At 45.9% G+C, this 71457-nt stretch overlaps 5 protein-coding genes and 1 non-coding gene across 7 annotated transcripts in view; 3 read left to right on the top strand and 3 right to left on the bottom strand.

Annotated features, from left to right (window-relative positions):
- The first annotated feature begins 38545 nt into the window (after nucleotides 1-38545).
- LOC123169547 (cytochrome P450 72A15-like) lies at nucleotides 38546-40450 on the top strand. The gene is made up of 5 exons (XM_044587418.1): nucleotides 38546-38745; nucleotides 38793-39099; nucleotides 39206-39450; nucleotides 39542-39926; nucleotides 40025-40450. Exons 1-5 carry the CDS (start codon nucleotides 38546-38548, stop codon nucleotides 40448-40450), a joined length of 1563 nt encoding a protein of 520 aa, XP_044443353.1.
- A 770-nt stretch (nucleotides 40451-41220) lies between these two features.
- On the top strand, nucleotides 41221-41381 carry LOC123171597 (U1 spliceosomal RNA). The gene has a single exon (XR_006485308.1). It is a non-coding gene; the product is annotated as a U1 spliceosomal RNA (small nuclear RNA).
- A 1080-nt stretch (nucleotides 41382-42461) lies between these two features.
- Nucleotides 42462-45071, top strand: LOC123164824 (putative receptor protein kinase ZmPK1). The gene has a single exon (XM_044582417.1). It carries the CDS (start codon nucleotides 42609-42611, stop codon nucleotides 45069-45071), a length of 2463 nt encoding a protein of 820 aa, XP_044438352.1. The 5' UTR covers nucleotides 42462-42608.
- Nucleotides 45072-45355: 284 nt separating this feature from the next.
- Nucleotides 45356-46899, bottom strand: LOC123164825 (protein ALP1-like). The gene has a single exon (XM_044582418.1). It carries the CDS (start codon nucleotides 46662-46664, stop codon nucleotides 45513-45515), a length of 1152 nt encoding a protein of 383 aa, XP_044438353.1. The 5' UTR covers nucleotides 46665-46899; the 3' UTR covers nucleotides 45356-45512.
- Nucleotides 46900-60389: 13490 nt separating this feature from the next.
- Nucleotides 60390-64003, bottom strand: LOC123164826 (transcription factor PIF3). 2 transcript variants are annotated; one of them, XM_044582420.1, is made up of 7 exons: nucleotides 63184-64003; nucleotides 63018-63083; nucleotides 62829-62894; nucleotides 62013-62336; nucleotides 61843-61912; nucleotides 61622-61737; nucleotides 60390-60812 (listed from the first exon to the last, which is right to left on the bottom strand). In XM_044582420.1, the coding sequence occupies exons 1-6, from the start codon at nucleotides 63556-63558 to the stop codon at nucleotides 61622-61624; spliced, it is 1017 nt and encodes a 338-aa protein (XP_044438355.1). In that variant the 5' UTR covers nucleotides 63559-64003; the 3' UTR covers nucleotides 60390-60812. The 2 variants fall into 2 exon arrangements, with proteins under 2 accessions (XP_044438355.1, XP_044438356.1); XM_044582421.1 differs by having other exon boundaries at nucleotides 60390-60815; nucleotides 63184-64002.
- Nucleotides 64004-71097: 7094 nt separating this feature from the next.
- The window catches only part of LOC123168866 (UPF0301 protein Plut_0637), a 1495-nt gene continuing 1135 nt past the window's right edge, over nucleotides 71098-71457 (bottom strand). Inside the window, exon 2 of the mRNA XM_044586728.1 lies at nucleotides 71098-71457. This exon is cut by the window's right edge and continues 699 nt beyond it. Coding sequence (XP_044442663.1) covers nucleotides 71387-71457 — 71 coding nt within the window. The 3' untranslated portion in view covers nucleotides 71098-71386.

The following is a 71457-nucleotide window of genomic DNA, read 5'->3' as shown; positions in this document are numbered from 1 at the left end:
TCTGTGCAATTTACTCAGTCCTTTGGCTGCAATGGAGAGCATATCTGGTGATACGATGCTTGGGCGTATTCTGAACCACTGGATTACGTTCAGTGCAACAGGATGATGCACATGGGTTGGGCAGCACCCCCACTTCCAAATATGCAAAATACACCTAACATGAGGAATCTTTGCTTCCACTAAAGCTAATTGAGTTTTTTAAAGAACATGCAAACAAGCATTTGCATTATCTTTTTTTTTTGCGGACAACATTTGCATTTATCTTGAAGAGGAACGGAATCTATTTGAGTGAATATTGTGGTTGAGTAAAATGCACCATCTCACATATGCTACTAAATAAATACTTCCTCCTTTCTGGGCATCTATTTAATAACGGAGGGAGTAATGGACAAACTGAGAAAATCTGGACATTTTTATCTTCTTATTCCTTCGAGCGTCATACACAATTTAGAATATATCAAGGGTGCTTTTGAATATTTCCTGGTGGAAGAGCTGGGCATCACATGCACATTCATACTATCCTCCGAGCATGATCTAATGGTTCATAATAAAGTGGAGCACCGTATCACCAGATACTTTCTCCAACGCAATGGTCGGTGAGGCCCTCTCCCTCTCTCTTTTTGTGTTGGTAAGAGCATCTCCAGCCACGCCCGCGAGAAACCTCCCCATGCCACTTTTTAAGCGCCGGCGTGCAAAAAACGTCCCACTCAAGCCTCCAAGACCTTATTTTTCGCCGGTAAAAGCAAAAGTTACGGCCGGCGAGCCCAGCCCACACCCAGGCAACTGGGATGCTTCTGGGGGCACCGGCGCTTTGTTTTAACCAACCCAATTGGCCCACGTCAGCCACCCACCCCTCTCCCTCTCCTCTCCTCTCTCTCCTCTCTTGTCTCTTTCCTTCTGCCTACCCCACGCACACACATCGAGCCGCGTACTCTGCACGCCGAGCTGCACGGGGAGGCGCCGTGGCCGACGCTCGCACCCGCCGCTCGCCTGTGCGTGGCCGACGTCTGCGTGTGGCCGAGGCGGAGCTCGCCCGCGCCCGCCTGTGCATGGCCGAGGCGGACGCCCACGCCACCGCGCCCTGCTCGCCGGGACGGAGCCCGCTGAGCATGCCATCCTCGAGTTCGAGCGCCGCTCATCTGCCAGCTCCACGCCATGTCGTCCCAGCACTTCCCTAGGAGCACGCCCCTGTCGCCACTCGCCGAGTCGGGGTGGCGTGGCCTGGGCGCGGAAGCGAGGCCGACGGCTGCAGCAGCACATGCCGGGCGGGGGCGCGAGCGCGAGGCCGACGGCTGCAGCAGCACATGCCGGGCGCGGGGCGCGAGGCGAGTCCGTCCGGGCGCGCACGCATGGCATGCCCTATTCGCACGCTCGTCGCTGCGGATGCATGGGTCGACAGCGCGCCGGAGAGCGTCACGCTAGCTCGCGCCGCTGCACCTCGGAGGCGCGCACCATGGAGTCACGGCCAGGGCAAGGCCGGACGTGGCTGCGCGCGGCGAGTTGAGGCCGGGCCAGACGTGGCTGCGCTCTGCTAGCTCGCGTGGGGCGCCATGAACGGGCCGACACCCACCATGCAGCGAAGCTAGATAGCTAGCTCGCGTGGGACGCCATGCCATCCAGCGGAGCTAGCTAGCTTGCGTGGAGGCTCGTACTGCCTCGCACGGGCACGGCTGGCGGCGGCCTCCACGCATAGCAGAACGCCGGCGCCACCGATGGCCATGGCGGAGGAGGAAGGACGGGTGGCCTGGGGTCGTCGCCGGCGAGCTCGAGTCCGGTGTGGTGGGCATGCCCAAAAGGTGTTTGTTGGAATGATCGGACACTGAAATTGAAAAAAAAAAGAAAAAGTGAACACCTATCGGGGGGACGGCTGGGAGAATGCACGCCCCCAGTATCAAAAATTTCGCCGCGGCCTCCCCAGGAGGCCGAAAAAACGCCTCCTGGGGGGCACAACGGCTGGAGATGCTCTAAGAGCATCTATAGCCGGACTCCTCAAATTGACCGGGCGGGCACGGGAACCGCTTTCCGGACATGAGAGAAAAGCAAAAAGTAGCAAAAAGTTTACCCAACCAGACTCCTTAAAGCCTCCTTAAATGCTCAGGCTGTCCGCCAGCCCTTATATTCATCTCATATATGGGATGAGTATGAGGAGTGCCCGGGCGTGGCCAGTCAGTGGTCCTGCATCCGCCACATAGGATTGGGCCCGTCATAGAGCATCTTTTTCCTTTCTTTATTATTTCTTTTCGTTCTCTCTCTTCTTCTCCACCAATCACATGCATGTGACCGGACATATAAGAAAAAGCTGAGGAACATGGCGCGTCAACGAAAAAAATAGGGAGTCAAAGCTAACACATCAGGACGCTGACCGGGCGCGTCTGCGGGCGTTTCAAGGGTCAAATTTGTACATTTTGGTTGAAGATGCTCTAAAGCCCCTCTTAATGCTCCACTCTATATTGATGCTAGCTTAGCCCAGCAGATTAAAGAGGATCGAGGGAGATGGTTTTATATCCCCAAGAAGAAACGTAGTGCACAACCCATGTGAATCCTTGTTGCCATCTACAGTATGAAAGATCGTACAACCAATTAAATAAAGAACGAATGTTTAGGTACAACAAATCCCACGACTTGAGCTTGAATAAGAATCAACCATTATATTATATGATGTAAATGACAAAATCAAATTGGACGCTATAAACAGATGTTTGATTGTCTCATTATGAGTATAAAAGCTACACTTCTTGCTTCCTTGTCAATTACGACGGCTGAGGTATGTTGTCTTCGGTTAGCACAACTTCTCTCCAGAGATACAGGAGTCTGAGTCATCGATGATGTACAGGTGTTCCGCACTGGAGGGCGGCGCAACTGGGATGACGCTGGCCGAATCTGCGGTGGCAGCAAGGGAGGGTGGAGCACGACTTGTTTCCATGGGTGGGGTGCATATTTCCGAAAATGTAAATGATATTGACAAATCATGTGAAAAATCTACGATTCATACCATGGGCTTTTCTTCCATAATTGATTTTGCAATATCTCACAAAATATCTACTCTTCCCTATGAACTCTCATAAACTCCAAAATAAAGTTTCTGATGATTGAACTGCAATTTAGTTTCGTAAGGAAGCATTGTGTGAGATGGCTCTTCTGCAGGCCACCCAATTTATATATCGTAAATTACTAGAAGGGTTGGGCGCGCTTTACTGCGTCATTGGTGTTGTTGGGTTTCTTCAAGAAAAATCACTCACTCTGTTTCAAGATATAAGGTTTATTATTTTTTGTAAAGCTAAACCTTTTAAGTTTGATCAAATTTATAGAGAAATATATCAAAGTCCATAGTATCAAATCAGTATGATTAGATTCATCATGAATAGCATTTCCATACTTTTTTGTTTAAATATTGTGGATGTCGATATGTTTTGCTCTAAACTTGATTAAAGTTAAAGAATTTTGACTTTCCAAAAAAACTAATAACCCTTATATTTTAGAATTGATGAAATAATTAGTCTGACGGATGGGGTAGATGATGGAGCATGTTTTATTTTTATTTGTGTTAGAATAAATTCGAGGCGCTCCGTTGATCTACCGAGGACCAAGCAATCACATAGGGCACGACACCGAGATTTGTATTCACCATCATGGCTACATCCCCGGGGCTTGACTATGGGCGCTCCTGACACCACTACAATATTGCAGCCTGGCCTCCCGAGCATCGGCACACGCACCGGCTCCCCCGCGTGCCCGTGCTATTATGTTGACATAAATTATATCGTGTGTCTACCCTCTCGTTATATAAGAGGTATAGGATACAAGTGTCCTATTTGGACATGACTCCATTGTTGGGGAACGTAGTAATTTCAAAAAAATTCCTACATACACGCAAGATCATGGTGATGCATAGCAACGAGAGGGGAGAGTGTCGTCCACGTATCCTCCTAGACCGTAAGCGGAAGCTTTATGACAACGCGGTTGATGTAGTCGTACGTCTTCACGATCGACTGATCCTTGTACCGAACGTACGGCACCTCCGCGATCTGCACATGTTCAACTCGGTGACATCCCACGAACTCACGATCCAGTAGACCTTCAAGGGAGAGTTCCGTCAGCACGACGGCGTGATGACGGTGTTGATGAAGCTACCATCGCAGGGCTTCGCCTAAGCACCGCTACGATATGACCGAGGTGGATTATAGTGGAGGGGGGCACCGCACACGGCTAAAGATCAACGATCAAGTTGTGTGTCCATGGGGTGCCCCCCTCCCCCGTATATAAAGGAGTGGAGGAGGGGAGGGGCCGGCCCTCTCTATGGCGCGCCCTAGGGGAGTCCTACTCCCACCGGGAGTAGGATTCCCCCCTATCCCTAGTAGGAGTAGGAGAGGAAGGGAAGGAGGAGTAGGAGAGAAGGAAAGGGAGGGTGCCCCCCCAAACCCTTTCCAATTCGGCCTCCTGCCCAAGGGGGGCGCACCAGCCCCTTGTGGGCTGGTGTGCTTCCTTCTTATGGCTCATAAGGCCCATAACTTCTCCCGGGGGGTTCCGATAACCTCCCGGTACTCCGGAAAAATGTCCGAACCACTCGGAACCCTTCCGATGTGCAAACATAGTCATCCAATATATCGATCTTTATGTCTCGACCATTTCGAGACTCCTCGTCATGTCCGTGATCATATCTGGGACTCCGAACTACCTTCGGTACATCAAAACACATAAACTCATAATATCGATCGTCACCGAACGTTAAGCGTGCGGACCCTACGGGTTCGAGAACTATGAAGACATGACCGAGACATGTCTCTGGCCAATAACCAATAGCGGAACCTGGATGCTCATATTGGCTCCCACATATTCTACAAAGATCTTTATCGGTCAAACCGCATAAGATACGTTGTTCCTTTTGTCATTGGTATGTTACGTGCCCGAGATTCGATCGTCGGTATCTCAATACCTAGTTCAATCTCGTTACCGGCAAGTCTCTTTACTCGTTCCGTAGTGCATCATCCCGCGATTAACTCATTAGTCACATTGCTTGCAAGGCTTATAGTGATGTGCATTACCGAGAGGGCCCAGAGATACCTCTTCGACAATCGGAGTGACAAATCCTAATCTTGATCTATGCCAACTCAACAAGTACCATCAGAGACACCTGTAGAGCACCTTTATAATCACCCAGTTACGTTGTGACGTCTGGTGGCACACAAAGTGTTCCTCCGGTATTCGGGAGTTGCATAATCTCATAGTCATAGGAACATGTATAAGTCATGAAGAAAGCAATAGCAACAAACTAAACGATCAAGTGCTAAGCTAACGGAATGGGTCAAGTCAATCACATCATTCTCTAATGATGTGATCCCGTTAATCAAATGACAACTCATGTCTATGGTTAGGAAACACAACCATCTTTGATTCAACGAGCTAGTCAACTAGAGGCATACTAGTGACACTTTGTTTGTCTATGTATTCACACATGTACTAAGTTCCCAGTTAATACAATTCTAGCATGAATAATAAACATTTATCATGATATAAGGAAATATAAATAACAACTTTATTATTGCCTCTAGGGCATATTTCCTTCAGTCTCCCACTTGCACTAGGTTCAATAATCTAGTTCACATCACCATGTGATTTAACACCAATATTCACATCTGTATGTGATTAACGCCCATAGTTCACATCGTCATGTGACCAACACCCGAAGGGTTTACTAGAGTCAATAATCTAGTTCACATCGCTATGTGATTAACACCCAAAGAGTAATAAGGTATGATCATGTTTTGCTCGTGAGAGAAATTTAGTCAACGGGTCTGTCACATTCAGAGTCGTATGTATTTTGCAAATATTATATGTCTACAATGCTCTGCACAGAGCTACTCTAACTAATTGCTCCCACTTTCAATATGTATCCAGATGGAGACTTAGAGTCATCTGGATCAGTGTAAAAGCTTGCACCGATGTAACTCTTTACGACGAACTCTTTTATCACCTCCATAATCGAGAAACATTTCCTTAGTCCTCACTAAGGATATTCTTGACCGATGTCCAGTGATATACTCCTAGATCAAAATTGTACTCCCTTCCAAAATCATAGCAAGGTATACAATAGGTCTGGTACATAGCATAGCATACTTTATGAAACTGATACGTCTCCAACGTATCTATAATTTTTGATTGTTTCATGCTATTATATTACCCGTTTTTGAATGTTTATGGGCTTTATTTTACACATTTATATCATTTTTGGGACTAACCTACTAACCAGAGGCCCAGCCCGTATTGATGTTTTTTTTTTGCCTATTTCAGTATTTCGAAGAAAAGGAATATCAAACGGAGCCCAAACGGACTGAAACCTTCGGGAGCGTGATTTTTGGAACGAACGTGATCCAGAGGACTTGGAGTGCAAGTCAAGAAGCAGCCGAGGCGGCCACGAGAGGGTAGGGCACCCCCCCTACAGGGCGCACCCCTGTCTCGTGGGCCCCTCGGGCAGCCACCGACGTACTTCTTCCTCCTATATATACCTACGTACCCCGAAAACATCCAGGGAGCCACCGAAACACAATTTCCACAGCCGTAACCTTCTGTATCCGCGAGATCCCATCTTGGAGCCTTCGTCGGCGCTCCGCCGGAGGGGGAATCGATCACGGAGGGCTTCTACATCAACACCATAGCGCCTCCGATGAGTTGTGAGTAGTTTACCACAGACCTTCGGGTCCATAGTTATTAGCTAGATGGCTTGTTCTCTCTTTTTGGATCTCAATACAATGTTCTCCCCCTCTCTCGTGGAGATCTGTTCGATGTAAACTCTTTTTGCGGTGTGTTTGTCGAGATCCGATGAATTGTGGGTTTATGATCAAGTTTATCTATGAGAAATATTTGAATCTCTTCTGAATTCTTTTATGTATGCTTGGTTATCTTTGCAAGTCTCTTCGAATTATCAGTTTGGTTTGGCCTACTGGATTGATCTTTCTTGCCATGAGAGAAGTGCTTAGCTTTGGGTTCAATCTTGCGGTGTCCTTACCCAGTGACAGAAAGGGTTGCAAGGCACGTATTGTATTGTTGCCATCGAGGATAAAAAGATGGGGTTTATATCATATTGCATGAGTTTATCCCTCTACATCATGTCATCTTGCTTAATGCGTTACTCTGTTCTTTATGAACTTAATACTCTAGATGCAGGCAGGAGTCGGTCGATGTGTGGAGTAATAGTAGTAGATGCAGGCAGGAGTCGGTCTACTTGTTGCGGACGTGATGCGTATATACATGATCATGCCTAGATAATCTCATAATTATTCGCTTTTCTATCAATTGCTCGACAGTAATTTGTTCACCCACCGTAATACTTATGTTATCTTGAGAGAAGTCTCTAGTGAAACCTATGCCCCCGGGTCTATCTTTTATTATATTTGCTTTCAATCTACTTTTATTTGCATCTTTACTTTTTGCATCTATATTATAAAATACCAAAAATATATTTATCTTATCATATTATCTCTATCAGATCTTACTTTTGCAAGTGGCCGTGAAGGGATTGACAACCCTTTTATTGCGTGGGTTGCGAGTTCTTTGTTTGTTTGTGTAGGTGCGTGGGACTTTCTAGGAGCTTCCTACTGGATTGATACCTTGGTTCTCAAAAACTGAGGGAAATACTTACGCTACTGTGTGGCATCACCCTTTCCTCTTCAAGGAAAACCAACGCAAGCTCAAGACGTAGAAAGAAGGATTTCTGGCGCCGTTGCCGGGGAAGCTTCCACCAAGTCAAGTCAAGTCAAGTCAAGATTCGATCTCCCGCCAACGTGCGATTTCTAGCGCCGTTGGAGGTCTTCGCTCAAGTCAAGACATACCAAGTACCCATCACAAACTCATCTCCCTCGCATTTACATTACTTGCCATTTGCCTCTCGTTTTCCTCTCCCCCACTTCACCCTTGTCGTTTTATTTGCCCTCTCTTTCCCAATCTCCTCCTCTCTTTTCGCTTGCCCTTTTTCTGCTCGTTTGTGTGTTGGATTACTTGTCGCCATGGCGCAAGATAATACCAAGTTGTGTGATTTTTCCAATACCAATAATAATGATTTCCTTAGTACTCCGATTGCCCCTCTTAATGATACTGAATCTTGTGAAATCAATGCTGCTTTGCTGAATCTTGTTATGAAAGATCAATTCGCCGGCCTTCCTAGTGAAGATGCCGCTACTCATCTAAACAACTTTGTTGATTTGGGTGATATGCAAAAGAAGAAAGATACGGATAATGATATTGTTAAATTGAAGTTATTTCCGTTTTCACTTAGAGATCGTGCTAAAGTTTGGTTTTCGTCTTTGCCTAAAAATAGTATTGATTCTTGGAACAAGTGCAAAGATGCTTTTATCTCTAAGTATTTTCCTCCCGCTAAGATCATCACTCTTAGGAACGATATTATGAATTTTAAACAACTTGATCATGAGCATGTTGCCCAATCTTGGGAAAGAATGAAATTGATGATTCGAATTGCCCTACTCATGGTTTGAATTTATGGATGATCATACAAAATTTCTATGCCGGTTTGAACTTTGCTTCTAGAAATCTCTTAGATTCGGCCGCGGGAGGCACGTTTATGGAAATCACATTAGGAGATGCTACAAAAATTCTTGATAATATTATGGCTAATTATTCTCAATGGCACACCGAAAGATCTTCTAGTAAAAAAGTGCATGCTATAGAAGAAATCAATGTTTTGAGTGGAAAGATGGATGAACTTATGAAATTGTTTGCTACTAAAAATACTCCTCTTGATCCCAATGATATGCCTTTGTCTACTTTGATTGAGAATAATAATGAATCTATGGATGTGAATTTTGTTGGTAGGAATAGTTTCGGTAACAATGCTTATAGAGGAAACTTTAATTCTAGACCGTTCCCTAGTAATTCCTCTAACAATTATGGAAATTCCTACAATAATTCTTATGGTAATTTTAATAAGATGCTCTCTGATTTTGAGAATAGTGTGAAAGAATTTATGATTTCTCAAAAGAATTTTAATGCTTTGCTTGAAGAAAAATTGCTTAAAGTTGATGATTTGGCTAGGAACGTTGATAGACTGTCGCTTGATGTTGATTCTCTTAAACTTAGATCTTCTCCTCCTAAGCATGATATCAATGAGTCTCTCAAGGCAATGAGAATTTCCATTGACGAGTGCAAGGAAAGAACCGCGAGATTGCGTGCTACGAAAGATTGCTTTGTAAAAGCGTGTTCTTCTAGTTTCCATAAAAATAATGATGAAGATCTTAAAGTTATTGATGTGTCTCCTATTAGATCTTTGTTTTGCAATATGAATCTTGATAATAATGGGACTGGAGATGAGTCAACTTTACCTAGAAGGCGTCCCAAGAATTCGGAGTTTTTAGATCTTGATGCTAAATTTGGTAAAAGTGGGATTGGAGAGATCATGACTTTAAATAGTATTGAACCCACTATCTCGGATTTCAAGGAATTTGATTATGATAATTGTTCTTTAGAAGGTTGTATTTCCTTGTTGCAATCCGTTGTTAATTCTCCTCATGCTTATAGTCAAAATAAAGCTTTTACCAAACATATTGTTGATGCCTTGATGCAATCTTATGATGAAAAACTTAATTTGGAAGTTTCTATCACTAGTAGGAAAAGGGGCTTTTACCCCGGTTTGTAAGGGCCTTTTGTCCCGGTTCTCGAACCGGGACTAAAGGGTCATTACTAATGCCTCCCCCCTTTAGTCCCGGTTCTTACACGAACCGGGACAGAAGGTCCTCCACGTGGCCGCTGCTGCCAGCCCAGGCAGGGGGCCTTTGGTCCCGGTTAGTGCCACCAACCGGGACCAATAGGCAGGGCCTTTTGTCCCGGTTGGTGTCACCAACCGGGACCAATAGGCATCCACGCGTCAGCAGCTGGCAGGAGCTGAGGTTTTTGTTTTTTTTTTTGAAAGGGGGTGGTTTTGGGGTTTTGGGGGGTTAATTTAGGTGTTTCATATATTGTGTTAGCTAGCTAATTAATAGAGAGAAGTGTCCTCTCTTATCTCCGTGCTTGGTCGACGCTACGTACTATATACGTATGGAGAGGAGTAGACACGCTAGCTAGTAATCAAATGAAGGAAACAGAAGATCGTCATGAACATATGCATACAGAGAGAAGTGATATCGACCACCTCTCCTTCTCCGAGATATTGGTCGAACAACAAGTTCTCGTATATCTATCCGACACTACCGGCTACATATATACAATAATTATCTCTTACAATACAATCTCCTAATTAAATTGTAGGAACACAGGGTCCACATAGTATTCTCCGTTTTCAGCGATCACGTGGTCAAGGAAGAATGCCGCCAATTCCTCTTGAATTCCTCGCATACGATCTGGTGCTAGGAGTTCATCCCGCTTCCGAAACATCTAATTTGAAGAAGGGGGTCAATACATATATATATATATGAATAAATGAAACTCAACACAAATGATGGTAATAAAATAAAATTGTGAATATTATTGCTTACGCACTTCATATTGTTCTTCAGTGTAGCCCCGCTCACAGGTCGTGTAGCGGATGGACTCGCAAACGTAGTATCCACAGTAATTATTCCCGGGTTCCTGCCACAACCACTTTACAAGAAATAGAGGTCAATCAAACTGATAAGCAAGCATGCTAAATGGTATTGATGAAACTAGCGCTTGAATCACTAGGAGATGCGCGGAACATGCTACTATAGTACTTACTTTCGGGTGATTAAATTGCAGCTTCTTCGGCAGTCCCGGAGCTTTTGAGGTGAATTTTCTCCAAACCCTGCCAGACAAAGAAAACAATTACTTGATATCAGGAAATGAACAAAGTTGCTGATATGGTGGATAATGATCGATTTAACTTACTTCTCGAGCATTTGAGTCATGTTCGCATAGTCCTGGGGATCTTTTCGTCTCGAGTCTAAGACGGTTACTACTCCCTCCTCAAGCTTAATCTCTAGGAGAATATAGTGGAAGCTGCGCATGCATGCATAAGTCATCAATTACATTACCATAACCTGGACTAATAAGGGAAACCGAATATGCACAAGACAGTAACACTCACTTGAAGTTGTAAGGAAAGAGTATTATATCTTTGTTTTGATTTAATACCAACGATTGTAGCAAGTTGGCCTCGGCTTCTTTGGGATGTTTTTCAACCGTATATGCATCTATGAGATTTGTGTTAATGAACCCAATATCACCGATTTGTCTTTTCTTCAATTCGGCGATCTTCAATCTGCATAATATAGTGAGGATAAGTATAAATACATGCAATGAAAGAGCTGACCTATATAGAGAGACTTAATGACAGAAGTAGTACTACTTACAGACAGTAGCAAGTGATCGTTGTTTTATCGAGGGCCTTTTGATTGTAAAACTGGAAGAAATCCTCAAATGGAACATTCAGCAGATCAATTCCAACGAGGTCATGCTCCGGTTTAACTCTCAGCGTCAAAGTATCCATCCCATCAGACTCTCTGCAGGTTTTCATGTACCAATCATGTAGTCTTCGCATCATCGTGCTTAGAGATCTTTCATCTTTGACGAGAGGCTTCCCGTAATGGTATTTGTGTTCGTCCACCTCCATGATTTCATAATGTACATCGTCGGGCAGGTAATCTCCAAGATTGCTATAACCGGGCACCATACTCGGATCATTAGCGACGATGTCTTTTGACACCTTGAGCGGGGGGCACGATTGGTTCGCTTGTTCGCCGAGCTGGGCAATTTTTTTCCCAGCTCGTCGTTCTTTTAACCTTTTATCACTGACAGTACTTCCCGACCGCTCCGCTTCGGCATATGTCTTTGCAAGAATGCACTCATAGTTGCCTCTCGGCGGAGACTTTGGTGGTTTTGTCAGGGCAGCCAGAGTGCGCTTTGCTTTCACCGGATCTACCCTTCTCCTCCTGAGGTGGATGTTTCTTTGCTTTCACCCCTTTAAAGAAGTTTGTCACTTCGGCTCGCACGATCTTCCTGGTTTCCTCCTCGGTCCTCTCGTATGGTAACTTCTCTGGAGTCTTCAGAGAAGGACCGAATCTGTATTGCCTCCCGCCTCTGGCAGCTGTACTGCTAGACGCCAGCAGAGCAGACGGAGCGGCTGCGGCTGTCTTCTTTCCTTGCTTACGAGGCGGAGGAGAAGGACTACAACGCGCCGGAGCAGCCGCAGCGGCGGCGGGTCTCTTCCGCCCTTGCTGACGAGGCGGAGAAGGAGGAGGCTGGCTGCTCTGGCGCGCCGGCGCTGGCGGAGAAGGAGGCGGAGTGCCGCCACGCGCCGGAGAAGGAGGCTGAGTGCCCTGATCACTCGCCGGAGGAGGAGGCGGAGGAGGAGGCGGAGTGCCCTTACTCGCCGGAGCCGTCCAGTTCGGAAGCTTGATGAGCTCCTTCCGCCATAGGCATGGAGTCTTCAGAGCAGAACCCAGCCGAGTCTCCCCTTCACCGGTAGGGTGGTCAAGCTGGAGCTCCTCAAATCCCTCCGTTATTTCATCCACCATCACCCTAGCATATCCTTCTGGAATCGGCCGGCAGTGGTAGGTTGCGCCGGGTTCAGGAGGTAAAACAGAGCCAACAGCCGCCTTGACTTTGAAGTTCTGCCATTCCGCCATAAGGTGGCAATGTTGAGACTCCGTGATAGCATCCACGGGGTAGCTAGCAGGAGCCGCATGCTCCAGCTGAAGCAGCTCGGTGGAAGCCACGCTGCTTCTCCGCTGAGATGGCGGTGTAGCTTCGGGGGCAGTTTCGGCATGTCGATTGCCGTCTCGTTCCTCTAGCGCTTGAACCCTTTCGTGCAGCTTCTGAATTTGGATCTGCTCCACTTTTTTCCTCCTCTCCTGGCTTTTGTAACCGCCCGCGTCCGAAAAACCAGCCTTCCATGGAACGGAGCCTGGCGTGCCTCGTGTCCGTCCAGGGTGCTCAGGATTCCCGAGGGCCATTGTGAGCTCGTCGTTCTCTCTGTCTGGAACGAACGTCCCTTCCTGCGCTCTATCGATATATTGCTGAATCTTCTTGACTGGTATTCTCAAAAGCTCGTTCGTCCAAACGCACCTCCCTGATACAGGGTCCAAGGTTCCGCCAGCCCCGAAGTACCAAGTCCGGCAACGGTCTGTCCAGTTCATTGTCTGTGGTTTGATCCCTTTTTCAAGCAGATCATTCTCAGCCTTGGCCCACTTAGGTCGGGCTTTGAGGTAGCCACCTGACCCCGTGCGATGGTGAAGCTTCTTCTTCGCAGCATTCTTCTTGTTTGTCGCTGACATCTTCTTACTCTTTTCCGATGTCTTGTGGGCCACAAATGCGGGCCAGTGATCTCTGATCTTCTCATACCGGCCGATGAATTCTGGTGTCTCTTCTTTGTCGACAAACGTTTTCAGCTCATTCTTCCACCTCCTGAATAGGTCTGCCATCTTCTTAAGAGCATGAGACTTGATTAATTGCTCTATAACTGGCTTCTCCGGATCCTCCTTTGGCGGTAGGGTGAAATTTGCCTTCAGCTCAGTCCAAAGATCATCTTTCTGCATATCATTGACATAAGACACCTCAGGGTCTTCCTTCTTAGGCTTATACCATTGGTGGATGCTGATCGGGATCTTGTCCCTAACTAGAACCCCGCACTGAGCAGCAAATGCATCCTTTGTCCGGAGGGGTTCAATCGGTTGGCCGTCGCGCGCGATTGCTGTGATCTCAAACCTTTCATCTGAGCGCAACTTTCTCTTCGGGCCTCGTCTCTTTACCGAAGTTGTGCTTGATCCGGAGGGCTAGAAAAAAGAAGAAAGACGAGTGTTAATTAATATGTGTACATACCAAAACAATGAATGCATCAATTAGCTAGTCAGCACAGGCTTAACTAATATATTTACCTGGCCGGACTCTGTTCGGTCACCGGAGCCGTCACCACGGGCCCCTTCTTGCACCAGCATTGGGTCATTGGAGCCATCATAATTATGTCTTTCCTCCTCCACTCTTCGATCACCGTAGCCTGCTTCTTCACCCTGTTCTTCCAAACCATCATTGTTGTTAAGATACGACAAGATATCACCTCCGGCTAAGATTATGTCCCCCAACACCTCTTCTGCTTGCTCATCTCGTCCGTGCTCCATTGTTTCTGCAAATATTACAACATGGCAATTATTACACAAACATGACAGCAGGTGGATATATTAGTGCAAACGTAGACCTAGCTTATTCCGGGTTTGGGGTGGCCTAGGCAACGCTTCAAGGGTAGGGGCGCGGCGGGAGGGGGTAGGAGACCGACATCGTTTTTTTCTAGGGTTTGGGTGTCCTCGAGAGTTTTGGTCGAGCGAGAGGGCCGGGGGGGTGCTCCCGTGGTATAAGTTATCACGGTCGAGAGGGGGTATAAATATCGACCGTCCATCATGTCGAAGTTATCTGGGAGGGAGTTATATATATCGACAACGACGACATACATACATGGGAAAATAATGTTATCGGGGAGGGGGTATATCGACCCCCCCCCCCCCCCGTGTTGAAGTTATCGGGAGGGGGTTATATCGACAACGACGACATACGTACATGGGAAAATAATATTATCGGCGGGGAGGGGGTATATCGACCCCCCCTCGTGTTGAAGTTATCGGGAGAGGGGTATATCAACGACGACAGACCCGATAAAACATAAGAAAACGAAGAAGAAATAAAAAGAGGAGAAGAAGAAAAGGAATAGAGAAGAAGATCGAAGAAAAAAAAGAAAAAAAGAGGAGAAGAAGAAAGGAATAGAGGAGAGAAGAAGAAAAAATAGAATTTTTTCTATTTTTTTCTTCTTCTCTTCTATTCCTTTCTTCTTCTCCTCTTCTTTTTTTCTTTTTTCCTCTTCTTATTTATTTCTCCTCTTCTTCCTCTCCTCTTCTTCTCCTTTCTTCCTCTTCTTATTTTCCTTTTTATATGAACATATCATCATATATATGAACATACATTTTCTTTGCATATGCATATGAACATACATTTTCTTTGCATATGCATATGAACATACATACATACATTTTTCTTTCATATGAACATACATACATACATTTTCTTTGCATATGACCATACATACATTTTTCTTTGCATATGACCATTCATACATTTTCTTTGCATATGCTTTGCATATAAACATACATACATATGAACATACATACATACATATAAACATAACATACATACACAAAAATTCTATAAATCTGCCTAAAAAATTCTAAAATCTGCCTAAAAAAATATATGAAAAAAAGCATACATCATCCATCCATCCATATAATGAACATATACATCATCCATCCATCCATATAATCAACATATGCATATGAAAAAAAATTATATGAAAAAAATTATATGAAAAAATTATATGAAGAGGATCGAGGGGACAGGGAGGAAAGGGGGTCGCCGGAGCCGGACCGAACGGGCAGGAGGGGCGGCGTCGAGGCAGGGGCGGCAGTCGGGGCGGGCGCCGGCGACGACGACAATGGTGGGGGCGGGCCGGGGCGCAGGGGCGCGGCCGTGCGTGCTCGGGGACGGGGCAGGGGCACGGGGCGGCGGCCGGCGTGGGCTCGGGCGCGGGGCAGGGGCACGGGGAGACGGGGATGGCGGCCGGCGGTGGCGACGGCGACGAGGAGCGCGCGAGCGATTTGGGTAGCCTGGCGGCGGGGGAAACTGGCGAGGGAGGCGAGGGAGATGTGAAATTTTCACAAGTCCTGGTTATATAGCAAGGGCATTGGTCCCGGTTCGTGGCACCAACCGGGACCAATGCCACCCTTTAGTCCCGGTTGGTGCCACCAACCGGGACCAAAGGCCTTGAAAAGGGGACCTTTGGTCCCGGTTGGTGGCACCAACCGGGACTAAAGGGTGGCATTGGTCCCGGTTGGTGCCACGAACCGGGACCAATGCCCCCTTTAGTCCCGGTTGGTGCCACCAACCGGGACCAACGGCCTTGCGCTGCCCGCGGCCAAAAGTTTAGTCCCACCTCGCTAGTTGAGAGGGGCTCGGAGTGGTTTATAAGCCCCACTGCGGCTGCCCTCTCGAGCTCCTCTCAAATGCAGGCTTACGGGCCTAATGTCACACTGTGCTGTCTGTGGGCCTATTGGGCCTTCTGCGGGCCTGAATCCTGGCCCAGGTTGGGTTTCTAGTCGTATTCAGGCCGTGGTGGCCCAATAGGTGGCAGTTTTTTTAATTTTTTTCCAGTTTTTTGGTTCTGTTTTTTGCATTATTTATTTTCTTTTGTTTTTTGCTTTATTTTTTAATTCTTTGTGCTTTTAGGTCAGAAAATTTATAAAGTTTCTGTTAGTGCCATTAGTTTTCAAATTTAAATAGTTAAAATTTGAATTCTATGAAATTTGTGTGAATCACAAGTTTGTGATTAACTTTACTATAAAAATAGTTTTTTTTTCAGTTTTTTTGTTTTGTTTTTTGCATTATTTATTTTCTTTTGTTTTTTGCTTTATTTTTAATTCTTTTTGCTTTTAGGTCAACAAAATTATAAACTGTGTGTTAGTGCCATTAGTTTTAGAAAAAATATAAACTTTCTATTAGTGCCATTAGTTCTTTATGAAAATTCTTTTTGCTGTATTTAGTTTTTTTGTTTTCTTTTTTGCTATATTTATTTTGTTTTGTTTCTACTTACAACAAAAAACTTATTTATTTTATTTTATTTTGTTTCTAATTACTTATTTATTTTACTTTATGATAATTCTTTTTGCTATTAAAGTTTCTATCAAAAAAAGTTCTTTATGAAAATTCTTTTTGCTTTTAATGATTTTGAACAGAAAATACTTCGATAATTTTAGTTGCATCAATTTTATGTGATTTTAGTTTCAATAATAATAGAGGTTTCTTATAATGTTTTGAACAGAAAATACTTTGTTAATTTTATTTTCATAAATTTTATTGAAGTTTATTTTATTTTGTCGGAACACAAGAAGTCCGGAGTTGTAATAAGTTATTAAAAATAAAAAAGAGGCGCAATGCTCGTTGATTTGCTTCAAGCCTTTCGGAATAGTGTAGACTGCACTGCACATAGCTCGATGCAGTCTACCTTATTCCTCAAGGCTTGAAGCTAAGCAACGTGAGCATTGCGCCTCTTCTTCATCGTCTCTGCACTCAGGGCTTATAAACCGCTCCTAGTGCCTCTCAGCTAGCGAGGTGGGACTAAAAAACTGCTTAGTAAGAAACTCTAGTACCGGTTCGTGCCACGAACAGGTACTAAAGGTGCTCGTGGGGCCACAGCCTCATTAGTACCGGTTCGTGGCACCAACAGGGACCAAAGGGTGGAATTGGTCCCGGTTCGTGCCACCAACCGGGACCAATGGCCTTGCACAGCGGCGTGGTGGTGAGTTTAGTCCCACCTCGCTAGCTAAGAGAGAGCCGCACCTGTTTATAAGGTGCGGTGCGCCTGAGCTGTCGAGCTCCTCTCTAAAGCAGGCTTACGGGCCTAACCTCTCTGTACATGCCTGTGGGCCTACTGGGCCTTCTGCGGGCCTGAATCCTGGCCCATGGATGGGTTTCTAATCGTATTCAGGCCGTGGTGGCCCAGTAGGTGGCATAATTTTTAATTTTTGGCCTGTTATTTTTCATGCATTTACTAATTATTTTGAGCTATAAGACCCTCAAATTGAAAAACATTTCAAATGAACTCTGAAAAGGTTGAAAATTGGCATGGTATCATCATTTCATCCACATAGCATGTGCAAGAAAGTTGAGAGGGTTACGGCAAAAACTAGATGCACTTCTTGTACAAAACGGACAATGGTATCATACTCGTCTATTACAAAGTTGGCATGGTATCATCATAATAGTTGCGGGAGAAAGTCTTCACTTTTTCTTCGCTTGTGTCATTTGCTTATTGCGCCGTAACCATGGATAATCTTCATCGTTTATCAGGATGCTTGGGTCAGCCTTGACTTTGAAGGGAGGAATTTCATGAAACTTTTCATAATCTTCAGACATGTCTGTCTTGCCCTCCACTCCCACAATGTCCCTTTTTCCTGAAAGAACTATGTGGCGCTTTGGCTCATCGTATGATGTATTCGCTTCCTTATCTTTTCTTTTCCTCGGTCTGGTAGACATGTCCTTCACATAGATAACCTGTGCCACATCATTGGCTAGGACGAACGGTTCGTCAGTGTACCCAAGATTGTTCAGATCCACTGTTGTCATTCCGTACTGTGGGTCTACCTGTACCCCGCCTCCTGACAGATTGACCCATTTGCACTTAAACAAAGGGACCTTAAAATCATGTCCGTAGTCAAGTTCCCATATGTCCATTATGTAACCATAATATGTGTCCTTTCCCCTCTCGGTTGCTGCATCAAAGCGGACACCGCTGTTTTGGTTGGTGCTCTTTTGATCTTGGGCGATCGTGTAAAATGTATTCCCATTTATCTCGTATCCTTTGTAAGTCAATACAGTCGAAGATGGTCCCCTGGACAACGAGTACAACTCATCACAAACAGTGGTGTCACCTCTGAGACGTGTTTCCAACCAACTGCTGAAAGTCCTGATGTGTTCACATGTAATCCAGTCGTCACACTGCTCCGGGTGTTTGGAGCGCAGACTGTTCTTGTGTTCATCGACATACGGGGTCACCAAGGTAGAGTTCTGTAGAACTGTGTAGTGTGCTTGAGACCAAGAATGCCCGTCCCTGCATATTATTGAGTCCCCCCTCCAAGCGTGCCTTTTCCAGTCAGTCTCCCCTCATACCGCGATTTAGGGAGACCTATCTTCTTAAGGCCAGGAATGAAGTCAACACAAAACCCAATGACATCCTCTGTTTGATGGCCCATGGAGATGCTTCCTTCTGGCCTAGCGCGGTTACGGACATATTTCTTTAGGACTCCCATGAACCTCTCAAAGGGGAACATATTGTGTAGAAATACGGGCCCCAGAATGACAATCTCGTCGACTAGATGAACTAGGACGTGCGTCATGATATTGAAGAAGGATGGTGGGAACACCAGCTCGAAACTGACAAGACATTGCGCCACATCACTCCTTAGCCTTGGTATGATTTCTGGATCGATCACCTTCTGAGAGATTGCATTGAGGAATGCACATAGCTTCACAATGGCTAATCGGACGTTTTCCGGTAGAAGCCCCCTCAATGCAACCGGAAGCAGTTGCGTCATAATCACGTGGCAGTCATGAGACTTTAGGTTCTGGAACTTTTTCTCTGGCATATTTATTATTCCCTTTATATTCGACGAGAAGCCAGTCGGGACCTTCATACTGAGCAGGCATTCAAAGAAGATTTCTTTCTCTTCTTTCGTAAGAGCGTAGCTGGCAGGACCTTCATACTGCTTCGGAGGCATGCCGTCTTTTTCGTGCAAACGTTGCAGGTCCTCCCGTGCCTCAGGTGTATCTTTTGTCTTCCCATACACGCCCAAGAAGCCTAGCAGGTTCACGCAAAGGTTCTTCGTCACGTGCATCACGTCGATTGAAGAGCGGACCTCTAGCTCTTTCCAGTAGGGTAGGTCCCAAAATATAGATTTCTTCTTCCACATGGGTGCGTGTCCCTCAGCGTCATTCGGAACAGCTAGTCCGCCGGGACCCTTTCCAAAGATTACGTGTAAATCATTGACCATAGCAAGTACGTGATCACCGGTACGCATGGCGGGCTTCTTCCGGTGATCTGCCTCGCCTTTGAAATGCTTGCCTTTCTTTCGACATTGATGGTTGGTCGGAAGAAATCGACGATGGCCCAGGTACACATTCTTCCTGCTTTTGTCCAGGTATATACTTTCAGTGTCATCTAAACAGTGCGTGCATGCGTGGTATCCCTTGTTTGTCTGTCCTGAAAGGTTACTGAGAGCGGGCCAATCGTTGATGGTTACAAACAGCAACGCGTGCAGGTTAAATTCCTCCTGTTTGTGCTCATCCCACGTACGTACACCGTTTCCATTCCACAGCTGTAAAAGTTCTTCAACTAATGGCCTTAGGTACACATCAATGTCGTTGCCGGGTTGCTTAGGGCCTTGGATGAGAACTGGCATCATAATGAACTTCCGCTTCATGCACATCCAAGGAGGAAGGTTATACATACATAGAGTCACGGGCCAGGTGCTGTGATTGCTGCTCTGCTCCCCGAAAGGATTAATGCCATCCGCGCTTAAACCAAACCATACGTTCCTTGGGTCAGCTGCAAACTCAGCCCAGTACTTTCTCTCGATTTTTCTCCACTGCGACCCGTCAGCGGGTGCTCTCAACTTCCCGTCTTTCTTACGGTCCTCACTGTGCCATCGCATCAACTTGGCATGCTCTTCGTTTCTGAACAGACGTTTCAACCGTGGTATTATAGGAGCATACCACATCACCTTCGCAGGAACCCTCTTCCTGGGGGGCTCGCCGTCAACATCACCAGGGTCATCTCGTCTGATCTTATACCGCAATGCACCGCATACCGGGCATGCGTTCAGATCCTTGTACGCACCGCGGTAGAGGATGCAGTCATTAGGGCATGCATGTATCTTCTGCACCTCCAATCCTAGAGGGCATACGACCTTCTTTGCTGCGTATGTACTGTCGGGCAATTCGTTATCCTTTGGAAGCTTCTTCTTCAATATTTTCAATAGCTTCTCAAATCCTTTGTCAGGCACAGCATTCTCTGCCTTCCACTGCAGCAATTCCAGTACGGTACCGAGCTTTGTGTTGCCATCTTCGCAATTGGGGTACAACCCTTTTTTGTGATCCTCTAACATGCGATCGAACTTCAGCTTCTCCTTTTGACTTTCGCATTGCGTCCTTGCATCGACTATGACCCGGCGGAGATCATCATCATCGGGCACTGGTTCCTCTTGATCTTCAGCAGCTTCCCCCCTTGCAGCATCATTGGGCACATCGTCTGGTTCCTCTTGATCTTCAGCAGCTTCCCCCGTTGCAGCATCACCGTATTCAGGGGGCACATAGTTGTCATCGTCCTCTTCTTCTTCGCCGTCTTCCATCATAACCCCTATTTCTCCGTGCCTCGTCCAAACATTATAGTGTGGCATGAAACCCTTGTAAAGCAGGTGGGTGTGAAGGATTTTCCGGTCAGAGTAAGACTTCGTATTCCCACATATAGGGCATGGACAACACATAAAACCATTCTGCTTGTTTGCCTCAGCCACTTCGAGAAAATCATGCACGCCCTTAATGTACTCGGAGGTGTGTCTGTCACCGTACATCCATTGCCGGTTCATCTGCGTGCATTATATATAATTAAGTGTGTCAAAAACCATTACAGAACATCATGAATAGATAATTAAGTGACCAAATTAATAGAAGTTCATCATCACATTAGAACCAAAGTACATACATAGTTCTCATCTAACAACATATATATAGCTCTCCAGAGCATCTAATTAATTAAACCATACATTGAAACTATGTAAAACATTTCAATGCGAAAACAAATGCGATCATAATCGCAACCAAGGTAACAATTGATCCAACGGCATAATGATACCAAGCCTCGGTATGAATGGCATATTTTCTAATCTTTCTAATCTTCAAGCGCATTGCATCCATCTTGATCTTGTGATCATCGACGACATCCGCAACATGCAACTCCAATATCATCTTCTCCTCCTCAATTTTTTTTATTTTTTCCTTCAAGTAATTGTTTTCTTCTTCAACTAAATTTAACCTCTCGACAATAGGGTCGGTTAGAATTTCCGGTTCAACCACCTCCTAGATAAATAAAATCTATGTCACGTTGGTCGGTATATTTGTCATAAACAATAAATGAACCAAATAGTTATAAAAAGATAATATATACCACATCCGAATCATAGACAGGACGAGGGCCGACGGGGGCGGATACCAAAACCATCGCACTATGTAATAAGAAGGAATAATAAAAGTAACAAAATTAGACAAGTAACTATCTAAAGTAAGAATTTTTTCCTTTCAGAAAGAAGATAAGAACAAGAGGCTCACCACGGTGGTGCTGGCGACGAGATCGGCGCGGGCGATCGACGGCGGTGAAGACGGGGACGGGACGTGACGGACCGCTAAACCTAGACAAATCTCGGGGAAAATGGAGCTCGGAGGTCGAGTTTCGAGAGGACAAAGATTAACTAGTGTGGCTCAGACATTTCATCGAACACCTCATGTGCATAGGAGGTGAGCTAGAGCACCCAAATGCCCTCCCCTCGCCGGCCAGAAAAAACAGAGCACTCTGGAGTGCTCTGCTGTGGCGATGGGGTATATATAGGGAACTCATTGGTCCCGGTTGGTGGCACCAACCGGGACTAAAGGCCTTTGGTCCCGGTTGGTGCCACGAACCGGGACCAATGCCCCCTTTAGTCCCGGTTGGTGGCACCAACCGGGACCAAAGGCCTTGTGCTGCCCCGCGTCAAAAGTTTAGTCCCACCTCGCTAGTTGAGAGAGCTCGAGAGTGGTTTATAAGCGCTGCTGCGCCCACCCTCTCAAACTCCTCTCAACTGCAGGCTTTCGGGCCTAACTGTTCTCTTTGCCTGTGGGGCCTACTGGTCCTTCTGCGGGCCTGAATCCTGGCCCATGGATGGGTTTCTAGTCGTATTCAGGCCGTGGTGGCCCAGTAGGTGGCATAATTTTTTTCCTCTGTTTTTTTCTCTTTTGCTTTATTTGTTTTGTTTTGTTTCTACTTACAACAAAAACTTATTTATTTTATTTCTAATTACTTATGTATTTTACTTTAATTATTTTATTTTTATTTATTTTACTGCTGCTATTTTTATTTATTTTACTGCTGCTATTTTTACTTAATTTATTAAGGTTTATTTATTGTAGTTACTATAGTTTATTTTATTTTATTTTATTAAGGTTTACGAGCTGTGGGAGGGACGAGGGGTGGCGACGTGCTGTGGGACACGATGCAGGGGCCGAGGAGGGAATTTAGGGTTAAGTTTTTATACGGGAACGGTTAGACGGGCTTTAGCGGGCTTTCACCGGGCTTGTGGGGTTTTACCAGGTCATCGATGAGAGTTTCCAAAAATGTCATTAGAAATCCGTCATGGATTAACAGGTTTCTTGTAGTGATATGTCGAGCACAATGAGTGGTGATCCTCCGGCCTCCCACTCGCACGCAGCCGCCGCCACCCTCCCGCTCGCTCGCCGCCGCCGTCGTCACCAGTCCCGGCCATGGCGCCGCCGCTGCCGTCGTGCCCCTGAAGACCTATTCATCTTGCCTGAAGGTGATCCTGTGTCAGATCCTGCACGATACGTCATCACTACAACACGCCGGCGGCGGTGTATGAGGCGTCCATGGCCCTGGTGGCGCCTTCAAGGGAGGACGCATGATCTTCAAGGGAGGACAGGCCATCAGATTCATCCACTTGGTAGCGTCTTTGTTCATCCAGGTTTGACGATTCATCTTCTCATTATCTAGTCTCTCAGGGATGTCAAACGTACCCTCAACAACTAACGTCAGCATTTATTTTGTTCTGTAGTGAACCCCCTCGATGAATGCATGTCTGTTGCCGTGGCTAGAGAAAATTCTACATATCCACATCCTGATAACCAACAAGATAAGTAGCAGCTTTGATATGGAGGTATTTTCCTTCACTGCGTGCTTTTTCTTTGTGCCCTTTACTGTACTGTAGTAGCATTTGCTAAATTGCATTGAGAGAATAGGACGGCACAACAAGCTAGGGCTTCAAGAAAACCAACCAAATTCCTTTTTTTTGGGATCAACCAACCAAATTGCTGTAATAGCACGATCCGCAAGACCTAGAAGGGATCTACACATGACATCGGTGGCTTCTCCTCCGCCTGCTATTTGCCGCTTTGACACTGTTGACAGATCCGAGTTCCACCTGCTAGGCTCGAATGGTAGATGTTACGGGCAACTGTATGTGAATCCCACTCCAAGGGATCGCCCTTCTCTATCCCAGATATGGCGGTTATGGAGTTGATGGCTCGTGTTTTTTTTTCTTTTGCTTTATTTGTTTTGTTTTGTTTCTACTTACAACAAAAAGCTTATTTATTTTATTTCTAATTACTTATGTATTTTACTTTAATTATTTTATTTTTATTTATTTTACTGCTGCTATTTTTACTTAATTTATTAAGGTTTATTTATTGTAGTTACTATAGTTTATTTTATTTTATTTTATTAAGGTTTATTTAGTTTTATTTATTTTATTAAGGTTTATTTATTTTATAAATATAAAAAAATGAACATAGATGCGCTTATAGAGAAAATTAAACCTAAATTCATAGTAAATTTCTATGAAATTTACTGTGAATTTAGGTGAAATTCCCTGTATAAGGGCATCTATTTTCACTTTAAGAGAAGCTCAACAAGGCATAGAGGGACGGGCTTATAAACTGGTGTGAGCGCCCTTCGGTTGGCGAGGTGGGACTAAACACTGGCCGCAACTAGGACCAGCCCTTTAGTCCCGGTTTGTGGTATGAACCGAGACTAAAGGGTGGTGGGCCAGGAGCGTGGCCCATTGGTCCCAGTTTGTCCCACCAACCGGGACCAAAGGGTCTGGAAGAACCGGGACCAATGCCCCCACGAGGCCCGGCAGGCCCCTGGCCGCACGAACCGGGACCAATGCTCACATTAGTCCCGGTTCGTGACTGAACCGGGACTAATGTGAATATTGCCCTGTGACCAAAGCCCAGTTTTCTACTAGTGTATTCCTAGAAAACTTAATGATGGGTGGGAACCTACTATAAAGATTAGAATTAAAGATCATGAGTGTTTTGCTTTGTGTGATTTGGGTGCTAGTGTTTCCACGATTCCGAAAACTTTATGTGATATTCTAGGTTTCCATGATCTTGATGATTGCTCTTTAAATTTGCACCTTGCGGATTCCACCATTAAAAAGCCAATGGGAAGGATCAATGATGTTCTCATTGTTGCAAATAGAAATTTGGTGCCCGTAGATTTTATCGTTCTTGATATAGATTGCAATCTTTCTTGTCCTATTATTCTTGGTAGACCTTTCCTTAGAACGATTGGTGCGATTATTGATATGAAGGAAGGGAATATTAGATTCCAATTTCCATTAAGGAAAGGCATGGAGCACTTTCCAAGGAATAAAGTCAAATTACCTTATGAATCTATCATGCGAGCTACTTATGAATTTAGTGCCAAAGATGGCACTACTTAGATCTATCTTCGCTTTTATGCCTAGTTAGGGGCGTTAAACGATAGCGCTAGTTGGGAGGCAACCCAATTTTATTTGTGTTTTTTGTTTTTGTTTCTGTTTAGTAATAAATCTTGCATATACTCTCTGTTTATATGTGTTTTTATCTTTTAATTAGTATTTGTGCCAAGTAGAACATATAGGATAACCTATGATGATAGTTGATTTGATTCTGCTGAAAAACAGAAACTTTGCACGCACGAGAAATTTTTTAGTAAATCACAGAAACATGATCTTGCGTTGATTCTTTTTGATGATGATCAATAGACAAATTATCTAGGATTTCCTATTTTGGTAGAATTTTTGGAGTTCCAGAAGTTTGCGTTAGTTACAGATTACTACAGACTGTTCTGTTTTTGACAGATTCTGTTTTTAGTGTGTTATTTGCTTATTTTGATGCATCTATGGCTAGTAAAATAGTTTATAAACCATAGATAAGTTGGAATAAAGTAGGTTTAACACCAAAATAAATAAAGAATGAGTTCATTACAGTACCTTATGTGGTGGTTTTGTTTTCTTTCACTAACGGAGCTTACGAGATTTCTGTTGAGTTTTGTGTTGTGAAGTTTTCAAGTTTTGGGTAAAGCTTTGATGGACTATGGAATAAGGAGTGGCAAGAGCCTAAGCTTGGGGATGCCCAAGGCACCCCAAGATATTCAAGAATAGCCAAAAGCCTAAGCTTGGGGATGCCCCGGGAAGGCATCCCCTCTTTCGTCTTCGTTCATTGGTAACTTTACTTGGAGCTATATTTTTATTCACCACATGATATGTGTTTTGCTTGGAGTGTCGTGTATTATATTAGTCTTTGATCTTTAGTTTACCACAATCATCCTTGCTGTACACACCTTTTGGGAGAAGCCTACTTGATTAGAATTTGCTAGAATACTCTATGTGCTTCACTTATATCTTTTGAGCTTGATAGTTTTTGCTCTAGTGCTTCACTTATATCTTTTAGAGCACGACGGTGGATTAATTTTAAAGAAATTGCTAGCCTCTCATGCTTCACTTATATTATTTTGAGAGTCTTTTAGAACAGCATGGTATTTGCTTTGGTTACAAATTTGGTCCTAGAATGATGAGCATCCAAGTTGGGTATAATAAAAACTATCATAGAAAGTGAATTGGATGCTATGATCAATTTGATGCTTGATAATTGTTTTGAGATATGGAGGTAGTGATATTAAAGTCATGTTAGTTGAGGTGATTATGAAAAATACTTGTGTTGAGGTTTGTGATTCCCGTAGCATGCACGTATGGTGAACCGCTTCGTGATGAAGTCGGAGCACGATTTATTTATTGATTGTCTTCCTTATGAGTGGCGGTCGGGGACGAGCGATGGTCTTTTCCTACCAATCTATCCCCCTAGGAGCATGCGCGTAGTACTTTGTTTTGTATGACTTCTAGATTTTTGCAATAAGTATATGAGTTTTTTTGACTAATGTTGAGTCCATGGATTATACGCACTCTCACCCTTCCACCATTGCTAGCCTCTCTTGTGCCGCGCAACTTTCGCCGGTACCATACACCTACCATATACCTTCCTCAAAACAGCCACCATACCTACCTATCATGGCATTTCCATAGCCATTCCGAGATATATTGCCATGCAACCTTCCACCGTTCCGTTCATATGACACGCATTACTTTTGTCATATTGCTCTTTGCATGATCATGTAGTTGACATCGTATTTGTGGCAAGGCCGCCTTCATAATTTTCATACATGTCGCTCTTGATTCATTGCATATCCCGGTACACCACCGGAGGCATTCATATAGAGTCATATCTTGTTCTAGCTTTGAGTTGTAAATCCATAAAAGTGTGATGATCTTCATTATTAGAGCATTGTCCTAGTGAGGAAAGGATGCTGAAGACTATGATTCCCCCACAAGTCAGGATGAGACTTCGGACTTTACAAAAAGAAAAAAAAAGAGAAAAAAAGAGAAAGGCCAAAAAGAAAAGAAAAGAGGCCAAAGAAAAAACAGAAGAAAGAAAGAAAAAAAAGGAAAAAAATAAAAATGAGAGAAAAAGAGAGAAGGGACAATGCTACTATCTCTTTTTCCACACTTGTGCTTCAAAGTAGCACCGTGATATTCATGATAGAGAGTTTCATATGTTGTCACTTTCATATACTAGTGAGAATTTTTCATTATAGAACTTGGCTTGTATATTCCAATGATGGGCTTCCTCAAATTGCCCTAGGTCTTCGTGAGCAAGCAAGTTGGATGCACACCCACTTAGTTTCTTTTGTTGAGCTTTCATATATTTATAGCTCTAGTGCATCCGTTGCATGGCAATCCCTACTCACTCACATTGATATCTATTAATGGGCATCTCCATAGCCTGTTGATACGCCTAGTTGATGTGAGACTATCTTCTTCCTTTTTGTTCTTCTCCACAACCACCATTCTACTCCACATATAGTGCTATGTCCATGGCTCACGCTCATGTATTGCGTGAAAGTTGAAAGAGTTTGAGATTATTAAAGTATGAAACAATTGCTTGGCTTGTCATCGGGGTTGTGCATGATTAAATACTTTGTGTGATGAAGATAGAGCCTAGCCAGACTATATGATTTTATAGGGATAACTTTCTTTGGCCATGTTATTTTGAGAAGACATGATTACTTTGATTAGTATGCTTGAAGTATCATTATTTTTATGTCAATATGAACTTTTATTTTGTATCATTTGGATCTGAACATTCATGCCCCAATAAATAAAATTACATTGAGAATTATGCTAGGTAGCATTCCATATAAAAAATTCTGTTTTTATCATTTACCTACTCGAGGACGAGCAGGAATTAAGCTTGGGGATGCTTGATACGTCTCCAACGTATCTATAATTTTGATTGTTTCATGCTATTATATTACCCCTTTTGGATGTTTATGGGCTTTATTTTACACATTTATATCATTTTTGGGACTAACCTACTAACCGGAGGCCCAGCCCGTATTGCTGTTTTTTTTGCCTATTTCAGTATTTCGAAGAAAAGGAATATCAAATGGAGTCCAAACGGAATGAAACCTTCGGGAGCGTGATTTTTGGAACGAACGTGATCCAGAGGACTTGGAGTGCAAGTCAAGAAGCAGCCGAGGCAGCCATGAGAGGGTAGGGCGCCCCCCCCCCCTACAGGGCGCGCCCCCCTGTCTCGTGGGCCCCTCGGGCGGCCACCGACGTACTTCTTCCTCCTATATATACCTACGTACCCCGAAAACATCCAGGGAGCCACCGAAATACAATTTCCACCGCCGTAACCTTCTGTATCCGCGAGATCCCATCTTGGAGCCTTTGTCGGCGCTCCGTCGGAGGGGGAATCGATCACGGAGGGCTTCTACATCAACACCATAGCCCCTCCGATGAGTTGTCAGTAGTTTACCACAGACCTTCGGGTCCATAGTTATTAGCTAGATGGCTTCTTCTCTCTTTTTGGATCTCAATACAATGTTCTCCCCCTCTCTCGTGGAGATCTATTCGATGTAAACTCTTTTTGCGGTGTGTTTGTCGAGATCCGATGAATTGTGGGTTTATGATCAAGTTTATCTATGAGAAATATTTGAATCTCTTCTGAATTATTTTATGTATGATCGGTTATCTTTGCAAGTCTCTTCGAATTATCAGTTTGGTTTGGCCTACTAGATTGATCTTTCTTGCCATGGGAGAAGTGCTTAGCTTTGGGTTCAATCTTGCGGTGTCCTTACCCAGTGACAAAAAGGGTTGCAAGGCACGTATTGTATTATTGCCATCGAGGATAAAAAGATGGGGTTTATATCATATTGCATGAGTTTATCCCTCTACATCATGTCATCTTGCTTAATGCGTTACTCTATTCTTTATGAACTTAATACTCTAGATGCAGGCAGGAGTCGGTCGATGTGTTGAGTAATAGTAATAGATGCAGGCAGGAGTCGGTCTACTTGTTGTGGACGTGATTCCTATATACATGATCATGCCTAGATAATCTCATAATTATTCGCTTTTCTATCAATTGCTCGACAGTAATTTGTTCACCCACCATAATACTTTTGCTATCTTGAGAAAAGCCTCTGGTGAAACCTATGGCCCCCGGGTCTATCTTTTATTATATTTGCTTTCAATCTACTTTTATTTGCATCTTTACTTTTTGCATCTATATTATAAAATACCAAAAATATATTTATCTTATCATATTATCTCTATCAGATCTCACTTTTGCAAGTGGCCGTGAAGGGATTGACAACCCCTTTACTGCGTTGGTTGTGAGTTCTTTGTTTGTTTTTGTAGGTGCGTGGGACTTTCTAGGAGCTTCCTACTGGATTGATACCTTGGTTCTCAAAAACTGAGGGAAATACTTACGCTACTGTGTGGCATCACCCTTTCCTCTTCAAGGAAAACCAACGCAAGCTCAAGACGTAGCAAGAACCTATGACTGGGGCATAGGGAATGACTTTTCATTCTCTTTCTATTTTCTGCCATGGTCGGGTTTTGAGTCTTACTCAACTTCACACCTTGCAACACAGGCAAGAACTCCTTCTTTGACTGTTCCATTTTGAATTACTTCAAAATCTTATCAAGGTATGTACTCATTGAAAAATCTTATCAAGCGTCTTGATCTGTCTCTATAGATCTTGATGCTCAATGTGTAAGCAGCTTCACCGAGGTCTTTCTTTGAAAAACTCCTTTCAAACACTCCTTTATGCTTTCCAGAAAATTCTACATTATTTCTGATCAACAATATGTCATTCACATATACTTATCAGAAAGGCTGTAGTGCTCCCACTCACTTTCCTGTAAATACAGGCTTCACCGCAAGTCTGTATAAAACTATATGCTTTGATCAACTCATCAAAGCGTATATTCCAACTCCGAGATGCTTGCACCAGTCCGTAGATGGATCACTAGAGCTTGCACACTTTGTTAGCACCTTTAGGATTGACAAAACCTTCTGGTTGCATCATATACAACTCTTCTTTAATAAATCCATTAAGGAATGCAGTTTTGACATCCATTTGCCAGATTTCATAAAATGTGGCAATTGCTAGCATGATTCAGACAGACTTAAGCATCGATACGAGTGAGAAAATCTCATCGTATTCAACACCTTGAACTTGTCAAAAAACCTTTTGCGACAAGTCGAGCTTTGTAGATAGTAACACTACTATCAGTGTTTGTCTTCCTCTTGAAGATCCATTTATTTTCTATGGCTTGCCGATCATCGGGCAAGTCCACCAAAGTCCACACTTTGTTCTCATACATGGATCCCATCTTAGATTTCATGGCCTTTAAGCCATTTCGCGGAATCTGGGCTCATCATTGCTTCCTCATAGTTCGTAGGTTCATCATGGTCTAGTAACATGACTTCCAGAACAGGATTACAGATACCATTCTAGTGCAGACTATACTTTGGAAGACCTACGAGGTTCTGTAGTAACTTAATCTGAAGTTTCATGATCATCATCATTAGCTTCCTCACTAATTGGTGTAGGAATCACTGGAACTGATTTCTGTGATGAACTACTTTCCAATTCGGGAGAAGGTACAATTACCTTATCAAGCTTTACTTTCCTCCCACTCACTTCTTTCGAGAGAAACTCCTTCTCTAGAAAGGATCCATCTTAGCAATGAATATCTTGCTTTCGGATCTGTGATGGAAGGTGTACCCAACAGTTTCCTTTGGGTATTCTATGAAGACGCACTTCTCCAATTTGGATTCGAGCTTATCAGGTTGAAACTTTTTCACATAAGCATCGCAGCCCCAAACTTTAAGAAACGACAACTTTGGTTTCTTGCCAAACCACAGTTCATAAGGCGTCGTCTCAACGGATTTTGATGGTGCCCTATTTAAAGTGAATGCAGTTGTCTCTAATGCATAACCCCAAAACGATAGTGGTAAATCGGTAAGATACATCATAGATCGCACCATATCCAATAAAGTGCGGTTACGACGTTCGGACACACCATTACGCTGTGGTGTTCCATGTGGCGTGAGCTATGAAACTATTCCACATTGTTTTTAAATGAAGGCCAAACTCGTAACTCAAATATTCTCCTCTATGGTCAGATTGTAGAAACTTTATTTTCTTGTTACGATGATTCTCCACTTCACTCTGAAATTCTTTGAACTCTTCAAATGTTTCAGATTTGTGCTTCCTTAAGTAGATATACTCATATCTGCTCAAATCATCTGTGAAGGTCAGAAAATAACGATACCCGCCACGAGCATCAACACTCGTTGGACCGCATACAACGGTATGTATTATTTCCAACAAGTCAGTAGCTCGTTCCATTGTTCCGGAGAACGGAGTTTTAGTCATCTTGCCCAAAAGGCACGGTTCGCAAGCATCAAATGATTCATAACCAAGTGATTCCAAAAATCCATCTTTATGGAGTTTCTTCATGCGCTTTACACCGATATGACCCAAATGGCAGTGCCACAAATAAGTTGCACTATCATTATTAACTTTGCATCTTTTGGCATCAATATTATGAATATGTGTATCACTACGATCGAGATCCAACAAACTATTTTCATTGGTGTATGACCATCGAAGGTTTTATTCATGTAAACAGAACAACAATTATTCTCTGACTTTAAATGAATAATCGTATTGCAATAAACATGATCAAATCATATTCATGCTCAACGCAAATGCCAAATAACATTTATTTAGGTTTAACACTAATCCCGAAAGTATAGGGAGTGTGCGATGATGATCATATCAATCTTGGAACCACTTCCAACACACATCGTCACTTCACCCTCAACTAGTCTCTGTTTATTCTGTAACTCCTGTTTCGAGTTACTAATTTTTAGCAACCGAACAAGTATCAAATACCCAGGGGCTACTATCAACACTAGTAAGGTACACATCAATAACCTGTATATCAAATATACCCCTGTTCACTTTGCCATCCTTCTTATCCACCAAATATTCAGGGCATTTCCGCTTCCAGTGACCATTGCCTTTGCAGTAGAAGCACTCAGTTTTAGGCTTTAGTCTAGCTTTGGGCTTCTTCACGGAAGTGACAACTTGCTTGCCATTCTCCATGAAGTTCCCTTTCTTTCCCTTTTGCCCTTTTCTTGAAACTAGTGGTCTTATTAATCATCAACACTTGATGCTCTTTCTTGATTTCTACCTTCATCGATTTCATCATCATGAAAAGCTCGGGAATCGTTTTCGTCATCCCTTGCATACTATAACTCATCACGAAGTTCTACTAACTTGGTGATGGTGATTAGAGAACTCTGTCAATCACTATCTTATCTGGAAGATTAACTCCCACTTGATTCAAGCAATTGTAATACCCAGACAATCTAAGCACATGCTCAATGCTTGAGTTATTCACCTCCATCTTTTAGCTATAGAACTTGTTGGAGACTTCATATCTCTCAACTCGGGTATTTGCTTGAAATATTAACTTCAACTCCTGGAACATCTCATATGGTCCATGACGTTCGAAACGTCTTTGAAGTCTCGATTCTAAGCCGTTAAGCATGGTGCACTAAACTATCACGTAGTCATCATATTGAGCTAGCCAAACGTTCATAACGTCTACATCTGCTCCTGCAATAGGTTTGTCACCTAGCGGTGCATCAAGGACATAATTCTTTTGTGCAGCAATGAGGATAAAGCTCAGATCACGGACCCAGTCCGCATCATTGCTACTATCATCTTTCAACTTAGTTTTCTCTAGGAACACATATAAAACATAGGGAAGCAACAACGCGAGCTATTGATCTACAACATAATTTGCAAAATACTATCAGGACTAAGTTCCTGATAAATTAAAGTTCAATTAATCAAATTACTTAAGAACTCCCACTTAGATAGACATCCCTCTAATCATCTAAGTGATCACGTGATCCAAATCAACTAAACCATGTCTGATCATCACGTGAAATGGAGTAGTTTTCAATGGTGAACATCACTATGTTGATCATATCTACTATATGATTCACGCTCGACCTTTCGGTCTCAGTGTTCCAGGCCATATCTGCATATGTTAGGCTCGTCAAGTTTAACCCGAGTATTTCTGCGTGTGCAAAACTGGCTTGCACCCGTTGTATGTGAACGTAGAGCTTATCACACCCGATCATCACGTGGTGTCTCGGCACGACGAACTTTGGCAACGGTGCATACTCAGGGAGAACAATTATACCTTCAAATTTAGTGAGAGATCATCTTATAATGCTACCGTCAATCAAAGAAAAATAAGATGCATAAAAGATAAACATCACATGCAATCAATATAAGTGATATGATATGACCATCATCATCTTGTGCCTTTGATCTCCATCTCCAAAGCACCGTCATGATCACCATCGTCACCGGCGCGACACCTTGATCTCCATCGTAGCATCATTGTTGTCTCGCCAACTATTGCTTCTACGACTATCGCTACCGCTTAGTGATAAAGTAAGCAATTACATGGCGATTGCATTTCATACAATAAAGCGACAACCATATGGCTCCTGCCAGTTGCCGATAACTCTGTTACAAAACATGATTATCTCATAAAATAAAATATAGCATCATGTCTTGACCATATCACATCACAACATGCCCTGCAGAAACAAGTTAGACGTCCTCTACTTTGTTGTTGCAAGTTTTACGTGGCTGCTACGGGCTAAGCAAGAACCGTTCTTACCTACGCATCAAAAACCACAACGATATTTCGTCAAGTATGTGCTCTTTTAACCCTCACAAGGACCGGGCGTAGCCACACTCGATTCAACTAAAGTTGGAGAAACTGACACCCGCCAGCCACCTACGTGCGAAGCACGTCGGTAGAACCAGTCTCGCGTAAGCGTACACGTAATGTTGGTCCGGGCCGCTTCATCCAACAATACCGCCGAATCAAAGTATGACACGCTAGTAAGCAATATGACTAGTATCGCCCACAACTCACTTGTGTTCTACTCGTGCATATAACATCTACGCATAAACCTGGCTCGGATGCCACTGTTGGGGAACCTAGTAATTTCAAAAAAATTCCTACGCACACGCAAGATCATGGTGATGCATAGCAACGAGAGGGGAGAGTGTCGTCCATGTACCCTCGTAGACCGTAAGCGGAAGCGTTATGACAACGCGGTTGATGTAGTCGTACGTCTTCACGATCGACCGATCCTAGTACCGAACGTACGGCACCTCCGCGATCTGCACATGTTCAGCTCGGTGACGTCCAAACTCACGATCCAGTAGAGCTTCGAGGGAGAGTTCCATCAGCACGACGGCGTGATGACGGTGTTGATGAAGCTACCGACGCAGGGTTTCGCCTAAGCACCGCTACGATATGACCGAGGTGGATTATGGTGGAGGGGGGCACCGCACATGGCTAAAGATCAATGATCAACTTGTGTGTCCATGGGGTGCCCCCCTCCCCCGTATATAAAGGAGTGGAGGAGGGGAGGGGCCGGCCCTCTCTATGGCGCGCCCTAGGGGAGTCCTACTCCCACCGGGAGTAGGATTCCCCCCTTTCCCTAGTAGGAGTAGGAGAGGAAGGGAAGGAGGATTAGGAGAGAAGGAAAGGCCCCCCCAAACCCTTTCCAATTAGGCCTCCTGCCCAAGGGGGGCGCACCAGCCCCTTGTGGGCTGGTGTGCTTCCTTCTTATGGCCCATAAGGCCCATAACTTCTCCCGGAGGGTTCCGATAACCTCCCGGTACTCCGGAAAAATGTCTGAACCACTCGAAACCCTTTCGATGTCCAAACATAGTCATCCAATATATCGATCTTTATGTCTCGACCATTTCGAGACTCCTCGTCATGTCTGTGATCATATCCAGGACTCCGAACTACCTTCGGTACATCAAAACACATAAACTCATAATACCGGTCGTCACCGAACGTTAAGCGTGCGGACCCTACGGGTTCGAGAACTATGTAGACATGACCGAGTCATGTCTCTGGCCAATAACCAATAGCGGAACCTGGATGCTCATATTGGCTCCCACATATTCTACGAAGATCTTTATCGGTCAAACCGCATAACAACATACGTTGTTCCCTTTGTCATCGGTATGTTACTTGCCCGAGATTCGATCGTCGGTATCTCAATACCTAGTTCAATCTCGTTACCGGCAAGTCTCTTTACTCGTTCCGTAGTGCATCATCCCGCGATTAACTCATTAGTCACATTACTTGCAAGGCTTGTAGTGATGTGCATTACCGAGAAGGCCCAGAGATACCTCTCTGACAATCGGAGTGACAAATCCTAATCTTGATCTATGCCAACTCAACAAGTACCATCAGAGACACCTGTAGAGCACCTTTATAATCACCCAGTTACGTTGTGACGTCTGGTAGCACACAAAGTGTTCCTCCGGTATTCGGGAGTTGCATAATCTCATAGTCATAGGAACATGTATAAGTCATGAAGAAAGCAATAGCAACAAACTAAACGATCAAGTGCTAAGCTAACGGAATGGGTCAAGTCAATCACATCATTCTCTAATGATGTGATCCCGTAATCAAATGACAACTCATGTCTATGGTTAGGAAACACAACCATCTTTGATTCAACGAGCTAGTCAAGTAGAGGCATACTAGTGACACTTTGTTTGTCTATGTATTCACACATGTACTAAGTTCCCGGTTAATACAATTCCAGCATGAATAATAAACATTTATCATGGTATAAGGAAATATAAATAACAACTTTATTATTGCCTCTAGGGCATATTTCCTTCATCCATATCATGTCTACACACCATATGACTTCAAGTCCAACTGTAACCTACCTTATACAATAATATTCGACACAACTCTAATAAACTCCACCTTGGCGAATATTCTTCACCACCTTGAATTCATCCATGCGTCGAACCTCCATGTACATTGGACTTGAGATACGCCATGAGCACCGCTGCTACTCCCAGACTCCACGTGACTCCACATGCAACTGTAGTCCCTTCTCGTCTTCTTCATAGTCAACACTCGAGCAAAATTAAGTTCCTCATTACTCTAGTTTGTGCACCCAACTTTCGGAGTATCCGTTCAACCTCGTCACACACTGATCGCTGACCGCGTGAAAATGAACAACTCACTTATTGGACGCCACATATAAGAGTTACCTGAACTCAACATCACGCTCTTTCTTGACTGATTGTCTAAAACTTGAAGGAATTTCATCATAGCCTTGTGTCACCCTGAGTCAAATTCGTAGTTGTCTCACCCTTTTTCGGATAGTCTCTGACATGTCACATAGCTATAGCACTCCGTCTCCTTATGTACTTGTCATCCGCACTTTTCCATGTGCACTGAACACCACAGAATATATAGCCATGTACTCTCTCACCTTTTGACAACTTCAGACTTTCCGCCACCTTCTCAGATTCTCCATGGTCAACTTTTGTCCATCAACTAGCACCGATAGACCCAGTCACCAACTTGAATCTGGTACTCGCCAACACTGCTTCAGCACTCCTGCACACTTTGTCTGACCACATGTCTCACCATTAGTGCCTTCGTCTGTCGCTGTGTCTCGTGCTTGCGCACGCCTCGTCGCTATCACCGCGTCGAGCCTCCGTTGTCCTGGTCAAGTTTCCCAAGGCCGCGAACCCAAACCACTCAACCCCCACTACAGAGAACCACCGATTATCACTGACCGATGCCGAGTATCACGTCTCCAACAGACCACTGGTACCCAGTCTGAAACCACGTATCTCTCGCTTTCCCGCTGAAATAGGCTGCGATTCTCCGGATCCTTACGTCGCAGCCCCTCTATCAGCAAATAGTGAAATCTTCCATCAGACTCCAGCTCCACCTTCAACATGACTCCATGTAGGTTGCCATGCCCTGCGCCCCGTCGACTTCAATCTCTCTCATGTGTACAACGTCTTGAATCAACCCCGCGCCATAGTTTTGTCGAATCCGCACAAGCCCTTAGGCCTGCACCACGTGTTTTCACGCCCCAGAAGTTGGCCACCATCAGCATCATGCTCATATATTGTCGTCACTGAAATCACCGCCGTCTTCTGCTTTGACCGACATCCCCGTCGATCCGTCAGACTGTTCAGTCCAACCCAACCGAAGTTATCCGACTGCAACCATGCTTCACCCTACGTCATATCCGCCCCGCATCTCCGTGCATTGCTTAATGCCTTGTATATGCATGATCCTTCCGCGACGCACTCTAGACTTCTCCAAGCCTTATGCGCATGTCGTAGTCTTGCCATCAACCTGATAGGAACACGCTGTAGTTAGCAACACATCCAAAAGAAAAAAAAACTTCCGGGTAGCCTCCGTGGTGCACCAAGCATGTGCCACAACTCCCAATGTCATTATCTTTCCTGTTGCTATCCATGCCACGTAAACTCCATCACCATGTGCAGACTACTCTTTTTTTCAGCAACAAAATCTCGCGTTATCCTTGGCTTGGCTTTGCAGTACCGCCACATGAGCAGCTTCAGGTCACCTTCCTTACTGCGTGAGGCCTCCTTGTACAGCCGCCGTACATGCAGCAGCCCTGTCCGTCTTCGCGTCACGCTGGTCCTAGGAAACCCCGTGCACAATTCCAACGCGCGACCCCAAACAGATGTCTAGTTCATCCGCTTTTCGTTCGTTTGGGACAGGAAAACGGACAAGGCCGTCCGCTTGCGATCGTACGGGTATCGATGCGCCCAACGGGCACGCCTCGCCCCAAATCGTCCGGGGTCATGGGCTTCAAATCTTTGCCCAAAAAAAACTTGCAAACTCGCAAAAAAAAGAATATATAAACATAAAACTTTCATACGCCCATACGTCCATACTACCAAAGTTTAATGCACGTCTTAATTAAACCAAAACTTAATAAAAGACATAAAAAGGTAGATAAAGGCCCGTCGCCGGTGGCTGCCATCGTCTTCAGGAGTCGCCGTCCTACTCGTCGTCGTCGCTGCAGAGGTCAACGTAGTCCGGTGACTGCCACATGTGGGTTGGCGGCCCCTGCCAGACCGAAGGCGCCGTTGCCGCCTGCACTGGTGGCGCCTGCACCACCTCCTCCCGTGGCTCCTGCTCCTGCTCCGGCAAGTGCGGTGGCGTTGCTGACCATGGGCCGACTCCCACGGAGTCACCGTGCAGGATCGTCAGCTCCAGCGCTGGCCCACCAGACGAGGGTCCCACTAAATTGATACTGCAGTGTACACCAATGTAAGAGATCATCAACAGATATGACCCCGGCTTGAGCTGTGCGCATTGCCACGTCCCTGCACTTCACCTAACCAATCAGATCACCGCGTGTCACCCAACCAATGGGACTTCCACCGCAGTTTCTTCTCCACCAAGTCAATACAAGCAAGACTAATATACTAGTACCACTCTCTCATGTTTTATGGGCCAATGCGTGAACCAAAATGCAAGACATAACCTTAAACAAATGGACATATGAATCTCAATATATACCGTGGCCCCGGCCGTACTATAGCTATCAAAACCAAGCTCCACTTGCATTGCCATAAACTTGTCTTCTCTCACCTCTCAACCAAGACACCACTTGCTTACGCGCGGCCATGAACCTAGCCTCAATTCCATGGGGATCCATGATCCGCGGCATCCTAGGCCTTGTGCTTCTGTGGCAGGCCACCCAGCTGCTACACTGGTTGTGGTGGCGCCCGCGGCGGTTGGGGCGGGCGCTGCATGCACAGGGGCTCAGAGGAACTCCGTATCGCTTCCTCACCGGCGACATTATTAAGGCCGGCCAACGAAACAGGCCAATTACCAAATCCACCTATCATCGCCGGCATAACCATAAAAAAGGGCATGGTCGAAGCCCATGTTGCTGGGTTGCCACGACATTAGTCCCCATGTCGCTCCGTTCCTCCATGACGTCCTACGGAAGCATGGCAAGACGTGTGTGTCGTGGCTTGGCCCGACCCCAAAGGTAACCATTGTAGACCCTAGCCTAGCCAAGGAGGTGATGTCCAACAAGTTCGGCCATTTCGAGAAGCTCAGGTTCCCGGCGCTGTCGATGTTGCTTGCCAAAGGTGTGGCGGACTACGCGGGCCAGAAATGGGCCAAGCATAGGAGGATCCTCAACCCCGCATTTCATCTCGAGAAGCTCAAGGTGCGTACGTGTAATTTTGTCACATAAGGCACATATGACTTTTATGTGTATATGCTTGTAAATACTCACTGTGATTAAGTGTGGGCTATGGCTAAATCTCCTGCAGCTCATGCTACCTGCGTTTTCTGCGTGCTGTGAAGAGCTTGTTGGTAAATGGATGCGGTCCCTTGACCCTAACAACTCATGCGAGTTGGATGTCTATCCAGAACTTCAGAGCCTCACCGGAGATGTCATTTCTCGCATTGCATTCGGGAGTAGCTACCTTGATGGAAGGGAGATTTTCCAGCTGCAATCCGAGCAAGCCGAGCGCCTCTTGACCAACCTGAAGAAGATTATCATTCCTGGTTACACGTGAGTTAGCACATGGTACCATGTAAACTTCAAAGTATTTACCACAAACCAGTTATTTTTACTAATTATATATAAGCATGTAAATTTTCAGATTCTTGCCTACAAGAAACAATCGAAGGATGCATCAAATTAACAGAAAGATTGAATCCATTTTGCGTACTCTAACTGAGAAGAGAATGAAAGCAATGCAAGAAGGAGAAAGCACCAAAGATGACTTACTCGGTCTAATGCTCCATTCAAGCATGACTGCCACAAATGAAAATAGTCAATCCATCCCGGGAATGACAATTGAAGAGGTCATACAGGAATGCAAGCTATTTTATTTTGCAGAATCAGAGACAACATCAGTATTACTCACATGGACAATGATAGTACTAAGTATGCACCCAGAGTGGCAATACCGTGCAAGGAACGAGATCCTTGGCATATTTGGGAAGAACAAACCTGAGTACGAGGGCTTTGGTCGACTCAAAACGGCGAGCAATGTTGGAACTGCTCGATTTCATTGAAACAATAAAACTGTGAAAGTGATTTGGACTTATAAAGCTTATATATCAATCTACGACCGATGCAGGTGACCATGATTCTATATGAGGTTCTTCGGCTATACCCACCGGCCATCACATTCATTCGAAAGACATGCAAGGATATGAAGATCGGAGGCATCGCATACCCAGCCGGCATCCTCATCGAACTACCCGTGTTGTTCATCCACCACGATCTTGAAATTTGGGGCAACGATGCGCTTGAGTTCAATCCGGAGAGGTTTGTCGAGGGGATCTCCAAGGCATCCAAGGATGCGGGTGCATTCCTCCCATTCGGTTGGGGGCCACGGGTCTGCATCGGCCAGCAATTTGCGCTTCTTGAGGCCAAGATGGCAATGTGTATGAGTCTTCAACATTTTGAGTTCAGCCTTGCACAGGCATACACTCATGCACCGCACAATGTGACATTTTTGCGTCCGATGCATGGTGCTCAAATTAAGCTCTGCGCGATTTGATCATTATGTTCGCTCAGGCTTCATTCATTGCCATGTGTGCACTCATGTAGTAAGACTTTATTTGGAAATTTGTACCAATGTATTGTCTATGTTTTCTTAGAAATAAAAATCCAACACATTTGGGGCTTCCTAGTTCGATCTATAACCATCTGAAAATATGGTAGTCGGCTTTTATTATCATTCTATGATGGAACAAGACATCCAAAGTTCCAGCAACAAAGCACAATATGTTGTGAGGGCTCTCTGACTTCTGGCAATTCCAAGCATGAGTTTTGACCTCACTGAAAATTTCTTTTGAGAATTTAATTGCAAATTCTCTCTCTCTCTCTCTCTCTCTCTCTCTCTCTCTCTCTCCTGGTTTATCCTTTTAAGTAACACATAATCTCAAATTTCGTGTGTTTTTGGTGCAGCGTCAAACACCCCTTTCAAGCAATTTATGTCTTTTTTACTCTTGCAGCGCAATCCAACACATGGGTCAGTGTCCTTTTAGAAGGGAAGACTACTCTAGAAGTATACGAGAAAAAACACACACACGAGGAGAAGCAAAACTGCGACGGCGCTCTGGGCCAAGTCCAACGCTCGTCCTGCCACGAGGCCCAGATAAAGCGAACGCAAGCCCATGAACCTAGAAAGCACTCCCGCGACTCCCGTTCCACTCGCTCGTGGCCGTGGCTGCTGCGCTTCGGTTGTTTTAGTCCCACCTCGCCCAGCCGAGGAGGATAGAGCAGGAGAGCCGGCTATAAGAGGAGAGGCAGGTGCGACGTTGCTCCATACTTACCTGTACGGGGTCGACGGGTGATCAGGAAGACCCGTGGCCTAGGCTAGTGGCCCACATTGCATATGGTTGGTGCGCTGGCTTACCATCTCCTCAAGTGGGAGAGTGGACGTCATAATTTGTGGCAGAGGGGGTACGCGTTTGCGCGGCCTCTGCCAAAATTTTCAAATTAACTTTGGTCCCTGGCCTTGCATGCTATGTGTTGCATTAGCTGGTGCAATTTTATGCCTTGGTCCTCGCTCGTCAGATAAAAACGTGACAACTAGACATCATCGTTTTGCCCAGGAGCGCACTACTTGCCGTCTTAGACAGGCTGAAGAAGCATGTACATTCTCTCTCTCTCGGTCAACATGAAGTCGTACACTACCTGGAACCAGCCATGTATCTTTGCTCGGTTCGTATAGACAAAGACGAACCAGTTGGCGCGGCGATAACCTGTCTGACGCCAACTGTGCGATTTGCTACAAACGGCTGAGATCCATCGATCAATCACCGCCCACTTTTTTTTGCAAATCACTTCTGATTATGCCGAACAACCTTTCAGAGCAACGAAGTAATTGGTCTCGCAAGCATGAAATGCGACGTTTTTAGTCCGTAGCAAAGCGCGGGTTTCTCCGCTTAATTCAACCGTGGCGTCCTCGACAGTCGACAGGTCTTATGCACGGGCAACACAAAGTACAGGAGGACAGCAACTGAAGCTAGCGGTCAGCATTGCCGTGCCACACGGGCTGGACCACGGTGCAGTACCAGTCAACCGGTCAAGTCAGTGTGTCTAACCTGTAGCCTACGCTATATCAATGTACCAGCGGTACAAGACAACAAGATCTTGACGCAGAGAAGACGAAACAAGAAACTTTTATACGGTATATTAAGAGCATCTACAACCACAACTCGCAAATTCCGCCCCGCCGCGGACAATGACCGGACAGCACACTAAAAATCGTTTTCACAACCAGATACCCCATTTGTGAATCATCAAATTCATATTATCACATGCATGAACCCTAATCTAAAACGGAGCTCGGCCGGCTCTGCTGTGCCCATGTCCGATGGTTGGTTGCGCCCGTCGAAAATGTTTGTCTGGTCCTATTTGACAATGACCGGGCAGCCCGCCCGAGCGTTTGAGACGGATATGGGGTCCGGTTGTAGATTACTCTAACCATTCCGGACACCGGTCTGGGACGGTTACACGGTTTGAAGTCCAGTCCCTCTCCAACCCTCTCATAAGTCGTAACCTATAGCAGGAAGAGTAGATGCTACAGCGACTTGCAATGGATTCACGGAAGCCATGTGAACCCGGGCCCTGCGGGCCTCACATGTGTGTGATATATACATGGACACATGGCTGTAGCACTGGATGCATGAGAAGCAAGCAGAACCAAGATGGTTGCCATGGCGGCCACCAAAGCTGCCTACATTTTCAGCACATCCATCTCACTCCTTCTCTTGCTGATCCCTGTTGCTCTCGCCAAGGATCACCATACTCATGGCACCAGCTACCTCGAGAGAGGTTCATCGGTGTTCATCGAGGATGGCACCACCACCACCACCACCATCCTTGCGTCGCCCAACGGCCTCTTCGCCTGCGGCTTCTACAAGGTGGCCACCAACGCCTTCGTCTTCTCCATCTGGTTCAGCGGCTCGTCGGCGAAGACCATCGCGTGGACGGCCAACCGCGACGCGCCGGTGAACGGCAGAGGGTCCAGGCTCGCCTTCCGAAAGGACGGGAGCATGGCCCTGCTCGACTACGATGGCACGACCGTCTGGAGCACCAACACGACCGCGATTCGTGCCAGCCGTGCAGAGCTTCTCGACAGCGGCAACCTTATCATCATGGATCCAGACGGTCGGAGCCTCTGGACAAGCTTCGACTCACCGACCGACACGCTTCTGCCATCGCAGCCGATGACTCGGAACATAAAGCTGGTATCTGCATCTGCCAGGGGCTTGCTCTATTCAGGTTTCTATACATTATACTTTGACAGCGACAATGAGCTAAGACTCATCTACAATGGCCCTGACATCAGTAGCATATATTGGCCTGCCCCTTTCAACCAACCGTGGGTAAATGGAAGGACTACTTATAACAGCAGCCGGTATGCTGTTCTTGAACAGACAGGCAAGTTTGTCGCGAGTGACAACTTTACATTTGAAGCTTCTGATCTTGGTGATCAGGTTATGAGGAGGCTGACTCTGGATTATGATGGCAACCTAAGGCTGTATAGCCTAGACGCGACAAGCAGGGATTGGTCGGTCTCTTGGATGGCATTCCGCCGAGTCTGCGATATACATGGGCTGTGTGGCAAAAACAGCATCTGCAGATACCGACCGAAGCTCGAGTGCTCTTGCCTTGAAGGTTTCGAGGTGGTTGATGCAAGTGACTGGAGCAAAGGGTGCGCGCCCAATGTAAACAAGACAGCCAGCTGGGACTACAGGAGAAGACACAAGGCAAACAGCACGGCCACCCAGGATTTCTCATTCAAAAAGCTCGCCGAAACTGACTTCTATGGATATGACTCGAACTATGTGCAGCAGGTGTCAATTCTGCAGTGCAGACGTATGTGCTTGGACAATGCTGATTGCAAAGCTTTTGCTTACCGTCAGGGAGAAGGCACATGTTATACAAAGGTCTACCTTTTTAACGGCCAGAGCTTTGCATATCCTCCCAACGACGTTTATCTGAAAGTTCCCAGGAGGTTGCTGTCTTTGCCAGAATTGACTTCTACACTAGCTCACACATGCAGAGTTCATGAAAAAGAGGCAGACAGTTCATCACAGATGTTCCAGGACGGCTCTTCCAAGTTCAAGTTTGGCTACTTCCTTTCTTCCGCGTTAACGCTGCTTTTCATCGAAGTAACTTTAATCATCGCTGGTTGTTGGATTGTTTATAAATGGGAAAGAAGACCAGAGATTACAGATGAAGGATACATGATAATATCAAGCCAGTTCAGGGTATTTAGCTACAAGGAGTTACAGAAGGCAACCGATTACTTCCAAAAAGAGTTAGGAAGTGGTGGATCAGGAGCAGTTTATAAGGGAGTCCTTGATGATGAAAGGAAGGTCGCGGTGAAGAAGCTAAATGATGCGATCCAAGGAGAGCAGGAGTTCAGGTCTGAGCTAAGTGTCATAGGCAGAATTTATCATATGAATCTGGTCAGAATTTGGGGGTTTTGTGTCGAGAAGACGTGCAAGCTCTTGGTTTCTGAGTTCATTGAGAATGGTTCTTTAGCCACGGTTCTGTTTGATTACCAGAGCCTATCTCCTGTGCTCCAATGGGCCCAAAGGTACAATATTGCAGTTGGGGTGGCGAAAGGACTGGCCTATCTCCACCATGAGTGTCTTGAATGGATTGTGCATTGTGATGTCAAGCCAGACAACATATTGTTAGACAAAGACTTTGAGCCCAAGATTGCAGATTTTGGACTGGTGAAGCTACTGCAACGAGGATCAAGCGCACAAATGTTGTCAAGGGTGCACGGGACTAGAGGCTACATTGCACCAGAATGGGCTCTAAATCTTCCAATCACTGGCAAGGCCGATGTTTACAGCTATGGAGTAGTGCTTCTTGAGTTAGTGAAGGGGATTCGGGTTTCCAGTTGGATGGTTGAGGGTAAGGAGGAAGTGGAAATGGCTGTTAGATGTTCTACTGAAATTCTTAAAGAGAAACTTGCAGGCGAAGATCATTCATGGATCCTGGAGTTTGTCGACTATAGACTGGATGGAGAATTCAACCATTCAGAAGCACTCATGATGCTTAAGATAGCAGTATTATGTGTGGAAGAAGAGAGGAGCAGAAGACCGAGCATGAGCCAAGTGGTCGAAACTCTGCTTTCACTTGTGGAATAATGTTCAATACTGTATTTACTACTGCTACATCTAGCTGATGTGTGTAAGAATAATATTCTGTGATGTTATACAGAAAAGTTGCCCTTATCCCTGCCATATGTAGCAACTCTACGGATTTGTATCAATCTATGTAGTAGGAGTATTTCATTTGTCTATCTGTTTGGATGTTTAAGTCTATATAACACATCTATCTACTTCCAGCAGTTTGAAGAAGAAATCGTTGATCCTTAGGAGCTAATAAATCGATAGCAAACCGGAATACATCGAATCTAACATGAATTGTAGGTTGGATCAATCTAGCCAGTTTATTACTTGATTTATTGAGCAGCCAACAGAATAATGAACCCAATGTAACAGAATACTCACCACTATACAAACTATATATGATCCAAAAGAATGAACAATGACAGGACCTGTTAAACAATCAGCAGTGCACCAGTGTTAGGCCGGCGTCCGCCAATCATTCATCGTTGCTGCCAATGCGCTCCGCAGCGCTACTGCCCGCTTATCAACCTTGAACCCTTCCTCTGCGGCATGATCTCTCCGGCTCTGCATTGCCCCCAAATCAGTCTCTGCTTCTTCCTCCCCCTCCTCCGGTGCCAATGCAGAGTAATCCTCCCTCGCCAGCAGCACATTGTGGAGCATCGCGCAGGTCCCAATGCACGTCACGGCGGCGCGAGGGCTCTCCTCCTCGTGGAGCCGCGCGATGGCGCCCCACCCCATCAGGCTCCGGATGGCGCGCCTCGCCGGGCGGCACATTGCCTTGTGGGCAGTGTTGAAATGGGCCTCCGGCGAGCCGGGCACGACAGGCCCCTCGAAGGGCAGCATGAGCCAGCGGAGGAGCGGGTACCCGTTTCCATCCGCAACCAGGTACTGCGCGGGGTTGAGTAGCTTCCCCTGCTCCAGCTCCTGGTGCAGGGACGAGAGCCTGAGCACCTCGAGGTCGGCGCGGTCGCCGCGGAAGCCGGCGGCGAGGGAGAGGATGCGGGAGGAGGCGCCGGCGACGAGCTGCGCGGCGAGGGGCCCGCCCGGGCCGGCGAAGCGCGCGCAGGCGAGCGCGCCGCGGCAGGAGGGGAGCGGGGAGGAGGAGGCGCCGGCCGGATCGGAGGGGAAGGCGAGCCAGAAGCGGAAGTTGGCGAGGAGGACGCGGCGGAGGCGGCGGGAGGCGGCCCGCGGCGCGGAGGGCGGGACGCGGAAGAGCGCGGCGAGCGCCGGGTAGGGGAGGCCGGAGGCGAGGCGCGCGAGGGCGAGCGCGAGGAGGGTCGGGCACGGGAGCGAGGGGTGGGAGAGCAGCGGGTCGAGCAGGCCCGAGAGGTAGTGGAAGGTGGGCGCGGACACGCGGAAGGCCAGCGGGTAGTGGTCCGGGCTCGTCGGCGGCAGCGGCAGCAGCGGCGAAGGCGGGGGCAGGGGAGGAGGCGGGGCGACGGGGGTCGCGGGGCCGGCCTCGTCGCCGTCGCCGTCGGTCCGCCTGCGCTTGCGGGCGGCGTCGGGGTCGGGGGAGGGGCCGAGGAGGTCGAGGACGAGGACGGAGACGGCGGAGAGGAGCTGGTGGGTGAGCAGGAGGAGGGGCTGGGACGACGGGGGCGGCGTCATCGGCGGCGGGGGCGCATGGCGATGGCGGGGCGGTGGTGGTGGTGGTTGCGGTGTCGATGGGTGGAGGGATTTTGTATGGAGGGGGTGCGATCGCGGTGACGCGACACGGCGATGGCGCCGTCCGGACGTTTCCGTGCACGCTCCTAGGCTCCTAGCGGCTGGGGTATAGTACGAGTACCATTCGTTCGCCCGGTGGCCCTCTGGTCTCCCCCGTCCTCTCACCTCACCACTTGGAGGGTTGGAAAGGCTGGGGGCTCCAGCGGGCAGCAGATGCTCGGGAGCCAATCGGGACAAGAAGGGGTTTGTCAAAAGTCCACTAGGCAGGCAGGGCACATGTCGATCGACGCGAGTGTGCGCTCTAATCCTATCCTATCCTCACGTGTCTAATAGAGACTGGAAACGGGCCTACGGAAATGGCAATGTACTCCATTTGTACCAAAAATCAAGCCTAAGAGCAACTCCAACGGGCCGACCCAAACGGACGGCGATTTTGTCCGTTTGGGTCGGCCAGACGGACACGGATGTCCGCTTCCGCATTTGGATTGGCGCGTGCGCCTAACGCTGGCCTGAACCCATTTTGAACGGCGCTAGAAAAAAAAGAACGCATGCATATTAAAAAAGAGAAACAGCATTAATTAAACATTAAACCCGGCCACGAAGGCCGGCGAGAGTCCAAGCGTCCACATTTGCATTTAAAAAAATAAAAACAGCCTAAACTACGAGGCGGCGCGCTGCCTTAGGCTTCGTCGTCGTCGTCCTCGGGGTTCGTGAGGTCGATGAGCGTCGGCGCCGGGCCCGGCCCAGGCGGACGCCGTGTTCCAGAGCGCCGTCATGTCGGACTATGCCGGCGGGGGGGGGGGGGGGGGGGGGGGGGTGCGCCCGCCTGTGCAGCCGCGGCCTGGCGCGCCTCCTCCTCGGCCTCGCGCTGCTCTACCTCGAGGTCGCGCTCGAGCATCTCGAGGTACTCGCCGTCGCGGCGCTCCTTGGCCACCCTGATCTGGCGCCAATGCTCGAGGTACGCCGCTGATACGTCTCCAACGTATCTATAATTTTTGATTGCTTCATGCTATATTATATTCTGTTTTGGATGATTAATGGGCTTTGTTATACACTTTTATATTATTTTTGGGACTAACCTATTAACCGGAGGCCCAACCCAAATTCCTGTTTTTTTGCCTATTTCAGAGTTTCGCAGAAAAAGAATATCAAACGGAGTCCAAACGGAATGAAACCTTCGGGAACGTGATTTTCGGAACGAACGTGATCCAGAGGACTTGGACCCTACGTCAAGAAAGCAACCAGGAGGGCACGAGGTAGGGGGGCGCGCCTACCCCCTGGGCGCGCCCTCCACCCTCGTGGGGCCCACGTTGCTCCACCGACGTACTTCTTCCTCCTATATATACCTACGTACCCCCAAACCAACAGAGGCATCCACGAAAACCTAATTCCACCGCCGCAACCTTCTGTACCCGTGAGATCCCATCTTGGGGCCTTTTCCGGCGTCCTGCCGGAGGGGGCATTGATCACAGAGGGCTTCTACATCAACACCATAGCCTCTCCGATGATGTGTGAGTAGTTTACCTCAGACCTTCGGGTCCATAGTTATTAGCTAGATGGCTTCTTCTCTCTTTTTGATCTCAATACAATGTTCTCCCCCTCTCTTGTGGAGATCTATTCGATGTAATCTTCTTTTGCGGTGTGTTTGTTGAGACCGATGAATTGTGGGTTTATGATCAAGTTTATCTATGAACAATATTTGAATCTTCTCTGAATTCTTTCATGTATGATTCGTTATCTTTGCAAGTCTCTTCGAATTATCAGTTTGGTTTGCCTACTAGATTGATCTTTCTTGCAACGGGAGAAGTGCTTAGCTTTGGGTTCAATCTTGCGGTGTCCTTTCTCAGTGACAGTAGGGGCAGCAAGGCACATATTGTATTGTTGCCATCGAGGATAACAAGATGGGGTTTATTTCATATTGCATGAGTTTATCCCTCTACATCATGTCATCTTACTTAAAGCATTACTATGTTCTTATGAACTTAATACTCTAGATGCATGCTGGATAGCAGTCGATGTGTGGAGTAATAGTAGTAGATGCATGCAGGAGTCGGTCTACTTATCACGGACGTGATGCATATATACATGATCATACCTAGATATTCTCATAACTATGCTCAATTCTATCAATTGCTCAACAGTAATTTGTTCACCCACCGTAATACTTATGCTCTCGAGAGAAGCCACTAGTGAAACCTATGGCCCCCGGGTCTATTTTCCATCATATTAATCTTCCGACACTTAGCTATTTCTTGCGCCATTTATTTCCTTTTATTTTACTTTGCATCTTTATCATAAAAATACCAAAAATATTATCTTATCATATCTATCAGATCTCACTTTCGTAAGTGACCGTGAAGGGATTGACAACCCCTTTATTGCGTTGGTTGCGAGGTTTTTATTTGTTTGTGTAGGTGCGAGGGACTCGTGTGTGGCCTCCTACTGGATTGACACCTTGGTTCTCAAAAACTGAGGGAAATACTTACGCTACTTTACTGCATCACCCTTTCCTCTTCAAGGGAAAACCAACGCAGTGCTCAAGAGGTAGCAAGAAGGATTTTTGGCGCCGTTGCCGGGGAATCTACGCAAAAGTCAACATACCAAGTATCCATCACAAACTCTTATCTCCTGCATTACATTATTTGCCATTTGCCTCTCGTTTTCGTCTCCCCCACTTCACCCTTGCCGTTTTATTCGCCCTCTCTTTTCTGTTCGCCTCTTTTTCGCTTGCTTCCTGTTTGCTCGTGTGTTGGATCACTTGCTTATCACGATGGCTCTACCTAGATTTGGTGATCTTCACCTTAAAAGGTTAGAAGAGATTGAAAGCAACGTTAGAAGTTTCATGACTTTACAGTTTGAGCATAACAATTTCTTCAGAAACGAGCTCAAAGAACAAAAAAGCTTTATGGGTTACATGAATAAAGAGCTCGACGATATGTCTAAGGAATTTTATGGTTTGAAATCTCAGATTGCTCATCTAGAAAAATTAGTTGCTAAAATCTCGGATAAGCAGGCCACCTTAGTTAATAAGATGGCCGCTAAGCCGGATAGTTTCTATGAAAATAAAGATGAAGATCTAAAAGTTATTGATGTATCCCCTATCAAGTCTTTGTTTTCCAACATGAATCTTGATAATGATGGGACTGAATATGATCCACCTTTACCTAGAAGGCGTTCCAAAAATTCGGAGTTTTTAGATCTAGATGCTAAATTTGATAAAAGTGGGATTGAAAAGATCAAAACTTTAGATATCAATGAACCCAGTATTTTGGATTTCAAGGAATTTAATTATGATGATTGTTCTTTGATAGATTGTATTTCCTTGTTGCAATCCGTGCTAAATTCTCCTCATGCTTATAGCCAAAATAAAACTTTTACTAAACATATAGTTGATGCTTTGATGCAATCTTATGAAGAAAAACTTGAGTTGGAAGTTTCTATCCCTAGAAAACTTTATGATGAGTGGGAACCTACTATTAAAATTAAAATTAAAGATCATGAATGCTATGCTTTGTGTGATTTGGGTGCTAGTGTTTCCACGATTCCAAAAACTTTGTGTGATTTGTTAGGTTTCTGTGATTTTGATGATTGTTCTTTGAACTTGCACCTTGCGGATTCCACCATTAAGAAACCTATGGGAAAAATTAATGATGTTCTTATTATTGCAAATAGGAACTATGTGCCCGTAGATTTTATTGTTCTTGATATAGATTGCAATCCTTCATGTCCTATTATTCTTGGTAGACCTTTCCTTATAACGATTGGTGCAATTATTGATATGAAGGAAGGGAATACTAGATTCCAATTTCCATTAAGGAAAGGTATGGAACACTTCCCTAGAAAGAAGATTAAATTACGCTATGAATCTATTATGAGAGCCACTTATGGATTGCCTTCCAAAGATGGCAATACCTAGATCTATCCTTGCTTTTATGCCTAGCTAGGGCGTTAAACGATAGCGCTTGTTGGGAGGCAACCCAATTTTATTTTTAGTTTTTTTTTTGCTTTTTGCTTCTGTTTAGGAATAAATCTTTGATCTAGCCTCTGTTTAGGTTTGCTTTTATGTTTTAATTAGTGTTTGTGCCAAGTTAAACCTATAGGATCTTCTTGGATGATAGTTATTTGATCTTGCTGAAAATTCCAGAAACTTTCTGTTCATGAAAACAATTGTTAAAAATCACCAGAACGTGATAAAATATTGTTTCCAATTTCTGCTGATCAATAAACAAATTTTCTAGGTCTTCCTATTTTGGCTGATTTTTTTGAGTTCCAGAAGTTTGCGTTAGTTACAGATTACTACAGACTGTTCTGTTTTTAACAGATTCTGTTTTTCGTGTGTTGATTGCTTATTTTGATGAATCTATGGCTAATAAAATAGTTTATAAACCATAGAGAAGTTGGAATACAGTAGGTTTCACACCAATATAAATAAAGAATGAGTTCATTATAGTACCTTGAAGTGGTGTTTTGTTTTCTTTCGCTAACGGAGCTCACGAGATTTTCTGCTAAGTTTTGTGTTGTGAAGTTTTCAAATTTTGGGTAAAAGATTTGATGGATTATGGAACAAGGAGTGGCAAGAGCCTAAGCTTGGGGATGCCCATGGCACCCCAAGATAATCTAAGGACACCAAAAAGCCAAAGCTTGGGGATGCCCCGGAAGGCATCCCCTCTTTCGTCTACTTCCATCGGTAACTTTACTTGGAGCTATATTTTTATTCACCACATGATATGTGTTTTGCTTGGAGCGTCTTGTATGATTTGAGTCTTTGCTTTTTAGTTTACCACAATCATCTTTGCTGTACACACCTTTTGAGAGAGACACACATGATTCGGAATTTATTTAGAATACTCTATGCGCTTCGCTTATATCTTTTGAGCTATATAGTTTTTGCTCTAGTGCTTCACTTATATCTTTTAGAGCACGGCGGTGGTTTTGTTTTATAGAAACTATTATTCTCTCATGCTTCACTTATATTATTTTGAGAGTCTTAAACAGCATGGTAATTTGCTTAAATTGGGAAATTAATCCTAATATGTTAGGTAATCAAGACTAATACAAAAAACTTTCTTATGAGTGTGTTGAATACTAAGAGAAGTTTGATGCTTGATGATTGTTTTGAGATATGGAGGTAGTGATATTAAAGTTGTGCTAGTTGAGTAGTTGTGGAATTGATAAATACTTGTGTTGAAGTTTGCAAGTCCCGTAGCATGCACGTATGGTAAACGTTATGTAACAAATTTGAAACATGAGGTGTTCTTTGATTGTCTTCCTTATGAGTGGCGGTCGGGGACGAGCGATGGTCTTTTCCTACCAATCTATCCCACTAGGAGCATGCGCGTAATACTTGATTTTTGATGACTTGTAGATTTTTGCAATAAGTATATGAGTTCTTTATGACTAATGTTGAGTCCATGGATTATACGCACTCTTACCCTTCCATCATTGCTAGCCTCTTCGGTACCGTGCATTGCCCTTTCTCACATTGAGAGTTGGTGCAAACTTCGCCGGTGCATCCGAACCCCGTGATATGATACGCTTTGTCACACATAAACCTCCTTATATCTTCCTCAAAACAGCCACCATACCTACCTATTATGGCATTTCCATAGCCATTCCGAGATATATTGCCATGCAACTTTCCACCGTTCCGTTTATCATGACACATTCATCATCGTCATATTGCTTTGCATGATCATGTAGTTGACATCGTATTTGTGGCAAAGCCACCATTCATAATTTTTCATACATGTCACTCTTGATTCATCACCTATCCCGGTACACCGCCGGAGGCATTCATATAGAGTCATACTTTGTTCTAGTATCGAGTTGTAATCATTGAGTTGTAAATAAATAGAAGTGTGATGATCATCATTCATATAGCATTGTCCCAAAAAAAGAGAAAGGCCAAAAAAAGGCCCAAAAAAATAAAATAAAAGGGACAATGCTACTATCCTTTTTTCCACACTTGTGCTTCAAAGTAGCACCATGATCTTCATGATAGAGAGTCTCTTGTTTTGTCACTTTCATATACTAGTGGGAATTTTTCATTATAGAACTTGTCTTGTATATTCCAACAATGGGCTTCCTCAAATGCCCTAGGTCTTCGTGAGCAAGTAGGTTGAATGCACACCCACTTAGTTTCTTTTATTGAGCTTTCATGCATTTATAGCTCTAGTGCATCCGTTGCATGGCAATCCCTACTCCTTACATTAACATCAATCGATGGGCATCTCCATAGCCCGTTGATTAGCCGCGTTGATGTGAGACTTTCTTCTTTTTTTGTCTTCTCCACATAACCCCCATCATTATATTCTATTCCACCCAAAGTGCTATATCCATGGCTCACGCTCATGTATTGCGTGAAGGTTGAAAAAGTTTGAGATTACTTAAGTATGAAACAATTACTTGGCTTGTCATCGGGGTTGTGCATGATGAGAGCATTCTTGTGTGACGAAAATGGAGCATGACTAAACTATATGATTTTGTAGGGATGAACTTTCTTTGGCCATGTTATTTTGAGAAGACATAATTGCTTAGTTAGTATGCTTGAAGTATTATTACTTTTATGTCAATATTAAACTTTTATCTTGAATCTTTCGGATCTGAATATTCATACCACAATTAAGAGGGTTACATTAAAAATTATGCCAAGTAGGATTCCGCATCAAAAATTCTGTTTTTATCATTTACCTACTCGAGGACGAGCAGGAATTAAGCTTGGGGATGCTTGATACGTCTCCAACGTATCTATAATTTTTGATTGCTTCATGCTATATTATATTCTGTTTTGGATGATTAATGGGCTTTGTTATACACTTTTATATTATTTTTGGGACTAACCTATTAACCGGAGGCCCAGCCCAAATTCCTGTTTATTTGCCTATTTCAGAGTTTCGCAGAAAAAGAATACCAAACGGAGTCCAAACGGAATGAAACCTTCGGGAATGTGATTTTCGGAACGAATGTGATCCAGAGGACTTGAACCCTACGTCAAGAAAGCAACCAGGAGGGCACGAGGTAGGGGGGCGCGCCTACCCCCTGGGCGCGCCCTCCACCCTCGTGGGGCCCATGTTGCTCCACCGATGTACTTCTTCCTCCTATATATACCTACGTACCCCCAAACCAACAGAGGCATCCACGAAAACTTAATTCCACCGCCGCAACCTTCTGTACCCGTGAGATCCCATCTTGGGGCCTTTTCCGGCGTCCTGCCGGAGGGGGCATTGATCACAGAGGGCTTCTACATCAACACCATAGCCTCTCCGATGATGTGTGAGTAGTTTACCTCAGACCTTCGGGTCCATAGTTATTAGCTAGATGGCTTCTTCTCTCTTTTTGGATCTCAATACAATGTTCTCCCCCTCTCTTGTGGAGATCTATTCGATGTAATCTTCTTTTGCGGTGTGTTTGTTGAGACCGATGAATTGTGGGTTTATGATCAAGTTTATCTATGAACAATATTTGAATCTTCTCTGAATTCTTTTATGTATGATTGGTTATCTTTGCAAGTCTCTTCGAATTATCAGTTTGGTTTGGCCTACTAGATTGATCTTTCTTGCAATGGGAGAAGTGCTTAGCTTTGGGTTCAATCTTGCGGTGTCCTTTCCCAATGGCAGTAGGGGCAGCAAGGCACGTATTCTGTTGTTGCCATCGAGGATAACAAGATGGGGTTTATTTCATATTGCATGAGTTTATCCCACTACATCATGTCATCTTACTTAAAGCATTACTCTGTTCTTATGAACTTAATACTCTAGATGCATGCTGGATAGCAGTCGATGTGTGGAGTAATAGTAGTAGATGCAGGCAGGAGTCGGTCTACTTATCACGGACGTGATGCCTATATACATGATCATACCTAGATATTCTCATAACTATGCTCAATTCTATCAATTGCTCAACAGTAATTTGTTCACCCACCGTAATACTTATGCTCTCGAGAGAAGCCACTAGTGAAACCTATGGCCCCCGGGTCTATTTTCCATCATATTAATCTTCCGACACTTAGCTATTTCTAGCGTCGTTTATTTTCTTTTATTTTACTTTGCATCTTTATCATAAATATACCAAAAATATAATCTTATCATATCTATCAGATCTCACTTTCGTAAGTGACCGTGAAGGGATTGACAACCCCTTTATTGCGTTGGTTGCGAGGTTTTTATTTGTTTGTGTAGGTGCGAGGGACTCGTGCGTGGCCTCCTACTGGATTGATACCTTGGTTCTCAAAAACTGAGGGAAATACTTACGCTACTTTACTGCATCACCCTTTCCTCTTTAAGGGAAAACCAACGCAGTGCTCAAGAGGTAGCAACCGCCTCCTGCTCCGGCGTCGCTCCCATCCAGACCGGCGGCGCGCGTACCCACTCGCGCACTACTCCCGTCCAGGAGTAGCGCTCGATGGGGGACGGCTCCCGCTCCGGCTCCGGCTTGATAGGGGACGGCGGGGCCACCGGCGGCACCACGCTGTCGCCCGCCGCGAAGAGGGCAAGTGCCTGCGCCATTGCCGCCTCGTACCGAGCCTCCTCCGCCGCCTCCGCCCTGCACCGCTCGTCCTCCTCGCTCTCCCGGTAGACGGCCGCAAGGGCCGCCTGGTAGGCATCCTCCGCCGCCTGGTCCTCCTCGCGGATGACGAGCGCCGGTGGCGGCGACCTCCGGTCGACCTCGCGCACGCCCCGTCGCCTCGGCTCCTCGTGCTGGAAGGCGAACCACCTCGCCCAGTTGGGCGAGTCGGTTGCGTAGGCGGGGTCGCGGCGCTGCTCCGGCGTCAGCAGCGCCCGCCGGCGCCGCACCTCCTCCGCGTGAGCCCGAGCCGTCCGCGGCGCCGCCGGCACTGGGATCCTATCTGGATCCAGATGCCAGTCGTGCGGCAGTGTCACGTCGGGATACGGCAGAGGCTGGCGGTGCTGCTAGTGCAACTTCGCCTGGTGCACTCGCACGTTCACGCGCTGCCTCTGCCGGTGAGGCGCCGGCGCCGGCGGAGGCGGGAGGAACTCTGAGGGGAAAGGGGTGGCGGGGGCCTTGCCCTTGGCCTTGCTGCCGCTGGCGCCGGAGAAGAGGCCCATCTCGCTGTGGTTGTGGTGGCTAGGGTTTGCCGGCGACGAGGGAGCAAAGGTTGGCAGATATGGACGGCGAGTTTGGATGAGGACGGCCCCGCCGCACGGTCGGCTTAAAAAAGGACGAGCGCCGTCGCTGACGCGTGGGCCCGTGGTCATAAATTAAGCTGACCGCGTGGGTAGCGGGTAGTTGGACGGCCGCCATGTGGGGACGCGACGGATAGCGAGAAGGCGCGCGAAGCGTCCGTTCGGCGTCCGCGCCGACGCATTTGGGCGCAAATTTGGGCCGCAAATGCGTCGGCGCGGACGCGACACATACGCGATTTGGGTTTGGGTCAGCGCGTTGGGCCGCCACTTTTGTCTGCGCCGACCCAAACGAACGCAGGCGGACGAAATGGGTCGGCCCTTTGGAGTTGCTCTAATCAAAGTTCCAATTTTATCCTAAGTCAAACTAGCTTAAATTTAACTAATTACATAGAGAAAATTGCTACTTTCAAGAAGGAGAACGACGTCGTCGTGACGCCGTCGCCATCCGATTTGGAGAACCGAATCTAAGGTTTCCCTCAATGCTTGAAGAGGGGCACGGATAATGGCCATGCCAGCGCCTCCAAGAGGGGAAATGACATCTGCATGTCTCGTTGCTGCCAGCATCAGCAAACCGAGCATGGATCCCGCCTGGCCCGAGTCCGAGCAATCACATAGCCACCAGATCAGGATCCGAAGATGATGAAGTCAACCTGCCAGGCGACCACCACCTCACAAGGGATGAGGTGGGGTTGTACCTGCCACTGCCAAAAAGACGTGATCTTTGGAACCGACATGGCATGTAGGTGGACGGCGTCAGGAAGGCAACGGGATAGAGAGCCAGCACGGAGGGTAGGGTGGTGTCAACACCATCGGCAAGTCAGGAACCAGAAGGGGACGTAGATCGTAGCTGTCGGACCCGCCAGAACACCGGCGCGCCAAAGAAACTCGAGGGGGCGCATCAACCGAAGCTTTGGGGCCAAAACCGTGCCGGCAAAGGATGCGTACAAGCAACAAACACTGGAGAACACAGGTCCATGGTTGCCGGGACCCGAGCGGTGTCAGAAAGGATCCACCGTGAAGCTTCGACTGCCTGCCAAGAGAAACCACTGTGACCAGACACGCACAGAAGTTGCCACCGCCGCTCGGATGAGGCGCCGTTAGAGACAAAGGTGGCCTGCACCAGGGCAGGACCAAACCTCGTCTAGCCCGGCCACCTCCACCGAACAACAACACACATGCGAACCCTAAAAAACACACATGCGAGAGTTGTGCCGCTGGGGGGTGGGGCGGGCAGAAGACGGGCAAGAGAGGAGCACCATGGGCATGGACGCCGAACCGGCCGGAGTGGACGCGGCAATTGGAGGAGGGGCTCTCCCATGAAGCGCCAGAAAACAAGTTTGACTTATGACAAACCCAAAAAATTTAGAACGGCGGTAATACATATGTGTTTAACTGTGCGAATTAGCTATTTATCCATTTCACCTACCGCCCGGGGCCGAGAGTAGGGTGAGCGTCCCTGGCGACGATGCCATGTTGCCGCTAGAAGAGGTAGCAAGGTTTGTGGGTGGGACTGCCGGCGTCGGAGTTCGTGGTCGGGGTTTAAATGAAAGGTTGAAACGGCGGCTTGCGTAAACTAGGTGGCAAGACGATGCACGACAACACCCGCCCACAACATACAGGGGGCGTTAGAGTGTCTACAGCAGGACTAGGCAAATCCGCCCCCTAAAAGTCCATGGACGCGTCTGGACATGACCCTAGATACGTCAAACGACCCCTCAGATGTTCTCCGTTGCAATCATGCCCTTCACTTTCTAATCCTCAAATTCATGCAAAGGCATGCATATCGATCGTACACATGAATATCATACGCAAATAACATTTGTTCTTAGCGGAGATACATAGTTCAAACATTTTTATTTTGAGTGCACAATTTTAACACTGATTTCCTTTGTTTTGATTGTGGCTCCCACCTATGCTCCACAAGATCGTTGAGCGGTTGCGTGTACACGTTTTGATCTTTAAAGATGCCGACGCATTTCCAGAAAGTTCACAATATGCTCGGCATCTTGTTCGGGGGGCAAACTTGTACTTTGGGCTTCTCAAAACATTTGTTCAGACTGCCCCTTCACCCTCGTCGTCGACAATCATGTTGCGCGAAATGACACGACATGTCATCAGCTGCCATAATGTTTGAAATTCCCACATAATTGCAGCTCCACAAACAATACCTGAACGAGCTTGGAGCACTCTGAATGCTCTCTCCACTTCCTAGCTCCTCCTTGCATTCTTGCAAGTGGGATTGTTTGTCGCCATGGAGATCGGGTATGGTCTTGACAAACGTCGTCCACCGAGGATAGATGTCATCTAGATGTGTCTGTTGATGGTGTATAGTTACACTGCGAAAAGCATCCCCATCACAGAGTATTTTGAACAACGAATATCACTAGAGCACATTGATGTTGTTGTGAGAACTAGAAATGCCAAAGAAAGCATGCCAATTCCGCAAGTTCCTTGATGCCATTGCTTCGAGTATGATGGTGGCATCTTTAGTGTGACCTTGGTACACACCGCGCAAACCGTTGGAACAACCCTTCCATCGTCAATGCATGCAATCAACTAATCTCTTCCAACTCCAATTGCCATCAACCTCTTCGTGCCTTCGACAGTTGGTTCTCTCAGGTACTCTGCTGCAAACACCTTTACCATGGCTTGGGCAAATTTGACAATGACATCAAGACATGTGCTCTCCCCCATCCAGATCATCTCACCAATGGCATCCATGACAGTACCTAATGTAATCATCCTTAGAGTAGCCATGAAATTCTGCAAAGGAGAGAACGACAATTGTCTGCAACAACACTTTCAAAGAAGTAGGGATCATGTGCCTCCACGCGCAAGAACAAGGGTTAGCTCATGTGGAAGCGACGCTGAAAAAACCCATTATGAAACTTTGTTTGGGTTGAAAGTAAAGTAGTCTTTGTAGACCAGTAGTGTGCCAACGATCCTATCCTAGTGTAAATTTGTCCTCCGTTTGATCGAACCCTTGAAATTCAAAATATGCTCCATTTTCTTCTCCATTTCTTCCTGGATGCTCATCATCGTCATGACCTCTTCATCCGATGAATCTTGCCAATCAAACTCATCATCCGATGAATCCCTCGCTTTTTACCTACAAAAGAATTAAAAAAGCAAACTTGGACATTTTGTCGAACACATAAAGGACAAGGTGTATGACCGGAGGAGCAGGACATAACCGCGAGGACGTCCAGTGCGACACCGTGTCCAGGGCGACACCGTGTCCAGGGCGGCGAGGATGATGGGGAGAGGTTTTGTGCCAGTGGTGCAGTGTTGTGGGTTTAGGATGGCGACAGAGCTAGTGGTGGTAGAATAAGGGACGGTCGGCGCGGATGAGGCAGAGGAAAACAGAGGAAGAGGGTAGATCGAGCTACGTTGGGGACGGTTTGGAGGAATTTGGCGTGGGTCTGGTCTATCAGATTAGACGTGGAGGATGCGCTCGGGCCTCCCGATTTTAGCCCAGATGTAGGCTGGGTTTGAGGGGTGCCGGACAGCCTAAATGTGAGGCCGGTTTGAGGGGTCTAGTTGGGTCACATTTTCATTACCGGTCATTGACCAGGCCATCCATCCGAATTTGAGGGGTCCGACTATAGATGCTCTTTGACAGTTTGAGCGGCGACCGACAGCCGTCATGAGGAGAAAGAAGTGGGGCGTCCGGTCCATGTGAAAAGGCCTTTTCACTATTTTGACCCTTTCAGGAAACTTTCGCACAAAATGAACTCCACGCAAAACTATTTCACGATCTGACCTTTTTGGCAACGTCACAGGCCGTGGCGTTTCTTCTCTATTTAGAAACGCCAAGCTAGCTAGCGTTGCTGCACTTCATAAATAAATGGCAATATGTACAAGCTAGTTGAAACGCCAAACCCCTTGGCGTTTCATGCTTGGGCAGCAACGCCAGGCACCCTTGGCGTTTCCAGCAACGCAGCATACTTTGGTGTTTCTGCCCTGCCACGTAGCGTCTCGACCAGGCCAGCAACGCTAGCTAGCTCGGCGTTTTTAAATAAAGAAGAAACGCCACGGCCCGTGGCGTTACCAAAAGGGTCAGATCGTGAAATAGTTTTGTGTGGAGTTCACTTTGTGCGAAAGTGGATCAAAATAGTGAAAAGAGCCGTGTGAAAATCAACTGAAAGTTACATTACAAAAAATTTCGGTCGCCTAATCTATAGGTGGTCCCTTTGAAATGTGAGCATCAAGACATGATGTGTGCGTATCCTGGTGGATGGCGCGCACCACAGCTCCGCCCCACCACCCCCCGAATTGGGACGCCGGGCAGGTCATGGGCAACTTCGGGGACACCACCCAGGATACGTTCGTAAGGACGATCCTGGTATGATCGCGCCACAACAACAGTACGTCGCTTTCAGTTCAGGCTGGTCCAACAGGGAATCCAAGAACAAAACGTAGAATTTCGCCGTAGGGTCCGGGCCCATCGCAGCCCTCCGTTCCTGCTGCCGTCTTGCAGTTTGTAAAAAACAGGAGACTGCAGGATTTTGAGTCTCAAAATCCAAAATTCAAAAAGTTCCCGGCAGAATATATTCTGAATTTGCCAGGAGCACTGGCTACTGGACTGCCTCGTATTGAGGGGCATTGTCGATGCTTACAAGCAGCACGGTCTGTGCTGCTGCTCATCATAAAACATATTATGGCAGACTAGTCTCAGTTACCTGCTAGTCTTGAGGCCTTCAAATGGACTGGAAAAAAGGAGCATCATCTGATGAGCAATATTTTACAGGGTTCTTCTCTCTAGCTACTACTACTACCGATTGATGAAGCGCTCAGGCCGCTTCAAGAATTAACGTACAACTATATAGAGCGGTAACGGAAAGGTCAATGATTGGCAAAGCTTCGACTGTCGGACTTGCCGGTTAGATCGCTGAACTACGTCGCCTTCGCGTGCCGACTGCAGTGTTACTGCTAATCACTTCCTAAGCTGCTGTCAAAGACAAGGGTTTAGAGACAAACAAACGGTTATTAGTATCTGTCGATGCTTCGTTAAGATATTGGAATGCACGGGATAAATAATTGTTCTTTTGATCCAACTTAGCAATCGTAGCAGATAGTAAGTAGCATGGGGAGAAAACAGTTGATGATGTTACAAAGCACTAGTAATAAATTGGGCTAGGTTGGTTAGCTCAACTGCCTGAAGGCTAGGTTGCTGTCACTGAAGTCATTGAACCGATTAATTTAGGCCAAAGTCTTCTTAGTCAACTACCGCATGTCTAAACAACTTACCTGTTTCATTACTGGCTGCAGTGTTTTTATTTACAGGGAGTCCAGGGTAAAGCTTGAAGTATCGACATTTTTTCACATTATGATGTCCGTGTTTTGGGCACATCCTAGACAACATGACAGTAAACGACACCGTCAGTTCAAACTATTTCTTTTAATCTAGCAATCAGGTTGGACCACAGTCCAACTCCTTAGGCTCAGTTTGTGGTTGCTGAATTATGTTGCACTGAACTTTGTTTTTACAATCTACCGAGGCCACGAAGCACAAACAACCTCGTTAGCCGAACCACCAAATAGACAAAATCCGGTCGGAAAAGTTGGATTATCATAATCTATCACGATGCCCAGTGCAGCCTTAGTCTAAAAGGAGAAGCTAAAAGCAATGGTATGTTGTGCATGTGATCACACTTAAAGCATGTTTATCTTCCTTTTAAAAAACTTATCAGCATATATAATTATCTTTTATATGCTTGACTGATTGGCTCTTCAACCATGCCAAGAAAAACTCACCTACACATGCCGTGTATTTGCCGGTACCATATCATGTGACTGCTCTTTGCTACGTGAGCATCCATCAAAATGGTTCAACATGGATGATTCTTGCCTTAATGAGTTCATCTTGTTTCCTTCAAGGGGGTGAAGGGGTATGGCATTAGAATGAAAAGGTGTGGTGTGTGCGAGACAAATGAAAATGCTGGCAACAACAGATAGTTAAATAATTTGTCACAAACCTGGTGGATCAGCTCTGTCCTGAGCTGATGTTAGGTGATGCTTCAGCATCAACTCCCCTCGCAACATCATCTTTAAAACAGAAGAATACATGTTGTGAGAAAAATCTTCATGAAACCTCAACACCATATGCATCAAAAGTAAGGCACTGGTCGGTTTTGTGCTCTGTTACCTCTGAGGATTCAGGCAACTGAAATGATTGAAGGTGGGACTGTGACGGCTCCAAGTGAAACGGAGGCTCTGGAATGGTTGTTTTAGGACAGCTTGGTAACACAAGAGGCTGTGGTTGATTTTGTTGAGGAGAATTCATCAGATCGAACGAATGACGAGCTCCTGAACTTTGGTTTACAGGTGGTGCTACTGCCCCGGAGCTTGGTGCCGCTACATTTCTCCCACTAACACCAAGTGCTGCAAACATTTGTGATGCTTGCACAGGCTCAAGTGCTCCAGATAGATACGATGGGTTCAAGTAAACGCCGTTTCTCATAGACAGCATCTGTAGGGGGAAAATATCGGGGCGAAAACGCTGTATTAATACTTGCATTTGAACTGTATATTTAAGTTTCAAACTTGCAGTTTAATTATTAGCACCTACCAACTGAATATAGCTAGCTAGCTAGCATAAATGTCAATTGGCACGGCATTTGCCGAAGTGCCATCCGCACTAGGAAACTAGCCCTAACATATCAACATTTCGATCAGCATTACAAATCCCATTGTGAATCCATGGAAATCAACAGTTCTATCTATAAGATGTGTCTAGAAAACACTCGACAGAGCAGAAAGTGGCCACTGCTGTGCTATGTGGAAATTTTCTCAGCATTACTTCACTATCGATCGGATAAAGAATCAATAAGGACAACACCCACGGTAAAACTCTGACTCCGACGTCAATGTTTGCAGTTTGGACCATCAGTTAAAATAAATGCAGTAGCAAGTTAGCCTCTACTCAGACATCAACCAGCCGTCCAGAGATGCATTTACTGACCTGTACTTGGAGCTGCAGTTGCTTCAGATACTCAATGGCCTCGTCAAGCATCGACGCCTTGTCAGTCTGCGACCCACCCCATGAACACACGCATTCAGATTCAGGAACAGTAATTCTGCAGCCCCGAAATTCAGGGACAAAGAAAGAAAAGTAAAGGGGGACGGCTGGTTTTGGTGTGCTGCTGCGGACCTTGTTGGAATTGGGTATCAGGCTCTGCAGCGCCTTCATCTTCTCGTTGATCCTGCTCCTCCGCCGCTGCGCCCCCAATCAATCAAGCAAGCAAGCGAACAATGAGCGGCCGGAAAACGTAGAGGGAGAGAAGAGCAGAAAAGGCAGAGCGAAACTCAGGCAGCACCTTCTCGGAGAGGTTGTGCACCTCGGCGGCGCGGGTGCGCTTGCTGCCGGACCCCCCGCCCCCGCGCGGTCGGTCGGAGGACGTCCCGTGCGGCTCGGGCTCGGACGACCCGCCCGCCTCGCTCTCGTAGAACGCGCCTCCGGCGCCGCCCCCGAGCTCGCCGTACTCCGCCGCCTGGTGCTGGTGCTGCTGCTGCTGGCCCAGCGCGGCCGCGGCCGCCGCCGCGTGGAACGCGGCCCCTCCCCCGAACATCTGGCGCCGCACCTCCTCCTCCTCCTCCTCCCGCCGCCGCCGCCGCTCCTGCTGCATCAGCACCAGCTCCCTCACCGCCCCGCCCCCGCCCCCTCCAAACCCTCCATCCTGCCGCTCCTCCATCCCGCCCGGCCACCTTCCACCTTCTACCGGCCAGATCACGCCGAGACCCCGCGGCTCCTCGCCACCGCTCGCCGCGGAGCAGGAGGAGAGAGAAGGGCTCGCGCTCGTGGGGAGCGGGGGAGGAGAGAGAGGGGCTCGGCTCGGGGTCGGGGTCGGGGGGAGGAGGTGGCGTCGCTTCTTTTTAGTGTTGCGCCCATGCCGCGCTGCTGCGCTGCCGCGGCGCGGGCGGGTGGTGGCCTGCCTGCCTCGCGCTTGCTTGCGCCCGCCCGCTGCTTGCCCGCTTCGGGTGCCGTTTGTTTTTGGCGCAAACCTTTTTTCTCCTTTTTTTTTTTGAGACAAGCAAACTTTTACCCCCTCTCCTCTGCTCGGGTGCGGCCGTGCGGGGGTGGCGTGTCAGCTAGCGGGCTGGATGGACTGTTTGGTTTTCCTCTTCTGCCTGCTGCCTCTGGGAGTCTGTGCTGCGATGTGCTGTGCTGCCGAGGAGAGGGTTGCATTTATGCTGGCTTTCGGTTGAGTGTGGGCTTGGGATACCTGACCTGACCTCAGCTCATCGGTTCCTTCCTTTGCCTCTGGGTTTCTGCGTCGCGGGTCTCTGTGGTACGGCGCTGTGGCGTGCGTGGTGTCTGCGTCGAGTGATGTAGTAATCCTCTCGCGTACTCCCGGTATTTTTCAAAATAATAATTTAAGTTCTAGTACGTTTGTACCAGGTCAAATCTGTTTAGGTTGACCAAATTCATAGAAAGATTTTCTAACATGTACGACACCAAGTACGCAGAGTACAAAATATCTACATCGTCGGCCACAAAGCGCAGAGATTTCGCTCAGCAGCTCTCTCGTGTCACCACGGCATCTTCGAGATAAACACGACAGGTTCGTTCAGATCCCAGGTCCAGATCGAGGGGCGCATTGGCAAAGACAGAGAGCGTGCCCGAGCCACCGCCGCTACAGCCCTCGGCGCCCACACGGCCAAGAGACATAGCCTCTTGATTGCCTGTATTTTTTAACACAGTACAGATGCAAGCGCTCATACATACGGGCATACACTTGCCCCTATGAAAGCGCACACGCATGCCTTACCCCTATGAGCACCTTCGAGAGACTGAGTCGGTATATCATCTTGAGGTTTAAGAAGTCAACATAGGCGCCTCGTCGGCGGCGGGAACGTCTCCTCCCACTGAAAGCGCATCGCCGGAAGTCCCGAAATAAATCCAAGAATAATGCGAGGATCAGGACTTGAACACTGGTCGACTGGGGATTCCACTGTCCCTCTAACCATCCAACACATTGTAGTTGATGCATAGGAGATTTACTGATGAAAGATTGTTATCTTCAGATTGTTTATCATATATTTAAATCCACTAATCATGGTCCATGTTATGTCTTGTGAGTAGATCCATTAGTTCTTGGGGACTTGAGAGAAGTCTTATTGCTACTTGCCAGTAATCATTCATGTGAAGTTGAATACCGTTGAATGTTTCGATGATATGTTGTGTTGTCCTTTCTCCAGTGATGTTATGACTTTCTCTAGTGATGTTTGTGAACATTGATTACACGATACTTCTCCATCATTGGGCCTAGGGTAAGACCTTGTGGAATTAGTTTATATATGATGTGTTGCGGGAGTGATAGAAACCTAAGCCCCAATTTATGAATTATTCAGTGAGGGGTTGTTTTGGATCCTAATGTTCAATGCTATGTTATATTTATCTTAATTACTTCTCTTGTATTTGCGGATTCTTGCATGAAGAGTATAATCATAAGTAGATAATTGTTCGAGTAAGGACAATACCTTAGCTATGATCCATCCAGACAACGCTTATCAAATCAATGAATGGTAGCTTAATGAATCGTGGTGAAAGTAACTTGACGATATTCCCATGTGTCCTCAAGAGAGTTTTAGCTATTATAAGAAACAACACCGGCTTGTTCTTAGCATACATACGGATTGGGCCACCTGCTGCACTCTATTACTTTTGTTACAACTTATCTTGTTAAAAATTATCTTGCTATCAAATTATCTTTACAATATTTGCAGTGAAATCTTGCTGAAAACAACTTGTTAATTCCTTCTGCTCCTCTTTGGGTTCAACATTCTTACTTCTTGAAAAGACTATGATAGATCCCTCGTACTTGTGGGTCATCGGTGAACATATACAGAGGTGTAATGATAAATATGACAATTTGAAAGTACAAAATTATACCAATAAAACACACAAAGATCAACTACTATAACAACAATTAACACCAATAAGTGATAATGGCAATTGATTCACACCAATTGTACATAGATGGGATGGAGATGGAGCGGATGATGGTGATGTTGATGGAGATGGTGAAGCTGACTTGGATGAAAATGTCCGCCTTGATACACTAGAGTTGGTGATGACGATTGCTTCAAATTTGCATCCCTGAAGAGGGGTACATTTGGCCGAAAATAACCCTCAAGAAAGAACACCAGGGTTCCGCCTCAAAGAGGCGACACATTTGTTTCCTGAAAATATGTCTGGTCTTTTCACCACAGGGCGGGAGATATGCACCAGAGAAGGCACATGGGTGGCATGTGGGCCCTAGGCGCCATGGTGAACTTGGTGCCTTGGTTAGGCGCCTAGGCCCGCCGAGCACCCCCAATTGTCTGACTCTAGCCCAGTGGCTCCTTTCATGTGTGGATCAGCCTCATATATTTGCTTTATTCAAAATATTTTTTTAATGAGCTTTCATATTTCCCATCTGACAGTCTCTTCGATATTTATTTTAGCAATTCTCTACATTATAAGATGAGCTCAAGGTGTATTCAGACAATGATTTTCATGTGGATTCAGTCAGCGATTCATAGCAAAGAGATTGCACGAATTTGCTACCACCTTGGTTTGTGACCTGGAGAAGATCATAATCCACCAGGGTGATTTTGAATATTTGCTTCATGCTAATCATTTCTCTGTGCAAAATGAGCTCATCGAGTTTGTTGCGATGAACACCAACCATATGTTGCGCTAGTTCAGGTATCGCAACAGGTCATCATCTTCAATACAGAGATGGTGAAGAAGATATTTAATGTGCCATCCAGATAAGTCCCGTCCAACTGCGAAAGACTGGCAAGTCCAATCTTTGCAACATTAAAAAGGTGGGGGATAGGGCTCCAATTGCCCAATCAATCATTTTGCTACAAACATGCACCAAAACGGATGTGGCTGCGATCAACAGGATGAAGACATTTTGTTAGCTGCGATGAAGGAAGTAAGCACATTCCAGGAGAAGAAGATAATGTGGGAGTAATAGATGAATATGTCAGTAGATGTGCTTGAGTAGAGTAGTGAGGAGGCGTTGTAAGATTATGTGGGATTATTGCCTTTCTTCATTAATGAACTGAAACTTGGAACCTTTAGTGTTGCAATGAAGTGCAAGTAGAGGGGTGGATGTAAGTAAGCTAGCACTGAGGTTAGATCGGGACGAACAACAGGCTTATGTCTTCCAAATTATCCCCTAGGAGTTTCTTGGTAATGCGATACTAATGAGACATCTATTTAATGTTTGTAATAAATGCTTGAGTTATTTATACTAATGTGGGATTGATGCCATGTTGCTTCTTTTACCTTCATTTTTACTAGCCTCTTCGGTATTGAGCATTACCCACTCTCACTTCGAGATAGGTGCATACTTCACTAATACATCCAAACCCCATGGTAGGGGTACCTCTTGTTCTCCCATGCATCAACCCACAATTTATCTTCCTCAAAAGACTCATCATACCTACCTATCATGACATTTCTATGCCATGATGAGATATACTGCAAAGCAACATTTTTCATCATTACATGACTAGATATGTTATTCCTCGTTGTCATCTTGCTTTTGTATGATCATATAGAGATAACATCATATTATTGTTGCAAGGCCACCATTATTCATTGCTTCATACTCCCTCCGTCCCAAAATAAGTGTGTCAATCTCATTACTACCTTGTAAGTTAGTACAAAGTTGAGACGCTTATTTTGGGATGGAAGGAGTATATGTTATGCTACATCATTGCACATCCTGATACACTGTTAGAAGCATCCATTAGAGTTTCAACATAATGTTTATCATTTGATCAGTTGACTTGTAAGTAAATTTAAAGTGTATTGTATATCATTCTAGAGTGTTGCTCCTACCTTGAGAGATCAAATAAAAGATCACCATGAAGGTGCCACAAAAAACAAGAGGAATGAGAGAGGGAGCAACACTACTATCCTTTTTAGCATACACTTGTGATTCAAAGTACTACCTGGTCTTAGCAGATATCATAGAGTGCTTCAATGTAGCACTACTGCATTTCATATAGAGTCTTCATGTACTTCATGTTCCATATACTAGTTGATTTTAGGTTATAGAACTTGGCTTGTACGTATATTTCAGTGGTGAGCTTCCTCAAATACTCTATGTCTTTGCGGGCAAGCAAGTTGGATGCACACCCCATTAGTCAATTATGATAACTTTCATACACTTATAGCTTTAGTTCATTTGTTGCATGACAATCCCTACCCCTTGTAGTAGGTGTGGTTCCAATCTCAGGGATTACCGCGGTGTGGTGTGCCATTTGGCATTGTATTCCAATCGCGGATGTGTCTCTTCACCCTTTCTTCTATCAATATATGATACACATGCTTGTGTGTATTCGAGAAAACGATCAAATCTATTTGATGCAAGACTTTCTTATACATTTTGAATTCTCATAAACCCCTGTTATTATTAGCTATTCCATTTGAAAAGTGACGTGGCTAGACTCATGCTCAAGCATTGCACGAATGTTATGTGGTGCATTGGTATTTCGTAGTCAAAGTAACTTGGTTTGCGTTGGATGGTTTATGATAAGATTGCCATCATACGATAAAGACCAAGCAATGCTAACTTTCCAATATAATTTGACATTCTTTCTTAACACGTGGCAGTGAGAACAATGATTGAAAGCACCAGATCATTGAAAGCGAGAGCATGTTTATTTGCATGTTTTGATGCTATTTGTCTGTTATCAATTACAAACTATTACATAACATCACTAATCCCTGAGTCACACTTGAATTACATCAGACCGGTCATGTTCACGTAATATAGCATTCACAATAAAAATTATTTTGTTACCATCTAATTGCTTAGGGACGAATAGAGATTAAGCTTGCAGATGCTGATACATCCTAGACGTATCTATATTTTTTGCTTGTTTCCATCTTATATTAGGACCGCCGCGTCACGCCTGGCCATCTCCACCATCGGAGCACCGAGCCGCCCCGCCGCCAGGAACAACCCCTCTCCCACATCGACTGTAGGAGCACCACCGCCGAGTGCTAGGACTTCATGTGTTGGGGATCATTGCAGAAATTAAAATTTTTCTACGCATCACCAAGATCAATCTATGGAGTTTACTAGCAACGAGAGGGGAGGAGTGCATCTACATACCCTTGTAGATCGCGAGCGGAAGCGTTCAAGAGAACGGGGTTGATGGAGTCGTACTCGTCGTGATCCAAATCACCGATGATCCTAGCGCCGAACGGACGGCACCTCCGCGTTCAACACACGTACGGAGCGGAGACGTCTCATCCTTCTTGATCCAGCAAGGGGGAAGGAGAAGTTGATGGAGATCCAGCAGCACGGCGGCATGGTGGTGGAAGCAGCGGGATTCCAGCAGGGCTTCACCAAGCGCTACTTGAGGAGGAAGAGGTGTCACGGGAGGGAGAGGGAGGCGCCAGGGCTTAGGGTGCGGCTGCCCTCCCTCCCCTCCACTATATATAGGGGCTAGGGGGGGGGCATGCCCCTTGGAGATCCCATCTAGAGAGGGGGGGGGGCCCTCGGGGGGGCAACGGCCCCCTTAGGGTTTCCAACCCTAGGCGCCTTGGGCCCTTGGGTGGGGCGCACCAGCCCACCAGGGGCTGGTTCTCATGCCACTTCAGCCCATGGGGCCCTCCGGGATAGGTGGCCCCACCCGGTGGACCCCCGGGACCCTTCCGGTGGTCCCGGTACAATACCGGTGACCCCCGAAACTCTTCCGGTGGCCGAAACTGGACTTCCTATATATAAATCTTTACCCCCGGACCATTTCGAAACTCCTCGTGACGTCCGGGATCTCATCCGGGACTCCGAACAACTTTTGGTTAACCGCATACTAATATCTCTACAACTCTAGCGTCACCGAACCTTAAGTGTGTAGACCCTACGGGTTCGGGAATCATGCAGACATGATCAAGACACCTCTCTAGCCAATAACCAACAGCGGGATCTGGATACCCATGTTGGCTCCCGCACGTTCCACGATGATCTCATCGGATGAACCACGATGTCGAGGATTCAAGCAACCTCGTACACAATTCCCTTTGTCAATCGGTACGTTACTTGCCCGAGATTCGATCGTCGGTATCCCAATACCTCGTTCAATCTCGTTACCGGCAAGTCACTTTACTCGTTCCATAATGCATGATCCCGTGACTAACTACTTAGTCACATTGAGCTCATTATGATGATGCATTACCGAGTGGGCCCAGAGATACCTCTCCGTTATACGGAGTGACAAATCCCAGTCTCGATCCGTGCCAACCCAACAGACACTTTCGGAGATACCTGTAGTGCATCTTTATAGCCACCCAGTTACGTTGTGACGTTTGGTACACCCAAAGCATTCCTACGGTATCCGGGAGTTGCACGATCTCATGGTCTAAGGAAATGATACTTGACATTAGAAAAGCTTTAGCAAACGAACTACACGATCTAGTGCTATGCTTAGGATTGGGTCTTGTCCATCACATCATTCTCCTAATGATGTGATCCCGTTATCAATGACATCCAATGTCCATGGTCAGGAAACCGTAACCATCTATTGATCAACGAGCTAGTCAACTAGAGGCTCACTAGGGACATGTTATGGTCTATGTGTTCACACATGTATTACGATTTTCGGATAACACAATTATAGCATGAACAATAAACAATTATCATGAACAAGGAAATATAATAATAACCATTTTATTATTGCCTCTAGGGCATATTTCCAACATCATGTCCCAGCGCGCGCAGCTAGGGTCTATGCCCATCAGATCTAGGAGAAAGTACAAAAGGTAGCGCTGCCACTGCCGACGGCCACACGGCGGTAAACTGGTCCCACCACAAGGAATCTAACCATCTGAGCTACGCTCGGCTCTCCCTCTTTATTCCTTATAGTATGTCTCCATGTTAAGTGACACTTTCAAGCTCTAAATGGTAATGGTTGACAATGCATGCCATAGTCCACCTCAGAAAATTATGCAAAATACAAGGTGTTTTTATTCTGTTGATACTCTCTCCATTTTAAAACACATTGCATATTAGCTTTGTCTTACGTCAAATTTATAAAACAGATAAAATATATTTTATGATGGATCTAATGATATTGTTATGGTACTGTAGATGTTGATGCATTTTCCCCATAAATTTGGTCAAAATTTAGAGGGACAATTTTCTCAAGAATTAACTGCGAAAGAAATGTTTTAGTCAAAATCTACAAAATGGAATTGGCCGGAGACAAGATTGTATGCAGTATATTATGAAATACTCTCTTCTTTTTAAAATAAGTGCCGCTGACCTAGTACAACTTTAGTATAAAATAGTACTAAGTACACTTATCTTAAAACGGAGGGAGTACGTGGAGTAATTTACACTTCTGAGGAGAAAGTTCGAGCTTTAATCTCAGTATATGAACACGTAATGTAAGTATAAAATTATAGGGAAATTAATTATATTGTGAAGCATTTTTCACAACAAATATAATGTACAATTTCTACCTAGCAAGTAGTAGTAGTATATGCTGCCTTGCAGCAGTATCAATTAGTCACCACACCCTCCTCTTTCCGACGAGCTGCTGCACCTCCTCCCACAGCCCGCCCCCGATGCCGGTGAGCC

This window comes from Triticum aestivum, chromosome 7D (genome assembly GCF_018294505.1).
Source record: "Triticum aestivum cultivar Chinese Spring chromosome 7D, IWGSC CS RefSeq v2.1, whole genome shotgun sequence".
Taxonomy (NCBI): Eukaryota; Viridiplantae; Streptophyta; class Magnoliopsida; order Poales; family Poaceae; genus Triticum; species Triticum aestivum.
This window is presented reverse-complemented; position numbering and strand designations above follow the sequence as displayed.

Excerpts from the sequence above, each read along its gene's own strand:
- LOC123164824 (XM_044582417.1), top strand. The coding sequence starts at position 42,609 with ATGGTTGCCATGGCGGCCACCAAAGCTGCCTACATTTTCAGCACATCC.
- LOC123164825 (XM_044582418.1), bottom strand. The coding sequence starts at position 46,664 with ATGACGCCGCCCCCGTCGTCCCAGCCCCTCCTCCTGCTCACCCACCAG.
- LOC123169547 (XM_044587418.1), top strand. The coding sequence starts at position 38,546 with ATGAACCTAGCCTCAATTCCATGGGGATCCATGATCCGCGGCATCCTA. Across the intron at positions 38,746-38,792 it reads AAGGCCGGCCAACGAAACAG|GGCATGGTCGAAGCCCATGT; the intron begins GCCAATTACCAA and ends ACCATAAAAAAG. Across the intron at positions 39,100-39,205 it reads TTCATCTCGAGAAGCTCAAG|CTCATGCTACCTGCGTTTTC; the intron begins GTGCGTACGTGT and ends AATCTCCTGCAG.
- LOC123164826 (XM_044582420.1), bottom strand. The coding sequence starts at position 63,558 with ATGGAGGAGCGGCAGGATGGAGGGTTTGGAGGGGGCGGGGGCGGGGCG. Across the intron at positions 62,895-63,017 it reads TGATACCCAATTCCAACAAG|ACTGACAAGGCGTCGATGCT; the intron begins GTCCGCAGCAGC and ends GGTGGGTCGCAG. Across the intron at positions 62,337-62,828 it reads AACTGCAGCTCCAAGTACAG|ATGCTGTCTATGAGAAACGG; the intron begins GTCAGTAAATGC and ends TTCCCCCTACAG.